General features: G+C 45.2%; 1 protein-coding gene across 2 annotated transcripts; it reads right to left on the reverse strand.

Annotated features, from left to right (window-relative positions):
- Nucleotides 1-293: 293 nt before the first annotated feature.
- On the reverse strand, nucleotides 294-45,366 carry LOC134530975 (gastrula zinc finger protein XlCGF57.1-like). 2 transcript variants are annotated; one of them, XM_063366367.1, is made up of 7 exons: nucleotides 45,257-45,366; nucleotides 43,609-43,726; nucleotides 43,259-43,479; nucleotides 40,682-40,765; nucleotides 33,247-33,330; nucleotides 22,792-22,906; nucleotides 294-4,652 (listed from the first exon to the last, which is right to left on the reverse strand). In XM_063366367.1, the coding sequence occupies exons 1-7, from the start codon at nucleotides 45,263-45,265 to the stop codon at nucleotides 3,319-3,321; spliced, it is 1,965 nt and encodes a 654-aa protein (XP_063222437.1). In that variant the 5' UTR covers nucleotides 45,266-45,366; the 3' UTR covers nucleotides 294-3,318. The 2 variants fall into 2 exon arrangements, with proteins under 2 accessions (XP_063222437.1, XP_063222446.1); XM_063366376.1 differs by lacking the exon at nucleotides 43,609-43,726 and having other exon boundaries at nucleotides 45,257-45,354.
- Nucleotides 45,367-72,089: the final 26,723 nt, after the last annotated feature.

Consider the following 72,089-nt stretch of genomic DNA (forward strand, 5'->3'; position numbering starts at 1 on the left):
ATCATATGTGAGATAGACCTACAGGACATGTGCGACATTTCATAGAACAGTTCGAAATAATAAATGAGAGAAACGCTTAATGTTTATTTGCAACTTAACATATTAGTTGTTTGTACAGTTATTTTAATTTTATCCATTCATGATCTAAAAAATTCTCTTGTAAAATTATATAGATTATATTATTCTAAACACATTATTAATTTAATTTCTTAGGTAATTTAAAACATTTATTCAGTGTATTCATGTATTATTTATCATAACTAAGTACACACTTAAAGACAAATACAGTTGCTTTATAAATACAAACAGTGGGTAAGTTTTTCTGTACCAAATTCAACTAAAAAATAATAAATATTTTAATTTTATTACAAGTTCCATTATGACAAATTTAGGAAAAATATCATAAAACATAACTAAAGATTTAACTTTTCACAAAAAAATTTTAAATAAAATATTGATGATTAAATTTAAAAATCAAAAATAGTATAAAACCAAACTAGGAAATGTCAACTTTGCCTTCACTTTAATGGCATCATAGTACATGCAATTATAAACCAATTTCACGCATATTTCTGTAATTTTGTACGTGCACTGACCTAGATGAATTATACATCAATGGTACGAATGTTGTACCATTATAATCAAATCAATACTTGTTAAAACAAAAAATCCTTTGAACAATATACGCAAGGTGATAAAACTCTGTGTTTAGCGATGATTCAAAATATTGCACTACATGACAATTTACTCTGAAAATCACTTAGATTGGATGCGAATATCGAAGGAGACTGAAAAATATTTTGAACTCAAGCCATAAACAATATTAAAAAGCCACGTAGGTTCTTGATGCGCACATGAACTGTAGAACTGTAACCCTTCAACCAATATGCACATGCTGACCCATCATGCGGAGTAAAATGCACAATTTTAAATAAACAAATCCAATAAATGCATATCCACAGGAGTTACTATCATTTGACAAAAAAGAGCACAAAGTACCCGACTACAACATAGCTTTGGTTGCTCAACCGTAGCGGCTAGTTTTTATATTTCACTCTAAATATCAGTTCAAATATTGCTAGATGAATGATCTTTCTTTTAAGAGTAAACATCTTTGCTGTCGGTATATTGCACTTGGTAGAAGTAATTTCATGAAAATGGAACGGAAGTCGATAAACGGAAATGTGACACAAAGATGGTGGCCCCACTTGTAGCAACATTTACCCATATAGATACACTTTAGTAAACATCAGGGGACACACATATTGGTGTTTCAAATGAAACTTTATGAAAGTGAAACTACCCAGGAAAATATTAGGTAAACTAAAATAGTTATAGTAAAAACCCCTCTCAAGTTGTAAAATACCTAAGAAACTGACACTACAATGACTGTCTATAATTTAATGAAGCTTTTAGGACATACACCAATGCAGTTTTTCACTGTTTGTCACAGGAAAAATTCTGAAAATCAAAAAATATATAAAAAATATTAGGATAAAAATTCACAGAAAACACAACCAAATCAACTTGTGTGGGATAAACGGAGTCAACGATGACACCAACAAGCATATGGCTACACAAAGACAACAACACGGACATAAAATGTTTAACATATAACTATCATACAGCACAAGAATTCCGTTGAAGGAACTTAGTCATGGAAAAATTAATAAAACAACACACTCACACACAAACACAGTGGGCTAACGACAGGACAGATTAAATGAAAGCGGAAAACAAACCCGGACAATGCAGCAAACATATAACCACAGCGATAAAGGTCAATAAGTTCTTTGGACAAAACAACGGCGATAGCAATGACTAACGCAGAAGATTTCCAATGAGAACAGTTGTGACGTTTCGGGAACCGATATCCCTTCCCTTCATCAGGCACAATCAGACTGATATTGGACACTGGAAAAAAATTATGACCGTCTAATCTCAGGGTTCCAATAACTTGACTTTCCTTTGCAAATGCTGTAGCTATGGTGTCATCCCAAATCGACTTACTGTAAAGTGCCCTGTTACCCAGACAGTCCTTGTTCATCATTTTTGCACAAAAATCTTCAATTCCTTCCGATTTATTCCCAATCAGAAACAGTTTGTTTTCCCACTCCCAAATCTTGCGCGATTCTAGTTAAAGATTTACCTGCATCAATACAAAATAAGGCTTGGTGTTTTTGCTCCATTGTTACAGTCACTTTCTTATGTTTAGTAGCCATTACGTTACTCTTAATAAGTGCGCAAAATAAGACACATGCACTCAATAAAAATAACTGTCACAAGCACCTTCACCAGCTTGAATAAACATTGACTGAAGGGAACAAAACAAAACAACTCGCAGGTATAGAGTGGGTCACTCCCCTGAATACAGGCGATGAGCGGAAAAGGGAAAACTGGTGGCAAGAATTCCGGCAACTGAGGGCAGGCGAACCCTTTCTTATCTTAGAATTGTATTGTCTTCTTTTCCAGTGCCACAACATCTATTACATATCATGTTTTATTATTTATTTATAAATCTGTCCAGATTAACCGGATGCCCGGACTAGTTTGGATCTGATTCACAAGACTACTGCAAAACAAATAAAATAAATTAATCAAGAAAATTTTTTTTTAACTTTTTGTAGTTTTTTTCGTCAACACATTTTGGGCATACCATCTGAATTTATGTAAAGCGAAAGTATATGTTAAAGAAAGAATACGTACCGGACATGACGTACTTATGTATTAGATCAGTTTAGGAGTTTTCCCTCAATTTATACTTTCCAGCAATACTGTCAGTGAAACAATCAAAGCATGTCTAGCATTGTTCGAAGTGTTTATTAAAAATTAAAAGCAAACCAAATAGTTTTTTTTTTACCTAAATATTCTCAGTAAACTATTAGGTACTAGTGTATAAATTGTAGCAAAATACTAAACCCGTAATAATTTTGTATTAACTATTATGTATGCCAATCATGTTATTAATTAGGAGAATGTTCTTATGCGGATTGTAGTACACTGTACTAAACAAATGCACATATTTTAATTTTCTCTTGACAAACAGAACAATATTGTAAGTGCAAAGTGGAAAAGTATGGTTATTTAAACTTCATTATTACAAAGTGGTTAATTTTCTGAACCCTCAGATTTGTATCAAAGAGATTTCACTGTAAATGTATAACATAGAAAGCGCATGTATAACATGAGATTATAAAAAAGTTTTAAAAAATATAATATTATTTAATGTTTTTTTTCCAATGAATGTAGGAACATGTCTCTGCAGACCAAAATGTTGGATAAATTTAGCAGAAATACTCAACACGAGAAATTGATTTCTCATTTGTGTGTAAGAGAGTGCCGCTTCAAAGAACTGGCTTTGCTAAACTTAGCAGAACATACAGTACAAAGGAAAGGTTTATCTCCAGTGTGTGTAAGAGAGTGCTGCTTAAGAGAAATAGCATGGCGAAACTTAGCAGTGCATACGGTACATGTGAAAGGTTTTTCTCCAGTGTGTGTAAGAGAGTGCTGCTTCAGGTTACCAGCCTGGCTAAACCTAGCAGTACATACGGTACATGAGAAAGGTTTTTCTCTAGTGTGTGTAAGACAGTGCTGCTTCAAGTTAGAAGCCCGGCTAAACTTAGCAGTACATACAGTACAAGAGAACGGTTTTTCCCCAGTGTGTGTACGAGAGTGCCGCTTGAGATGAGATGATGTGCTAAACTTAGCAGAACATACAGTACAAGAGAAAGGTTTTTCTCCAGTGTGTGTAAGAGAGTGCTGCTTCAGGTTACCAGCCTGGCTAAACCTAGCAGTACATACGGTACATGAGAAAGGTTTTTCTCTAGTGTGTGTAAGACAGTGCTGCTTCAAGTTAGAAGCCCGGCTAAACTTAGCAGTACATACAGTACAAGAGAACGGTTTTTCCCCAGTGTGTGTACGAGAGTGCCGCTTGAGATGAGATGATGTGCTAAACTTAGCAGAACATACAGTACAAAGGAAAGGTTTTTCTCCAATGTGTGTAAGAGAGTGCTGCTTAAGAGAAATAGCATGGCGAAACTTAGCAGAACATACAGTACAAGATAAAGGTTTTTTTCCAGTGTGTGTAAGAGAGTGCTGCTTCAGGTTACCAGCCAGGCTAAACCTAGCAGTACATACAGTACATGAGAAAGGTTTTTCTCCAGTGTGTGTAAGAGAGTGCGTCTTCAGATTACTAGCCTGGGTAAACTTATTAGTACATACAGTACAAGAGAAAGGTTTATCTACAGTGTGTGTAAGAGAGTGCTGCTTCAAGTCAGAAGCCCGGCTAAACTTAGCAGTACATACGGTACAAGAGAAAGGTTTTTCTCCAGTGTGTGAAAGAGAGTGCCGCTTGAGATGAGAAGACTTGCTAAACTTAGCAGAACATAATTGACACCAGAAACGTTTTTGGCCTGTGTGTGTATTAGTGCGCTGCTGTATCGGTATACAATTGCTAACACAATCATTTTCCTTGGATCCAGGGTGACAGTTTGTGTGGTTTGATAATTTCATTTGGTCAATGTTAGTCACTTCTGACTTCATTATGATGCAGGTGTCTGGTGAGTCTTGGGATCTGTGTCCCATGCATCCCGATGAAGTGTTGCCATGGTAACCCACACAGCTGTGTGGTTCATTCCATACAGCTGCTGTGGCTAGAACAGAAACAGGAACTTTTCATAAGTACAGAACAAGATAAATGAAATGAATAAAAATCAATTATTTCCATGACCTAAATTATTTGATACTAGTGTATCAAGGGGCAGAAGCACCAAGGAGTGGGTATATTGATTATAAAATTAAAAAAAAAAAAAAATATTTTTGGTAATTACATTATATCACTTGCCTCACGGAAACAGGATACAATGAAAAAAGTATAAATTAGCTTTTCTTCACTGACCAATATCATATCTTTCGAAATAACATGATAGCTCATCTCACTTTGAAAAAAAAAGAGGAGGTGTTTTAATTGCAGTGAATAAACACAAATATTTATCAGTTCAACCAATTGAGAAATATTATTTACCACTAACTGAAGCTGTGTGGTTAGGAATTAAAATATCCCCTACACACTTTCATACTTATGATAATATTTATTAACTTCTAGAGCATATCTAAACTTTTTAGAGATTCATGAAGTCAAACTGATACCTGTGAAATAACTTCGTGGTTATTCTGAGATTCCTAATATCCCTGTAGAGACCCGTCAACTAAATTTAGACTTTTAATGGCTAAATTTAGAATGTTTTCAAGTGATGTAGCATAAATAATTCAATTTATCATATAGCATATTTACTTTTACTTTCCCCTGAACAAAACAAACAACTGTGAGGTTTTTGTTTTAAAAACCAAATTGTGTTTTAGTTTCCACCACGCAGCACCACTGCTTTGTCGACATTCGCCCTGCCATCTAGAGCTAGTCAGGGTGTGGGTGCCCCCACCGCACATTCCTGTGAGTGAGCTTGGGGCTCACTTGGGCCAGCGCGGCCTCCGGTAATAAGTTGTGATCTCAGATGTACCTTCATATAGGCTCACTGGTAGCGAGCTGGTAGGCATGGGCTTACTCTGGACTCTGAGGGACTATGTCCTTCCTCAAAGTAAACGACTAAGATAGGACTCAATGTAACAGGTCCATGATTTGAAAGGGCCTCAGTTGTAGATGATGTGGATCAACAGTTTTAAGTTCCCTCTAGGTTGCGGAGAATGACATTATTTAACGCAATTGTCTTGTAAAGTTACCATTATTGATTATAAAGATTAAAGATGTTAAGGACTTTGATACTCACTCTCGTTTAGTTGATCTATTAAGTTGTTTAACTAAAATGTATTTCGGACTTCCCTAATTTCAGCAACGTAATTTACATGTAACAAAAAGACTGACATGTAGAATTTTATAAGTTTGGTTTGTTATTTGAAAAAAGTATTGTTACATTGATAGTATTTATTTTTAAGTAATTTTATTAGTTTAACATTTCACCAGGCATTGTGTATTGGGTGCTGAACCTAGACCCTTAAGGTCCTGGTAGAAAACATGTGTGTTCATTAAAGATAAACTACTACGAATATAAACCCTTTGCATAACTATGGTACTCCTAGTAAAATTCATGACACCTTGTCTGACATGTCAAATTATTTATTGACCATTTAAGAATTTTGCTTACTAATTGATTTAAACTATCCCGTTACATTTGGTGGCTTACACAGTCTAGGTTCTACTTCTGGTGAGAGATGGAGATTATTATTGTTAATTTTTTAATGTGGTTATTTACTGAAGATTAATTAAGTTTTATGATCTATTGACTTCATATGGCTATTACATTTAATAAGAGTGCACAATTTTAAAGAGTAGAAATCAATAAAAAGAATACTAGTTTGCTTATTTTCAGTAACATGTAGGAGGCTACGTGTCAGTACATGTTTTGTTAGTCGAGTTTGACAGTTGGAGTGACTTAGTATTAAGAGTGTAATTTTAAGCCAGAATAGCTTTAAGTTTATTTTTAGTTTTAATTTTAATATATGATAGGTTAATTTAAGAAATTTTAGTTTAGTTTAAGGTAATTTAAAAGCTGTAGGTTAATAAGCACTTCTAGTGTTTTACGATCATAGAATTAACTTTGTTTATTTTAACGTACAATTTTGTTAAGATAATTTAAATACCTTTAAAATTATTTCATATTGTGGTAAGTAAGTACTTAAAGAAAAAGTATTAGTTGTAATTTTGTACAATAGAGGACAGTAAAATAAAAGGTATGTCATTAGTATGTGAGATGATATGTTAAGTTTACATTACGTAATTTACCGTGAATTGTTACAAATTTTTGTTGTGTTTACTTTATTCAGAGTAATTGATTTTGAAGTAATTTAAATGGAAATATATAGGTTATTAATTAAATGGTATATAATTCTGGAATAAGTCTACAATTTTAGTGAAATGGTATGTTACATTAGGAAAGTTCAGAAATATTTTAACAGCATTGTGTTTTGAGACAGGCTGCAAACATCCGTCCAAGCATATTTGGCTGTGATCTAGCGGAGCACACCAGAACTTTAGATGTTGGTAATCCTGACAGTTAGATTCACGAGTGCTGAAATGCTGACAGTTGTGTCCCTGCATGCTAATGTATAGCTCTGTGTTGGCTGACATAGGTTAGTAGTGTGTAATTTGTATTTAACTTTTTTTCAGGCAAAGACTATGACTCAGTTCAAGTAAGTATAATGTTGTGATAAGTGAGTTGTACTGTTTAATTGCATTGTATGTTTTCATGTGGGTGGGTGTTTGTTTGTTTATGTATTGAGAGATTTGTTTCAGTAAGATAATTACCAATAGAACCTAGAAAATCAATGGGGGTAAATTATGATGAGAATCTGGAGGCAGACAGACTATAATGTGAAACTAGAAGTCCCTGGAGAAGCTATAACAGACACAAGGAGTTGGGCTGTTGAAAGTGTGAGAGAGGCAGGAATAGGAGACCCCAGATAGAGGAAAAATATTAAGGCATAGATTTTATTTTGAGACGTGTGTTGAAAGCTGTAGGCCGAATAAATAACAGGACTGAGTGTGTGGATAGAAGCGCCCAGTTGGTTAGCCATTTCTAAAAACATGAGAGACGCACAGGTAGAAGTAGAGAGCCTAAAGGGTGGTAGGCCCTTCAGGTATGATCAATACTTGATTCAACCAATGGAAAAATAAGAGAAGTTATGTCTTCCAGTATTTAAACAGCAATAGATAGTCCGCTCTAAGGACCAATGCCTTTACCAACAAATCTATTAATTATCAATTTGATAGAAACAATAGTGTTATCAGTAATTTTATTTTTTAAAAATAGAGACATTACATCACTTTTACGTGATTGTTGACGTCTGTTTTGTGTGACTACTGTGTCTGGTGATGTGACATTAGAGCAGTAGAGCACCGATAGGCATCGTTATTCAAACATAATGACGTCGACTGGGACTATGCCCTCCCTAAGGCAGGGAAATATTGGTAAATATATTACACTTTGGCAAATAAACAATACTGCTTCTATCTTACGATTGACCATAGAGCTACTGTCTCACTGAAACACATTTTGAAGACAGTGAAGTTAAACATAGTGTACCAACATTTGCTAACAAAAAATGCACTTCGATTAATCAATATTCTGAACATCACCCCTAAGGCAGGGAAATATTGGTAAATATATTACACTTTGGCAAATAAACAATACTGCTTCTATCTTACGATTGACCATAGAGCTACTGTCTCACTGAAACACATTTTGAAGACAGTGAAGTTAAACATAGTGTACCAACATTTGCTAACAAAAAATGCACTTCGATTAATCAATATTCTGAACATCACCCCTAAGGCAGGGAAATATTGGTAAATATATTACACTTTGGCAAATAAACAATACTGCTTCTATCTTACGATTGACCATAGAGCTACTGTCTCACTGAAACACATTTTGAAGACAGTGAAGTTAAACATAGTGTACCAACATTTGCTAACAAAAAATGCACTTCGATTAATCAATATTCTGAACATCACCTAAGAAGTTTGCCTCACATCCACTTACACAAATTTACGTCAGAGTTCTGTGAAAATGTGTGATCATTGTAATGATTGCCGATAACGCAATAAGCAATACAGATTTTGTGGAAGTTCTACTTACTAAAATTCGTCTTGAGTTTGAGAGTTGTTTCCAAATTGTTGTAAAACAATTTTTACTCAATGTGGTTTCTTGATTAGTGGAAAGTTTCGATGGATTCAGTTTATTTATAAATTAGGTTGTGGTCAGACAAAGAAGGTGCACTAATTTATGATGAGACTTCACTTAACTTTCGGTGATTTATTTTCGTTTTCAGATATTGCATTAAAAAAAAAAAGGATATAATATCTTTTACCACGTACCTGTAATTCTGTATGCCTTTTATCAAAGAATCAAAAAGGTAGACAGAGCCAAAGATTTGGTATCCATCCCAAATTCAACACATATCAACTATTCTTTACCAATGGAAAGATTTGGAAAGAAATGCCATTCATGGAGCAAACAGAAAATTTTTAAGGTTGTAATACCTATCAAGAGTTTCTGTCTTGTTTTGGAACCTGAGGTGCTGATTTTACACCACTTTTTTGACACAATTGCAAATAATAGTTAGGTTATCGTAAAGCTTCTGAAAAAACTTAAATGTAAAATTCTGATTAGCGCAACTCATCTACAATTTAGTTTAGGGTTGCATTTAAGAAAAAAAATATTTTTAAATCTTAGACAATCCTACCAACATAAGATATTGATAATTATGGGGTATATTCCATTTAGATACCAAAATACGAAAATTTGTTCTTGGATTTGTTTGTAACTTACAAAAGTAAATGATTGATTTTTAATGTAAAATAGGTCAAAAACATACCAATCTTTGTGTCTATTCTCCCAGAAAAAGCCAAATACGGGGCTCAAAGAATGGGAATTGATAATTTCCAGGCGTAAAATGGCTGCTATATAGGTTTAAGTGTCGGTGGAATTTAAGTACTCTGAAGACTGCAGGTGAGGTAGGATTAGTTGTTCCATCTGTGTTACAATCATGGCAGCCTAAGCTACAAACTCTAATAGCAGGATATTCTCTATGAGATGTTTTTGATGCTGACGAAGCAGATAATTTCTTTAACCTGCTTCCTGACAAAACACTCGCCCTGAAAGGAAAAACTCGCCATGGAGGAAGTCCAGTAAAAAGAGGTTTACTGTTTTGCTGTGGGCCAACCCTGACGGTTCAGAGAAATTGACATGTCTTGTGATCAAAAATTTTTGTGAACATCGGTGCTTTAAACACATTAAGCACTTACCCTGCACCAACAAAAATTAGGGATGGGTCATGTATGTTCTTCAGTGCTTCGATTCCACCGATTCTGCCAGGAATCGGAACCGTCGATTCTTCCGCCAAGTTTCAAGGAATCGTATTGTATTTAGTATGGTACTAAGCATTCTTAATAGTTTAGAAAATAAAAAGTTTTTTCCTGAATGAAACCACAGATTACTACTAAAATTACGGTTTTTTCGTCCAGAATATTGTCACAATATTTACGTAACTCACCTTGCACTTCGATTTCAAAATTCAGTAAATCAATTACATTATAAAAGTTGTTAGGATCAATTGAAATACATATTTGTTTTCCAAACTCTAGAAATAAAATCAATTGGTTAAGATCAATTAATAATAATATCAAGAATAACCTGAAGAAATTCTGGCGATTGTAAAAATAATGAAACATGGATATTATGATTATCTATCTCTTGAAGTTAACGGTAGTGTTTCCAATGATCCTAAAATACTTTCTAATATGCTTGCGGGTTATTTTTCTAGTGTTTATGTGCCACCTACTCACACAAACAATGTTTCCTGTTCATCTGTATCACATGACACAATTTCAGCTCCTATAATATCTGAAAGTCTAGTACTTTGGGGCATCAAGACTTTAAAAACATCAATGTCAATGGGTCCTGACGGGAAACCAAATTTCATATTGAAAGGCTGTTCTCATCTTTTAGTTCCTCTTTTAACTCACTTATTTAACATGAGTTTAAAAACTCATGTATTTCCTGATGAATGGAAAATTGCCAAAGTTATCCCGATTCACAAAAGTGGTTCTAAATTAAAGGTATCAAACTATCGACCTATATCTCTATTAAATGGCTATTCTAAAATCTTTGAAAAAATTATATTCAAAATTATAAACTTTGCCTTAAAAAATAGACTTTCTGTAAATCAACATGGCTTTAGAATTGGAATATCCACTGCTACAAACTTAATTACCTTCCTCAATCCTATCTACTATGAAGTCACTAACAGGGGTCAGGTTGATGCCTGTTACTTTGATCTAGCCAAAGCTTTCGATTCTGTTAGTCATCCACTTCTACTTGTTAAACTATCCAATTTTGGTTTATCTGACAACTTTGTTAACTGGTTTTCGAGTTACCTCAGTAACAGAAGTTTCTTTGTCTCAATTAACAACAGTAATTCAACTCTTCACAATGCCTGTTCTGGTGTTCCTCAGGGCGGTACTTTATCTCCTTTACTTTTTAAAATATATATTGATGATATCACACATGTCTTGTCCCACTCTACTGGTGTTCTGTTTGCAGATGATCTTAAAATCTGTAGAAAAATCATCTCAGTCAATGATTGCATTTTATTGCAATCCGACATCAATGCAGTTAATCTTTGGTGCAAATCAAATCTTGTCCGTCTTAATCATGATAAAACAAAAATAATTTCCTTTACTAGGAAATATTTTCCTATAAACTATGAGTACAAATTAGAGAATTCAATTCCAAAAACGACTGCTTTAAAAGATCTTGGAATTTTTCTTGATTCTAAATTGTTTTTTCATTAACATGCAATTTTTTAATTTCTAGTTCTCGAAGAACACTTGCCCTAATTAAATATATTACTTACTATGCCATTAATTCAGATTCCATTATTTCTCTTTTCTTAGCACTAATTAGGTAAAAACTAGAATATTGTTCAGTAATATGGAAAACAATATTGATAAAATTGAAAAAAATTCAAAACAAATGTATTAAACTTATTACTCAAAAATCATTTCCCCCTCCTAAATTAACATCACTTTTTGATCGGCGTGCCCTCCTTGACCATCTTTTTATTTCCAATTGTTATTCATCTAAAATCAATTGTAAATACATCTTAGACAATACTGGTTTAAGAGTCCCCCAGTACCATGGTCGACTTACGTCTACTTTTTGTACAATCAAGAGACAAAATGATATCTTTAGATTAATAAGCAATTATAATAGTTTAGACCCAATAGTAACAAGCTTAGCCAATTAGTAAATTATTTTAGTAGCACTTGCAGCCAATTCAATTAACTGTGTATTCTAAATTCACTAATTTTCTGTATTTTTGAATTTATTAATATTTTATTTTGTTTATTAATTTTCTGTTTTTTGTTTTGGGTCATTTGTCTGTTGTGTCTCTTGTGTATTGTGTATTGTGTTTGTTTTTTTTGTACCGTGCACACCCCTGTAATCTCTTCTCAGAGTGTTGGTGTGCATGTCACAATTTATAAATAAAAAAATAAATTTATAAATAAATTTATAAATAAATAAAATAACCGTGTTTTAACTTATTTCGTGTTGAATTACACAATACGTAAAGAAAGAAAAAGAAACAAATTACGAATACATCATCTCATCTAGCCGAGTCCACCATACTTTAAAGTTGTAAACAGCTAACAGAGCGTCCAACACAACAAAAGCAATACCTACTATCTATCGTAATTTATTTTGTTTGAAGTTTTAAAATGGTTAAAATTGGGTTAAAACACGTAATATATCACTGTATTTTTATTTAATATAATAATATATTTAACTAGTATGTCTGATTAATTAACTTTTTTTCGTTTGCTTCGCACATAGATTTTGACGCGGTTGAGCACTTACTGCATTAAAAGAAACACGAAAGACTCCATATTATCTAATACTTTATGTTGTAACCTCACTTTTGTTTCTATTAACACGTGTGGTTTCAATTACTTTTTTTCAAGAGATTTTATTTCTACTATAGTATAGTACACGTATTTCTGCGATAGTACAGTACACGTATTTCTGTGACGTATATAACTCGTTTTTGCAGATACACACGTGAAACGGTGTATTAGAAATAAAAAATCATGTCTAAAGTGTGGAAACATTTTACAATCTGCAATTGACAAATTTGCAATATGCAATTATTGTAACACGAAAATATCTCGTGGGCCAACAAAGACCACAACCAACCTATTAAAACATTTTCGGACTCAACATAAGTAGGACCGATTTTGCTTTGGGGGACTCCAGTGAAATTCATAATGTACCATAACATTCTATTTTTGATTTATATACTGTTTTAATATTTCAGTTTGTTTTGTAAATACACCTGAATTCTCATTTCTAGAAATTGATGAAATTATAACCTTGTATTGCTTATGAATTAATTAGCATAATACAAGCAGCTGAGTTCTCATTAGAATTGCATTAAAAACTTTGTCTTGAAATAGAAGTTTGGTTGGAATCATGGTATATTGTATTTTTCCTTTAAGTTCTTTAACGATTAGGTACATGGCAATTTTTTTTGGTGGAATCGGAATCGGAACCGAACCTGGAATCGAAGCATTTTTAGAATCGGATTCGGAATCAGGAAAATATGGAATCGACCCATCTCTAGTGTTAAACAAGGCTTTTTCTTCATCTTTAATGTGCAATACCTGTCCTTCCATGTCAATAATGAATCCGTATCGATTCATGATGTCCACTTCTAGAATTACCTCATCCTGATATCAGCAACAAGAAAGGTCTGTGATAATGTCCAAGTTCCAATCCTTACCACCAAATCCAGCTGTCCATGCACAAGTGAAGTGTCTCCGGTGGCTGTTTTGAGTCTATATGGGATGGGTGCTCTCTTCAGCTTTTCCCTACTGACGTCTGTACAAACTATAGATGCCGATGCCCCTGTGTCAATAGTAAGTAAACACTGTCTGCCATTAATCCATCCATTAAGGACAAGCTGCCATGGCCTCTACGAAGTACAGATACTGGAAAAACACCTTTGGGCAACCATTTCCTGTAGAGCTGGCATGCACCCCCTCACCAGCTATTGCTTGTTTCCCTGTTGATCTTCCTGTCTCTCTTCCTGCTGTGTTGTCTTCCTGTATGTCGGACAGTCCCACTGAGTGTGTCCTGGTTCATCGCAGTAAAAGCACTGCGGGCGTTCTCTTGCTCTTCTGATCTGGTTACCTGGAGTGTCATTCAGCCTCTTCTTCAATGCCCTGAGAATATCTACTTAATTAGTGATGTTTCTGGCATGTGCTCCATTGTGTGTCTCCAGTCCAGCTATCTTTGTCCTGATGTTTGTGTTTATTGAGGCACTGCATGTTTCCTCGATTTCCAGGCCATGGACCAAAACCTCACATCTCTTCTTTTGCCGGGCCAAATAAGAGTTCGCTGAACCTCTACAATTCTGAGTCTGTCTGTAAACGCACTGGTGGCTAAATGCTGGCGGAACTCCGTTTATTTTTTTGGGTATGCGAGGTACACGAGTTGCTCAAAGTCGGCTTCTAATTCTTGGAGTGTTTCTGAAGATCGCTGTTGACGTGTCTTCAGGGCTGTTCTTTTCACCTCGTCCAAGTATCGGTCGCCATACCTCAGCTCAAGGGCCTCTACTAATGCTCCATAGTCTCTCTGGTCTGTGACTGGTATGGTCTGCAGCAGCTCTAGTGGAGATCCTCGCAGGGCCAAGACGAGTGCTGTAGCCCTTTCTTCCTCGCCCCAGCCGTTTACTTCTGCAGCTGCCTCAGACTGTGTTCTGTGCACTGTCCACGAAAATGAACCATTGAAGGTGGGTGGCCGCTGCAAGTGCCCTCCACCGTAACATCCTCGGAGAAACTCTTACGGCTCGTAGCAGCAGAGGCTTCTTTGATCATCCGTCGGCACTCCTCGGTTACAGCTTCTATACGCCGTTCAGTGTCCTGCTCGAGCTGAATATCTGTTGTTCCTGTTGTGCGAGATGCTGCTCCAAACACTTGACTTTACTCTCGACCTGAATTCTGTTTTCGTCGATTCTCTTCATTTCTTCTTGAGCACAGCTATTTCATTTCTCAACTCTTTACTCCTCTTCATTTCTTCTTGGTCTTCTTCATGTCTCAATATCAGTCTTAATAGCATTTTCCATCTCTTCTTGGCAGTTATTCATTTAGTTCTTCATTTCTTCTTGGCCATTCTTCATTTCATTCTTCATTACCTTTTAGTGACACTTCATTTTATTATTCATTTCCTACTGATCTTTCTTTATTTCCACTTGATCCTTCTTCATTATTCAATTTTGTTATTCATTTTGGCCAAGAAAGCCATTGTGTTTTTAAGTTTGTCAGCTGCCTACTTTTGTGTCCACATACACTACTAGCCTATCACTACAATTTTATGAAACTTCAACCTAAACCCCTACTAAAAACTAACACCAACTTTACAACTACTACTACTGCTACAACAACACAACAACAACAACAACAACAACAACATTCAAAACTACATTCCTAAACTAACTCAATTCTCAAACTAAATTTAATAATGTTTTTCTTTTTAATTTTTAGTTAAAAAAATTGTACACTAAATCTATTAATTAGGGCTATCCCACTTCAAACACCAAAATTGTTACTAGTATAGATACGTACTGTGGGAAAACTGATTTTGTAAGGGATAGCCCAATTTAGTTTTATTACAGCTTTACTAATTACTAATATTTACATTACTAATAAATCATTGTATGTACTTAAAAATGTCAACTTTAATAATTGTCAGTTTCATATCATCTCGCTTGTGAGCTGTACAACAATTGAGAAACAGCAGAATGTTTTGGTTCTTAACTCCCATACAAGCATCCAGAGAAATAACCACTCTCTAAACAAGGAAGATTTCATCCATGCTATTGAGTTAGTTTTGTTAGAGATGGGTCGATTCCATATTTTCCCGATTCCAAATCCGATTCCAAAAATGCTTCGATTCCAGGTTCGGTTCCGATTCCGATTCCACCAAAAAAATTGCCATGTACCTAATCATTAAAGAACTTAAAGGAAAAATACAATATACCATTATTCCAACCAAACTTCTATTTCAAGACAAAGTTTTTTAATGCAATTCTAATGAGAACTCAGCTGCTTGTATTATGCTAATTAATTCATAAGCAATACAAGGTTATAATTTCATCAATTTCTAGAAATGAGAATTCAGGTGTATTTACAGAACAAACTGAAATATTAAAACAGTATATAAATCAAAAATAAGATGATATGGTACATTATGAATTTCACTAGAGTCCGCCAAAGCAAAATAGGTCCTACTTATGTTGAGTCGAGACCTGCAATAAGCATTTCTAATTAGATTTACAAAGATTTTAATGTAATCTTTCTATCCATAAAAACTTTTTTTTCCATAAAAGCAAACATTAGAAAATAAATCCAATGAACAATTAATTAGAATGTCACTTTCAATAATCAAGAGCACACATTACCTAATCTTATGAATCATACAAAAAAACACTAGTACTAAATTTTGTTGCCCGACTCGTTCCGCGCACGCCACGTTATTGTCTCGTTCAGTCGTTCGAACTCGAAGCCGAAGGTACTAGTACGTCATTCGTTCCGTGACATGGAAAAAGAAAGAAGAGGCGGCGATAAGCGATAAGAAAGAAGCAGGAACCAAGGAGAGGGAAAGAGACAACATTACCCCTGTAAAGGACAGCAGCATGCGCACTGCCCGACTGTGAACCATGGAGCTGCGCAGTGCGCACTGCGCAGTATGCACAGCCGCAAGGGAAGGGATGACCAGAACGAGAACGAGAACGAGAAGGAGGTAAACAACAAACATCCATCTGTACGCAAGCATCCTGTTTGGAAACTAGTGTACTATTAAGTATGAACTATTAAGCAAAGTGACACAGAATAGTTCGTACTAGTTCAGCGGAATGAATACATTCTTAACAGTACATAGTACATGTACTACACAAGACTAACACAAGCCCACGAGTCCAGCTTTCTTTATCTTCATATCGTTTGAGATAGGACTGACTGCTTACGTCTGGCATGCCTCACGACGGTCCTACTGAGAACGGACGAACTATAATACCGGTCTCTGTACCACTGCCGCTTACAAAATCACCTCCCGCCGCTCACAATACATGGCTTGCTGTTTGATGCATGCCAAGCTGCCCTGCCCTCAGATAAACCCAGAAAAACATGTTTATAAATTTTTTCTCAAAAATGTTTACAAAAAAAGGAGGAGGGGGGGGGGCGTATACGCGGGCGGGGCCTTTACGCGAGCAAATACGGTAGCTGTTTACAACTTTAAAGTATGGCGGACTCGGCTAGATGAGATGATGTATTCGTAATTTGTTTCTTTTCCTTTCTTTACGTATTGTGTAATTCAACACGAAATAAGTTAAAACACGGTTATGATTCTAGAGTTTGGAAAACAAATATGTATTTCATTTTATCCTAACGACTTTTATAATGTAATTGTATAAGCCGAAACTGCAACCAATATAAAAGTGATATAAGATAACTATTATGTAATTTACCGAATTTTGAAATCAAAGTGCAAGGTAAGTTACGTAAATATTGTGACAATATTCTGGCCGAAAAAACCGTAATTTTAGCAGGAATCGCTGGTTTCATTCAGGAAAAAACTTTTTTTTTCTATATTATTAAGAGTGCTTAGTACCATACTAAATACGATACGATTCCTTGAAACTTGGCGGAAGAATCGAGGGTTCCGATTCCTGGCAGAATCGGTGGAATCGAAGCACCGAAGAATCACACGACCCATCCCTATTTAACACCGATGAATTGGAAGTTCCTGCAATGCAAGTGGTAGTTAGCAAATCTGTTTCAATTCCAGCAAACCATGAGCAAGCTAAAGCAGCTAGGATAATGGGAGACCCTAGGGGCAACATGGAGAGAATATCCTCAACACAGATGCAAGTAGAAATGAGTTGGATGCTATACTTTCCCAAGTTCAAGATGGAAATGAACGAGTAATAGCATTCTACAGCAAAGTTTTGTCTAAGCCTGAACACCACTATGGAGTCTAGTCACAAGATGAGAACTCTTGGCTGTAGTGAAGTCTCTGCAACATTTCCACTAATATTTATATGAGAGAAAATTCCCTTTACACACTGATCATACTGCACTTAAGTGGCTACTACAGTTCAAAATCCAGAGGGATAACTGCTTGGTGGATTGAACAGATACAGCAATATGATTGTCAGATGGAACATAGGAAAGGCCGAATTCATGTCGTCTCATGAAGACCTTGCAAGGTAAACTGTTACCATTGCAATAGAGCAAAGAATAATGAGGGAATCAAAGATGTTCGGCGAATAATGATAAATATCTTGGAAGATAAAAGGGATAATGCTAGCTTGAATGCAGCGCAGTGACAAGATACAGACTTGGCAACCATTATAGCTGGCTAGAGAATTGTACTGGACGTCCAATATGACATGAGATCTCCAGTGACTGAAGGGCTGTGAAAGCTTGCTGGGTACAGTGGGATTCCTTGAGGATGGTGAATGGGCTGCTAATGAAGCACGGGAGAGTCCAAATGGAAAAATAGTTACCATGCAACTAATCCTTTCAAAGAATCTAGAGACAGAGGTGTTGAAAAAAATCCATGATAGTACCTCTGTTGGTCATCCAGGGGTGAACAATACACTCGCCAAGATCAGTCAATGCTACTATTGGTTGATGTGTCACCAGGATGTGGAGGCTTGGTGTAGACAATGCGAAACACGCTTGGCTAAAAAATAACCACAACACCGGAGTCGTGGTAAATGAGGTCCTACAATGTAGGGGCCTTTTTCGAGAGGATAGCCATCGACATCACTGGACCATTTCCCAAGACTAAAGATGGTAACTGGTATACTATTCAGGTAGCAATGGATTACTTCAATAAATGGCTACAGTCTAATATACTTCCTAACCAAGAAGCCACTACCATCACGGATGCAATAGTCAACAAGTTAATTTTAGATTTGGGGTACCAATGGAGCTCCACTCAGACCAAGGCCGCAATTTTGAGTAAACAATATTTCGGGAGGTATGTCGGTTGCTGGGAATAAATAAAACCAGGACTACAGCCCTACATCCTCAGTGGAGATGAACACTTTGCCAAGGTTGTGGCCGAGCATCAACAGGACTGGGATCAACACATCCAGTTGTTCCTGATGGCATATAGGTCTGCCACCCATGAATCCACCGGGCAGACCCCTGGGAGTATTGTGTTTGGACAGGAGTTGAGGCTGCCCTGTGATTCAGGTTCGGTCGTCCTCGCAGGGAGCTGACCAACACCACTGACTATGTGAATCGTCTAGGGGAGCGGATGGTGCTTATTCATGAAGAAGCCCAAAAATCTTTGATTACAATGAATCAAATAAAGATGACATACAAACTGAAGGCTAACTCAATTGGATTTCAGGAGGGCAATTTGGTGTGGCAGTACAACACATAACGAAGGAACGGAAGGTGCCCTCAGCTTCAAGCAGCGTGGGAAGGCCTGTATGAAGTCCTGAAACAGCTAAATGATGTAGTATAAGGCATCCAGAGAGAAAAAGGGGACAGATGAAAGTGGTACATTTGGACCGATTGAGGGAATATGCCGGAAGGGAGGTTTAAGGAGGGGCAGTGTTACGAATGCAGACAGGACCGCGACGGACGTCAGGTTCGGATCTGGCTGGCGGCCCTGCGCGAATACTGACATCCACTGACGTAAGGCATGCGGATTACAATGGTCCTCGCTATACACATTCTCCCTTTCTGCTCCCCTTGCACCGTCCTGGGAATTACCGTATTTACCTGATTGCAAGACGATTATTTTTTCTCCCGGCAACAGTAAAAAATTTCACATTCGTCTTGCATTTGAAAATCTATATTTTTGATGGTAGTTTGTCCCACATTTTTAGGCTATTACAATGTGAAATTACTTTTATGGTTACTTTTATGGGTACAGGCAATATATAACTATTAACATTAAATAATTTAATGAAAAAAAAAACAGTACGATTTCAAGCTAATTTGTACGCAAAAAGATTATAAAAAACATCTACGGTACTAGTCGCCATGCTTTGTTTATTTGCGCTCACACCATAGATAAAGTATGCACGAAAGAAGACGTGAAACCTAGACTTGGGAGTTGGTAAACCAGGTCATTTCTCATGCTGAATTTTGTAGTACATGATATCTCCACTATGTTGCGAGCGCTGTAACAATTTTAGTAACCCAAAGTGTTGTATACGTTTTAACAATGTTATTCTATGTAAACGAAATTGTTTATTTTCGTTAATAAACAAATGCGGTAAATTGCGGGAACCTAAAATGGATAGTGTTGAAAGGCGAGGAACATCAAGTTTTTATAAAGAAAGGCTCTCGAACATATGTTATGTAAAATGTTTATTTATAGCTTGTTATATACTATTTTCTGGTTTATAATGGTTAAAAAGTTGACCTCGTCTTGCATTCGAGTCGTCTTGCAATCGGGTAAATACGGTATGTGGGTTTTCCGAGGCTGCAGTGAGGAGTGCGAACTGTAGAAATTTACAGACATCGAATGACTTACGAATAAACATTTTTTAGTGCAACTGATTGGTGATCAGACAATTTTAAGTACAGTCACTTATTAGTAATGTAAATATAAGTAATTAATAAAACTGTAATAAAACATAATTGGACTATCCATCATGAACCCAGTTCCCCACATTATAATCGTAATAAAATATTATACTTCGGGATGGTGATTTATCGTTTTCGCAAAATAGATGAGAAAATATGCTAAATTATATTTTTTCCGCTATAAAATCTAAATCTAGACTATTCCGAGATAAATGCGAAATCAAGGTAAAAAACGTAGATTCGTCTTCACTCTACAAATTTATTTACAGATTGTATTTTGTTTCAATTCAGTATCAAAAGAAACCATCATTTTATGGCGTATTCAGCACAAGTATCTTATTGTCACGTCATCCACAACACTATTGTTCGTAAATATTGAATGAAAAATTGCCATCCGTGCCTCGCGATTGTAAACAAAGCAAAGAACAACTAGCTGGAAGAGTGTCCGTCATCTTGCAGAGTACAAGTTTTTAGGCAGCCATATTGCGACATCTCTGCTTCGCCGCGCTAACAATTCCCATTTTCTGGCTGTGTTTCACGTGAAAGCCGCGTTCTTGTGTAGTCTGTGGAAGGTGGTGTGTTTACAAAACGTGCATACTCGTGAATGTGTTGTATACTGTTATTTCTCGTGGTAAAAATGGGACGAAACGTAATTTCCATTCCTGATCGCATAAATGAATACAAAAGAAAACAGTTCTACGAAAGTGATACGAATATTTTAATGCACAATTTATGTAATCGCCTTCTGGAGTGGAAAAAAAAAATATGTACTTGAAAAACACATTAAATCTGAGGGACATCAGGCTGCAAAAAAAAAGATTCACAGAGAAATCAGATGAAGGAAAAAAGTCTGTAAAAATGCAAGAAAAGGTTTCTGGCATGATTGAAAACCAAAAGAAGCCGAAAATTAAAAAAACGAAAAGAAAAAAAAATTAAAAAAAAAAAAAAAGAGTTTCAATAATATTATTTGTGCACTCTACATCAACTATGGCCATGAACACGGATAAAAAATATTTATTGTAATTTTAAGTATTCAATTTATTGCACTCATAAGTGCTAAAAAGTTGTTTGGAAACCTGCCAAGATAGGCTATTTTTGTAGTTGTGCTAGATCTTTATTTCTGTGGTTGTTAATAATTAATATGTGTATTATTTAATGCTTTTTAAAAATATACTTTTCCTCGGTAATGTAAAATGAGAGAATTGGCTAAATCTTGTTTTTAAAAATACTAAAAATGCTAAATTTAAAATTCAAAATGCTAAATGTTATTATTTTAAATGCTATAAATCACCATCTCTAATTATACTATATCCTATGAATTTAAAAAAAAAATTTTATAGGAAAGTTGTAATGTTACTACCCTCTTTTATCGCATAATCGTTGCACTCGCGTAATCGTCGCACCTATATTTTAGGGCGTCGAAATTTGGATAAAAAAAAAAACCCTCTCGCGTATACGTCGCATGATGTTTTTGGTCACGCTATTAGATTCTGAGCACTTTGAGTGACTATTTTTTTCCGTACCAAACGATGTATTTTAAAGTATAAATCTAATATTTATTCGAACATTACCTCTTACTTATTTAATTAACGGAAATACGATGTTGTCTGATGTGTAAATTTTCTTTTAAAGACTTTTTAAACGTTATAACCTTCATCTGGCCGTCTGCGTCGCCACAGTGTGCCGCTTACAAAAATGTAGCCAGCGCTCGTTGCAATAATTAATGTTTGGTTATGTTGCTTCCCGTATAGAGTGCGCACACGTAGCCGAATATGGATATCTCGCCGAGTGCATACAACGCGCGCTCTCTGTAGAGCGCCGAGGTAACTACATCTGATGGCCCGCACTCCTTCGTCGTGCGTACTATGAAAGTTATGTGTTCGTTCAGGCTCGCATTCGGATTACAGATAGTGTTTTTCTATTTACAGTTGAAGAAAGGTTTTTGTTACATGACTTCAAATTAATTTAAATTGTTGGCGTGCTCTTTAATACTTCACTTTTTAATTTAAATTGTTGGCGTGCTCTTTTATAATTCACTCTTTAAATAAATGTACTTTTCATGAATGGGTTTTGTTTTTATGAATAAATTTATCCAACAAAAAAATTTTTTCCGCATAATCGTCGCACCCCTACTTTTCAAACTTGATTTTAGAATAAAATGAGCTACATTTATGCGAGAAAACATGGTAGTCCCTACCCTCTCCAGCTTTCAAAAGAATTTTTTAAAGGAATTTATATGATGTTTTGACATTCAGATGAATAAACTGATATGACTTTTAAGTTATAGTTAACTGATTCTTATAAGTTTATTTTATCATTAATAATATTCTTGAAGATCATTTTTTGTATGGAGATGTTTTAATTAGTGAAAGAGAGAGAGAGAGAGAGAGAGAGAGAGAGAATGAATACATAAGGTTTTAATCAATTCTAATCCAAATGGCAGTAAATAAAATTCACTTAGTATTTGGCAGTACCCAACAGCTTTTATAAACATTCTATGTAGATGCACCATGTACTCAACTCATTTACTCACCACTAAACCCACACAGACCTATGTATTAGATACTGCTCAGTATAACCTGTGTAACACTGTAGGTATGTACCTGCAGCTATAGGGTGCTCTTCTATAGTTATCTCCTCCTTCACTTGTTGCTTGCACAGAGTATAATCCTGGCTGGCAGAGGAACTGCCAGGTTCCTGCTGCCAGCTGTCTTCACACTGCAACACAACCACCAGCCATGTCACCCCAGCACCTGATGTCTTAGCACACCTGCCGATATTAGTAATATTAGTGGTACTACACATGTAAGTTGTACTCTACAATACTACTAGCACCTCTGCCAATATTAGTTACACACTACAAGAATACTAGTACACCTGACAACAAGAGTCGTACACTAAAAGTCTAACTGAACATTTGCAAATATAATTTGTACTGACGTCGTCCCATGTGCTCCCGTGGCTCGCACAGGTCGTTATGCCACCTCGGTGCCTCACCGGTCGGCGTGTGTGGTCGCTGGTAGTGTCTCGAACGGGTGGAGGTCGATTGTCATGGAGAGCGGAGATCGACTCGAGCCCTAACGGGACCTGCCAGGACGCGCCAGTTGGCCTTCACCCCTTGGCGCGAGCAGTCGTGTGCGACTCGCGGAGTTCGGCGATCGGTGTTCGTGTGCGGACCGGACAGTCGTGTGCGTGCCGACAACGTTAGTCGTGTGTGTGGTCCAACCACTCCTGCCTGCCACGTGGCGACGTCACGACCACCGAGAGACGGAGTCTCGTGCTGTGAACTAGCCCACAGCAACCACCCCGGTTAAAGGTTAGTTGGCGCCCTCAGACACCACCCAACCACGCATCAACATCGGCAGGACGACAAATGGCGCCCATCTAGGTGGCTCATCAAAATTGCAAACAATTTAGGCAAAGAAAACCCGTCAAAATTCCCGTCAAAACTACGGCAAAGTAGTCGAAAGGCGAGCCAGGACAAAGGGGAGGAAAACGCGCGCGCAGGACAAAGGGGCGCGTCTGACCAGCGCCCTTAACGGGACTCAAGGGCAAACGAGGTCACCCCACCCCCACCCCAGCAACGCGCGCGCTAGAAAGGAGCACCGGCCACCACTTTCCCCTCTCCGGTCAGCCGAGCGCGCACGTGCACCAAAGAAGCCAACTCCGGCCGTTCGGCACCCGAGCCTAACCGAGTGGAACCGAAGGCAGCCGAATCGGCACACTCGACCGCGGACCGCGTCCACGGACATATCCCGTCTCCCGGGGCGGCCAGCCACGTTCCACGAGGATGCAGAGAGATCCGGACATAGCCATCGACATGGAGGGATTGTGTGAGGGCTGTTTTAGACCCTTTCCGGAGTCACTCGTAAATAACGAGAGTGCTCAGTGTCAGTGTGCGTGCGGCCGCGTCCGCGTCAAAGAGGAGCAGCCGGGAAGCGCCGCAAGGGGTACAACAAACACGCTGTGCGCAGCCGCGCACTGCCGCGCGCAGCCAGGCGAGACGGCCAGATGCCTACAGTGCGGGGTCACAAAACACCGCGCGTGCGCTGAAGTACGCGAGTTCGTGCATTTTCGTGATGGGTTGTTCCTCTGCGTCATCTGCGAGAGCACAATGATGCAAGCATACCACGCACAGCTGACCCCCGCGCCGCGCGCCGCGAGTGGGCCGGTCATACTGCCGGAGTTCGCGGGTCACGCCCACGAGGACCCAGCCATGTTCTTGCGGGTATGCAAGGAAAAATTAGCACGCCATCACATCGCACCAGAGGAGTGGACAGAACGCGCCAGCAGCCAGTTGCGCGGCGACGCCCGAACCTGGTGGTCTCAGACAGGCGATTACGACACCGCGTGGACTGATTTTGCACGACGCCTGGAGGCACGCTTTGATGACTCGCGCGCACGGGCCTGTTGCATGAACGAGTTGTTCTGCCGAGCCCAGTCTAGCGGGGAAGGAGTAGAAGCATTTGTGCACGGGAAGCTGCGGCTCTACCGACGTCTAACACCCCGCGGTAGGATACAGGATGTGCTACCGAACATTGTCGAGCTCTTGACGCCCGAGGTACGGCCCTTAGTGCGTACTGCAGTGGAGAAGGGACTAGACGCTTTCCTCGCCCTCGCAAGGGAAGTAGAACAGGACCTCAAGGCAGCACGAGACGACCGAAGCGTCACGACGCCCCAAGTCCCACAGGCGAGGCCGACAAGACGCCTGGAGGACACCCTGGCCGTGGTGCGATATGTGCAACCCCCCCCACCAAGGGAATCCCAACCCCAGTCCAACTTGCTACAGGAGGGGGGAGGGGCATCGCGTCCGAATCAGGGCGGCCAGGCGGCGCGACAAGCACGGGCAGGCAGCCAACGTGGCGGCCCTACCAGTGAACGTGACGATCATCCGCCACGCTGCCAATACTGCCCGACGCCCGAACACCACTGGCATAGAGTGTGCCAGACCAGAGAGGCGCGGTGGATGGCGTCAAGGGGAGGACCCGCGCCGTCGGGAAACTGCAACTAGGGGGCGACGACGCAGTTGGCCGCCGTCCCCGGACCTCACGCCCTGCCTCCGCCGACACACCGCCTCGCCTACCACTCGCCAGTGGAGGCGGCCCACCGCACCCGATGACGGACAGCCCCACGTCGCCAGCGAGCGACACCATTCACCAGGCGTCGCCGGTGACCCGACCCACAGCTGGGGGGTCGAGAGACGCACCGTCTCACCTACTGTCTCACCTACCACTCGCCAGTGGAGGCGGCTCACCGCACCCGATGACGGACAGCCTCACGTCGCCAGCGAGCGACACCATTCACCAGGCGTCGCCGGTGACCCGACCCACAGCTGGGGGGTCGAGAGACGCACCGTCTCACCTACTGTCTCACCTACCACTCGCCAGTGGAGGCGGCCCACCGCACCCGATGACAGACAGCCCCACGTCGCCAGCGAGCGACACCATTCACCAGGCGTCGCCGGTGACCCGACCCACAGCTGGGGGGTCGAGAGACGCACCGTCTCACCTACTGTCTCACCTACCACTCGCCAGTGGATGCGGCCCACCCCACCCGATGACGGACAGCACCACGTCGCCAGCGAGCGACACCATTCACCAGGCGTCGCCGGTGACCCGACCCACAGCTGGGGGGTCGAGAGACGCACCGTCTCACCTACTGTCTCACCTACCACTCGCCAGTGGAGGCGGCCCACCGCACCCGATGACGGACAGCCCCACGTCGCCAGCGAGCGACACCATTCACCAGGCGTCGCCGGTGACCCGACCCACAGCTGGGGGGTCGAGAGACGCACCGTCTCACCTGCTGTCTCACCTACCACTCGCCAGTGGAGGCGGCCCACCCCACCCGATGACGGACAGCCCCACGTCGCCAGCGAGCGACACCATTCACCAGGCGTCGCCGGTGACCCGACCCACAGCTGGGGGGTCGAGAGACGCACCGTCTCACCTACTGTCTCACCTACCACTCGCCAGTGGAGGCGGCCCACCGCACCCGATGACGGACAGCCTCACGTCGCCAGCGAGCGACACCATTCACCAGGCGTCGCCGGTGACCCGACCCACAGCTGGGGGGTCGAGAGACGCACCGTCTCACCTACTGTCTCACCTACCACTCGCCAGTGGAGGCGGGCCACCGCACCCGATTACGGACAGCCCCACGTCGCCAGCGAGCGACACCATTCACCAGGCTTCGCCGGTGACCCGACCCACAGCTGGGGGGTCGAGAGACGCACCGTCTCACCTACCGTCTCACCTACCACTCGCCAGTGGAGGCGGCCCACAGCACCCGATGACGGACAGCCCCACGTCGCCAGCGAGCGACACCATTCACCAGGCGTCGCCGGTGACCCGACCCACAGCTGGGGGGTCGAGAGACGCACCGTCTCACCTACTGTCTCACCTACCACTCGCCAGTGGAGGCGGCCCACCCTACCCGATGACGGACAGCCCCACGTCGCCAGCGAGCGACACCATTCACCAGGCTTCGCCGGTGACCCGACCCACAGCTGGGGGGTCGAGAGACGCACCGTCTCACCTACCGTCTCACCTACCACTCGCCAGTGGAGGCGGCCCACAGCACCCGATGACTGACAGCCCCACGTCGCCAGCGAGCGACACCATTCACCAGGCGTCGCTGGTGACCCGACCCACAGCTGGGGGGTCGAGAGACGCACCGTCTCACCTACTGTCTCACCTACCACTCGCCAGTGGAGGCGGCCCACCCCACCCGATGACGGACAGCCCCACGTCGCCAGCGAGCGACACCATTCACCAGGCGTCGCTGGTGACCCGACCCACAGCTGGGGGGTCGAGAGACGCACCGTCTCACCTACTGTCTCACCTACCACTCGCCAGTGGAGGCGGCCCACCCCACCCGATGACGGACAGCCCCACGTCGCCAGCGAGCGACACCATTCACCAGGCGTCGCTGGTGACCCGACCCACAGCTGGGGGGTCGAGAGACGCACCGTCTCACCTACTGTCTCACCTACCACTCGCCAGTGGAGGCGGCCCACCCCACCCGATGACGGACAGCCCCACGTCGCCAGCGAGCGACACCATTCACCAGGCGTCGCCGGTGACCCGACCCACAGCTGGGGGGTCGAGAGACGCACCGTCTCACCTACTGTCTCACCTACCACTCGCCAGTGGAGGCGGCCCACCGCACCCGATGATGGACAGCCCCACGTCGCCAGCGAGCGACACCATTCACCAGGCGTCGCCGGTGACCCGACCCACAGCTGGGGACCCCAACCAAGCACCACCGCGCCTGGGGCGGATGGGACCGAAGGCTGGAAACCTCATCCGCATCCCTGTCTCGCTGGATGGGAGGCCGGTGGAGGCGTTGGTGGACACCGCGGCGACTCACACCTACGTTGCATCCCACCTTATCCCTGATGCTGAAGTGACACCTGAGGCAGACACCATTCAGCTCGCAACAAAGGGATCTAGCACGGTCACGACTGGGCGTGTGGAGGTGAGTGTCGGCATAAGGGACTATGTGACCAGGACGTGCGCACTCGTAGTGCAGGATCTCAGGGATGAGCTCATCCTAGGGTTACCCTGGTTAGTCCAGGAGGATGCTAACATAGAAGTCGGGGCAGGTAGGATGCATGTCGGGACCCAGGGGCGCTGGACCGTGTATGGGTTGTCACATCGCCGCCCACCAACCTGGACGGATCCTACCCAGTTGATAGACCTACGCCATGGCGTACCACCAGACTATTGTGCCCTTCTAGACAGAGCCCTCAGGCAGCAACCACAGGTGTTCGCGTCAGCTGATCGGCTGCGCCGCACGAATATTACAGAACATTGTATACCCATGGTACCCCATGTTCCTCCATTCGCCAAGCCAGGGGGTTTCGGTCCCCGCGAGCTCACTGCCATCCAGGAACAAATCACAGAAATGCTGGGGGATGGGGTAATAGAGCCCAGCACGTCACCATACAACTGTCGCATAGTCATGGCCAGTAAGAAAGATGGCTCCCTGCGTTTCTGCATCAATTTTAAGCCAATTAATGACCTAACCATCCCGGCACCACCCCCACTCATAAATCTTACAGAAGCGCTCACCAGCATGGGCGATGCCCAGGTGTTTACGTCACTAGACCTGAAGTCCGGCTACTGGCAGGTGCCAGTTCGGCCTGAGGACCGCCCCAAGACAGCCTTCACGGCACCCGATGGGCGCAGGTTTCAGTTTTGTGCCATGCCGTTCGGGCTGATGGATGCCCCCGCGACCTTCCAGACCATGATGGTCCGCGTCTTGGACGGCTACATTGGTAAGTTTGCCGCGGCCTACCTCGACGACGTGATCATATGGTCACGATCGTGGGAGGATCATGCACATCACCTCGCATTGGTCCTCGAACGGCTAGCCACGCACGGACTGACGTGTGCGCCGCGCAAGTGCCATGTCGGCGCGAAGGAACTGGAGTTCTTGGGGCACCTCGTGAGCGCGGACGGGTGTCGACCCCTGCCAGATCAGCTGGCCCTGATAGAGGGGAAAGAGCCTCCCCGTACCAGAAAACAATTGCAGAAGCTAATGGGACTTTTAAACTGGCTCAGGTCATTCATCCCGAATTTCGCCACCATCACCGCACCAATGACGGACCTCTTGTCACCCAAGAGCAGGTTTCGATGGACGGACGCGGCAGAGCAGGCCCTCGCCTGTGTCAAGCAGCAGTTCAGGGAGTGTCACACCCTGTCACGGCTAGTGCCAGATATTCCCCTATTCGTCCAGACAGACGCAAGCCAGGAGGGTATGGGGGCAGTAATCTACCAACAAAGAGCTGGAGAAGAGAGGCGGGTGATCGAGTACGCCAGTGCCAAGTTTGGCCCTGCAGAGCGGCGGTACCACGTCAACGAGCAGGAGTGTCTCGCGGTGGTGTGGGCACTCAGGCGATACCGACACCACCTCGAGGGGAGACGCTTCACGCTCCGCACTGACAGCCAGTGCCTGCAGTGGCTGAACTCCGCCCAGGGAGGCAAATCCAAGTTCACGCGGTGGGCACTGATGCTCCAGAACTTCGCTTTTCGCGTGGAGCACGTCCCTGGGCGGGAGAACCAGCTGGCGGACGAGCTCTCCCGTCACCCGGATGCCAACACTGTGTTCAAGGACGATCAGGGATGGGACGACTTACTTCCCCCCTGCAACCCCCAGACGGGGTCTACAAGTGAGCCCCCGCCAGCAGCACTATACGCCACTACGGCCGAGAGGCCCCGCGACCCTGCGCCAGATACCCTAGCCAACCTCATGGAGATTGTCTGTCTCGCACAGAGCCAGGACTTGGTCAGTCAAGCAGACCTCGCTAAATGCAGAGAACAGGAGCTTCCCCACCTACGTAGTCTTGACGGGGTACTCCAGAGCCGTGTGCCCGGAGACATGAGCTCGTGGCGCACGCACGTGCCGCCGGCAGGACGGAAGGCTGCCTTGCATTTTTATCATGATCACGACCTAGCGGGACACCCGGGGGCCGACCAGACCCAGCGGGCACTGCGGCAGTGGTTCCACTGGCCGGGCGTTGCAGGTGACATCCGCGATTATGTGCGAGACTGCCAACCATGCCAACAGCGCAAGGCCCGTCGGCCTGACGGGGTAGAGCAACAGTGCCCCAGGAGGCCCCATGACCCATTTCACACCGTGGCTCTCGACGTAATGGGCCCATACCCCCGCACATCCCGCGGGAAGCGATTCTTGGTTGTAATCACGGATACTTTCACACGCTGGGCAGAAGCGTTCGCCGTCACCAATGTACGAGCTGAGACCATCGCCACTCTCCTCGATGCCGAAGTATTCCCACGATATGGGTTTCCCTGAGTGCTACTCACAGATAATGGCACACAATTCAAAGGCCGGCGCTGGAAGGCCGATTGTAAGCGCTGGGAGGTGGAGCACCACACGACACCCACGTACCACCCAAGAGCAAACCCGACAGAACGCCGCAACCAGGACATCAAAGTCCAGTTGCGGCTACGTCTGGGGGACGACCACACCCAGTGGGATGTGCTCCTCCCCAAGATATTGTACTGCCTCCGTCGCCGCCGAAACGTGGTAACCGGCTACTCCCCTGCGGAGTTGCTTCAGGGACGGGATCTCGCCCTCCCAGGGGAACTCCGGGTAGCGGGCGCTGCTGAACGAGTGCTTCAAATGCCTGTCGCCGAAAGACGGGAGGATGCACGCCGGAATCAGGCACAGTTTGGAGTCACTCATACCCCTCAGACCACTCACCCACCCCTGTCATTGGAGCCGGGGCAACAGGTGTACGTCCGATGTCACCACCTTTCCTCCAGAGGCAAGAAGTTTTGCGCAAGCCTGGCCCCTAAATGGTCCGAACCCCGTGAGGTAGTGAAGCGACTCGGGCCTACCACCTACGCGGTCACAACACGGAGTGGAAGAGCCGCCAAGGTTCACCGAGATGATCTCCGGTTAGTCCACCCTAAGGTTGGTCCGGGACACCTGCACAAAGGTCCACAGAGGACAAGAAGGACATCAGACAAACATCAATTCCCCCCATCACCTCTCGCGGTGACATCGGACACAGATCATGCAACCATAGTATCATCAAGCCCAATGACACCAGCCACAGGTCAACCCCTCCTGTCACAGGCAATGCAGACGGCGAATGTGCACCATACTTGCTCGTCGCCCGAGCCCCAGGCAAGCAGGGCCACGATGCCCGAGCTGGAGCACATGATGAGTCGCTTGGGTTACTGGGACTATCTGGGGTTAACGGCATCTGCCGTTACCCAGGGCATGTCCCCCCCTAAATGGCCAGCGGATGCGAGTCTGGAGAGATCGACATTTTCAGTGCGGGTTGACGAGCCTGAGTCCACAGGGGCAGACCAGCGAGGCGACGGGCAACCCAGCCAGGAGGACGGAGGAGTGACCATCGTCCCTCTCGATGAGGCCGACGACACAGGGAAAGCACCGCCTGTACCCAACCAAGCTGAGCCAGACGCCACGTCACAAACTCAAGTGGTGCGGCGATCGACCCGGCCTCATGTCCCCCCTGTCAGGTTCGGGACAAATGAGGGGTACCAACCACCACTAGGGGCCCGTGCTGGGGGCCGCACCAACCCTAGACAGAACCTTTTCCCGGATGCACACCACTGCTCAGTGATGAGGTTGCTACCGCATATCGCCCAGCCCAACTCCACTACATCTACCAACACCTCTCAGACACAGTGCACTCCAGAGAACTTACAGTGTACCTACGGAGGAAATGCCCCGAGGCAATGCGTGTGATGGAGGCTTCGAGGGGGCATAACGGCCTCGGTGAGGGGGGGGGGCATTTGACGTCGTCCCAGGTGCTCCCGTGGCTCGCACAGGTCGTTATGCCACCTCGGTGCCTCACCGGTCGGCGTGTGTGGTCGCTGGTAGTGTCTCGAACGGGTGGAGGTCGATTGTCATGGAGAGCGGAGATCGACTCGAGCCCTAACGGGACCTGCCAGGACGCGCCAGTTGGCCTTCACCCCTCGGCGCGAGCAGTCGTGTGCGACTCGCGGAGTTCGGCGATCGGTGTTCGTGTGCGGACCGGACAGTCGTGTGCGTGCCGACAACGTTAGTCGTGTGTGTGGTCCAACCACTCCTGCCTGCCACGTGGCGACGTCACGACCACCGAGAGACGGAGTCTCGTGCTGTGAACTAGCCCACAGCAACCACCCCGGTTAAAGGTTAGTTGGCGCCCTCAGACACCACCCAACCACGCATCAACATCGGCAGGACGACAGTACTCTACAAGACTATTAGAAAATCTGCCAATATGATTGGTACACTACATAACTACTAGCAAAACTGCCAATATGCTGATATAGTTTGTATTTTTTTAAAAAAAAAGAGAGGTTAAAAAATCTTCAAAGACACCAACGAAGGGGAATTTGAAGAATTAGGTGGAGTTGGTAGTGTGGGATTTTTACCCACTAAAAACAATCCTCTCTCTTCTAACCCTCGCCATGGGCAGAGGGCGGCCAGACTGACATTACTTCAGTCTGAAACCGAATTGAAAGCATTTCAGATGTCGAATGTGATAGGAACACAGACTCTTCTGTTTCGTTGGCTGCCTGTCCAGGCTTTAACCACGAAGTTGAGTACCTGTTCAATGGCAGTTATCGTTGAACGGCCTTTCCTGAAGCCGTGCTGGTTGTTAGCAAGCCCACCTGCCTTCTCTACCACGATCGTATTCGGGTTTTGAGGAGCTTTTCATGCAGTTTACCAGCTACGTCCAGTATGCAAAGAGGTCTGTATGATGATGAAGTGATTGGTGGTCCCTTGCCCTTATCTAATAGCACAAGGCTATGATGCTTCCATCTCTTGCTGAAACTTCCAGTGGAAAGACAGGCATTATACATAGCGAGGAGGATGTCTTGAAACTCGTTCGCTACTAGCTTAATAACGTTTGTTGGTATTCCATCTGGCCCCGGCGCTTTTCCCTGTTTTAAGGATGTCGCCGCCTCTTGAATTTCACAAACGGTAAACGGTGGAATATTGGACGATTGTCAGGCTCCCTGGGATTCCTAAGTGGATGACGTTGGAAGAGTTCAGATATTACCTCCTCGATGGACTCAGGGTCCATATGCTGATATAGTGGTGACCCACTTATGTCATTATGTCTGAAACCTAATTAAGTTGCAATTGAAGGATAGGGAACCAGTTAATTTTGTCCATTCAGTGTGAACCTCCAAAAATAAAAAAAAGTTAAAAAAATTATATCAGCTTTAACAAACAATGAATAGTTCAAATTTCCCATAGCAACTATTCTAGCCCAGCTTTTCATTTACCAAGGCATGCACCAGGCCAGTATTAATCAGATTACTGGTGCCGGTACGAGACAGCGGGAGCTAACGCATCACGCCCCTCTCTTCAAGCTGGTGTGACAGCTGTCTAGCTGTCTGGCCAGCCTCATCGCTACATCACTAGACACGGCATGACAATAATATAACAATTCAAATATAAGGTTTGTATAAAATACAAGGGTCATAATAATACTTCTTAAGGGTATAGAAGGCTCGAGACCATGTGTGGTTCATAGTCACATCTGCACAAAGCAGTCTACTCACTGGTTCATCCAACTCCTCCTTCTTGATTGGCGGGAAACCCAGTTCGCTCGGCTCCTGCTTCACACAGACGTCTCCATCTGCCGGCTGAAACAACAAGACATCACTCGGCACGTGAATGTCCAGCGCTGCGTTCCACCCGGTCCTCTGAGAAACCTCTGGGGAAACCACAAACCACATCCCACACCCTGAGGACTTCACTCTAGCAGCACGGATGCATTGCTCAGAACTTTATTAATAAAAAAACCATCCTGAAGACAAATTGGAAGGTAGACTGCTTGATAGATTCTTATAAAACCACCTGCCAGATATTTATAATCCTCAATGCTTACAGACTTGTAAACTAACTGGTTGGTGGCGATTGTAACTGAAAGAGATTTGTAGAAAATTTTTATTGGTTGTATTTTTTATTATTTGTAAATAAATAAGAATTTTAAGGCCATGTACGCATTAATAAATCTGTAGTTACCATAACCACATGTCCAAGTGAAACCACAAGTTGTGTACCTACAAGGAGAATGGCACGTGGAAAGCTGAACAGCCACATATATCTATTTCAACATTTAAGCATGAGTTTAAGCAGAGAGCAGACATGTGAATGCACTGCGAAGGGGTAATTCAAGTCTCGTTCCCACACTGCGACATCACACCCTGGAGCAAGTGTCTCAGCCTGGTCCATCAGCCAACCACACGGTAGGCCCATTACTTCTCTCATCGCCAACTAACTGCATCATCATATACGATACCGTTTTATCGCCATCTTTTTCAATTTAAATTTGTATTTAGTTTTTGTTCCTAATTATAGTATCCCATGGTTTTCTTGAACCCTGCAAGTTTTAATGCATCACTAATGTCCAAACGCTACACTGCAAAAGTCCACCCCCAACTTTAGCACCTTTCACACACCCTCCTCAAGCAGGTGAAGTGTAGCTTTCAGGTGAAGAAGTCATAGTTATGGCATCAACAGTACGACTTGTATCATAGCAGGACATTTCCAGGCACACAAAAGATACAGTATGTCCTGACATAGGGGGAAAAGTTAAATCTGAACCGTCTATGTTATCGCTGTGCGCATGGGCTGCCTTCCCCTTTACCGCCCCTTAGCGCGACAGTGTCTGGAGGGGAAGGCGTGGCGACCCCTCCAAATCAAGGCGATGGAGTGTCAGCCCGTCTTACACGAACGCGACACAAGGGTTACAACGCATGAACTGCATCATGTAATCACAACTGGAAAATACACTACATCGTTAACCCATGTCCAAATCATTCAAACACATACATATTTACAAAAATAAATCAAGTTAACAGAACATCAGAATGCTAACAGTCACGCTATTTGTTTGCAGTCATAAAAAACCTCTCTCTGAAAAAACCATATTATCATAAACAAAAATGCTGCATGTGTTAAAATTACTCTTTCTTTGAAGGCTTGGTTATCAAATTATCATTTGGTTAAGGGTTCTGTAAAAATAGCATTTTCTTAAAGGTAAAATACAGAACATTTGCGTTTTGTCACTACTTTTTCCGTCACTAATGTTTGACGCAAAAATGTGTGTTCATTATAGATACAGTCTGATGTGAAGCTGGCATTTTCCGTTTCATTAGAGGAATCTACGTCTGTAGATATTCAAGATTAACAATAATCTTATCTATTTCAGTATCTAATAACCTATCACTGTTACAGTATTCATTCTCGATTTTTTTCCACATGCCGGCAGCATTCTTTCCATTGCTCTTTAGAGTAGCTACTAAACAGCTGTTCACATTATGTCTTGTTTTCGAGGGAGGATGATATTTATTCGCACACTTGTCCTTTAATATATCCCCACACTAACTCAATCGGATTGAGGTCAGGATAAGGTGCAAGCCTGATTACTTCCTGGGAGTTCATTTTAATGATTTCGTCAATTTCGAAAGTTTTGGAAGTGGGCACTTGTTTCGCAAGTAATAGTAGGTTGACTTTTGTTAGGTCAGAGAAGAAAGCTACGTTGTTTATTTTAAGCCACTTTTGAATCACTTGTTTGGTGTTAGCGGAAGTTGGCTTCTTATTTGTCTGTACATTGTGATAGCTTGCATTGTCGAGAACAATGACGGAGTTTTCAGGCAAATTTGGAAGCAGTTTATATGTAATCCATTTCAAAAAGTTTTCGAAATTCATGTCATTATGATATTCTCCTGTTGTTTGTTTTGACCGGAATATCAACAATGCATCTGTACAAATCCCTCCTCTCCTCCTGCATTCCCAATTATTAAACGCTGGCCTTTCCCGATTGGCTCTGTAACACCTAGCTCATTGTCCGATCGCCAACAAGAACTAATGCTGCTGTGGGTTGCATGGATGTACGTTTCTCCAACATAAACAATTGAACGACCATCGTTTCGAAACTTGCGCATTAATGCTTTATCAGGCTTCTCAATCAAAATTCTTCTCCTTGACTGACACTTCGTCCAACGGAATCCCAGTCTCTTTTACAGTTTTGTCAAAAATTCTTTACTGAGGCCCAAAAAACAATAATCTCGCAAAGCCGTCTTTAATTTACTTAAATTTGGACAGTTTTCCTGACAGTGTAAAATTTATGCACATTTCTCCTCACAGCACCACACGTAAAATCGTCGACTTCTAACCGTTTTTTGCGTTCTTTTTTTTGGCCAGTAGGTGATGAAAAGTTCAGACCAATTTTACTTTTTACTTTCCCCTCAGCAAATTCTTTTTACCGTTTATTCGGACACACCCGTCGCAACACTTGTCGCTTCAGTAACATTGTATTTTAAACCGTACAGCAACTTCCTTTCTTTCAGATGCGTCGCAACGTTGTATACAATTTCACGCGCCTGTCCTCGCAAGGGTCGTCCTAGAATAAGGTTTGACTTAATTCCCGAGGCTGATAGGATAGGCTCGCTTGTTATACCGTGTAACCCAGGTCCCGGCATGACGCGCTGACGCAATCTTCACGCAGCCGAGTGAAGCGCGTAACTGATCCCCTCCACTTCCCCTGGCGGCTATCACGTGACGGTAGTGTGCGTCACGCCACGAACTGGGGTCTGCGCAGGTTCACAAGTATCTTGCCGTACTATAGACATGTCTGGTGCCCTACATGTCTAATCAGTCACCTACTTCATCATAATCCACTACAAACAAGTCATCCAGCACCTAGTAGCACAGTTGATTCATGTCCTGCTAGATGGCTTCAGTAACATTGTATTTACTCCCTGTGGTGGAGCAAACTCTAGTATTACATACTAACAACTGTTTTATTATTTAGACACACCCTTAAAAATTACTTGAGGAAAAAATTATATATCTGTTCACAAGAGAATAAGTAAATAAATATCACAGCTCAGAACAACAAAGTGATTTCAAGTTAAGTATGTATTATAATGTGCAGAGAATGTAAAACCACCCAAATTAACAGAACAGATACACACATGTTTTGTTGGTTTAGTTCACAGTTCATGAGAAGTTGACAACTATAAATCATGGCAGTTTATTTTAATATTATTTTTATGTTAAAGATTTTTAAAAGTATACTGAGCCAGAGTTGTGTTTCCAAAGGTCTACTTTTAATTGAATAAATGATAATCCCTGACTCCCAGTGAAAAGATGGACCAAAAACAGCATCAAAATCTCGGCATTAATAACTCTTTTCTTTATGTCGGGACACGTCCCTTGGGAGAAGAGAAGGGAGTCTTCTCGCTGTCGGCAGTTTTCAAAATTAACAAACCTTTATTTTAACTTGTCTGTGGCATACCGGAAAGTCAGAAAGTCCTGCACGAGTTGCCCTCACTTTAAGTTTCTCCACAGTGACATTTTACCAGAGATCTACTGTATTTTCACAACAAAGGTTTGGCTGTTGAGCTTTTCGTGGTACCGGGATTCTCAGTGTGGCTACACTGATAGGAACCGAAAACAAGGACTGTCAAATCACTAAAAGCAAGTATTTGAAAACAAATCTGGGCACATATTATTTTCGAGCCCAACGATACTTGTGCTGATACAATGTGATTGGCCAAGAGCTGAACATCGGCCGATATACAATATCAATATGTTTCGGAACAGCACTAAAATTAATGTATTTTACAATTATAACATATAGTTCTTTGAAACTAGTAGCTATGAAGTTAAGTATTGGATGCAATAATTGCAACCCTAGCTACCCCGCCCCCTTCCCCGTGAACAAATGTTACCGCTGATTGAGCCCTTTAATACTGTTGAATACATTGGTACTTTTCTCTATATTTGAGATCACACATTTATGCTTCTGTATAAAGTAATGATTAAAGGTTTACTTATCTGACTTTCTATTATTTATTTTTCTTATTCTGTTTATAGAAAATAAGAGGGTATCCAAAACTGGTTGTCTATTAACCAGAGTGCCTGTAGCTTCCTAAATTTTCAAGATAGTGGATAAAATATTCTGACAAAGTGACTAGTTCAGGGTGGCCACTCTGTAATAATGTTTGCTACATCAAAGCTGAAACCAAATAGGTAAACCAGTTAATATTAAATACCAACCATTTAATATTATATAAAATATAAAGTATTCCTGTAAGACTACATATATTACTTCTATGATAAAAGTGTATATCCTGAATATAATCTAATAGCTCTTGTAAGTTATTTCGACTATGACATTAGCAAAAAACAGAAAATTTTTAAAGACAGCTTTGGTATTAATAATACAACAAACTATATGGGCACAACTTAAATTACTTCAACAACTGCCAGTGCTGATAACAGATTACACAATAAAATAATAATTATAATATTATTAATTTAAATTTTAAAACTATTTTTGTACCTTAGCACTATAAATCATTTTCCTAGCTTTAAATTATTCATATAGAACCATTCAATCACTGAAAAACTGCACACTAGTAATACTGAGTTGTAAATTCACCTCCCTAATTGTTCGTCCAATTTTTTTTACTATTCACTAAAAATCATTTTAATACTGGCTGCAGAACAAATGTATCTGAAAAATTAATTGTAATGGTAAAATCTTGACAAATAGATAGAAGTTTTTTCTAACTTTTTTAACTTAAATAACTTATTCATTTAAGATACAAAGTTTAAAAGAATTAAAGCATCATCTGCTCCCAGTGTCTTCCAAGTAAAACATTTTCTTTTTTGTTTTTTTCTGCAATAGCATTCATCTTTCACGAGAAGAATCAAGGTAATAGATTTCAATAGTAGCTTCTGTTTATTATAAACAAAGGTGAATATATTCAGATTTAAAAGTAAAATGAAAGCAGAAGAAAGAAAAGAAAGGGAGCAGTGACTTCCTCTCCCTCATAACTGCCGGCCACCAGGTGGCAATATCGGAACCTCACATCCGCAGAGGAGGTTTGCCAGTAAACAGTGCTCAAAAATGGCACAAGCGCCCGTCTACAATAGTCCGAACCTGTGCGTGGTCCGTGTACTTATCCGAATGTGAGTGACGTCACATTGTCTCACCGAAAACTGCCCTGTGCACAATTGCGATGTCCGATGTCTGAATGTATTGATTTCTAAAGTTGTCTCCAGAGCGCAGTAAATGTGCCAACCAAATGTTTTTGTTTACTTTTTTGATGCTTTGTAGTTTGAGATTGAAGTTATGTAAGTTATAAGTGACATACAACACCTTCCATTTCCTTCAATAACAAAAACAAACACCACGATTTCAAACGGGAACCGGAATTTAAAATATCGTGAGTGTTCTGTTCTTTTTCTGTGTCCGAAGTACACAGGTTGGGACAAAAAGTTCAAATTGACGAATGTCTTCGGACCATGTAGGTTCGGACCTTGGCCCACTTGACGCATGACGTCAGAGGGTCACGTGGACCAATCAGCGACGAGTGTCCTTCGGACACAGTTCAGAACATTGCTATTGTAGACGGGCCATAAGTGACACAGTTCATATGCACTACAAGTAGTTTTTTTAACTTGGCTCTTATAAACTTGCTGGACAAACAATTCTAGAAGGCTATTAAAAATTCACAGTTTTCCTGGTAATAATACAATTCCCGGCTAATTCAAGTTTTCCGATTTTCCCAGTTGGGTGGTCATTCTTATAGTCATTAAATTTTTTTACAGAATTTACAATTAAAATCATACATTATTTTGTTTATTTGTTGCAAAGCATCTTTTTTTTTTTATAGATAACATAAAATAAGCAAAATGCAAAATGATAATAGCAAGTTGTCAAACAACTCTGGAAACTTTTTCCTTTGATACAATTGTCAAGTACTAAATGCTAAATTACATTATAACCATACAATGTTTTTTACAGTTATTTTTTTTAAATATTATAAATTAATAGTATCCTTGATAAATGTTTCAGGTTATTCTTGGTAAGTGATCAAATTAACAGAAATATTTTTTTTATATCAACATTTTAATGGAATTCTTATTTTTGGACATGCCGCAGGTTGTATAGTTACAGCCTGAAGTAAATTGCCAGTGGAATTTAGCCAATGCTTAGTTAAATTAATTTTACTGTACACACAATTAAAAAAAAAACACAAAGCACAAAATTCACTAAAATTTTAAACTACATTGGTTAAAATACCATTTAGATTAACAACATGGTTAAAGAAATAGAAGATCAAATTAAAATACAATTTTCAAATTTTTTTCGTTGTGTATAGTATACTGCATGTAACAGGAGAATTGGTCATTTACATCCTATGTAAAGAATAAAAAAAAATATGAGTGGAAATGCAGTGTAGTTTGTAATATGCTGTACAGAAGCGGTTCCCAAAAGGTGTACCGCGGAAACCTGGGGATCCTTGGAAGGATTGCGTGTATCAGGACGTATGTGGTATGTCATAAAGCAAGCACAATTATTGTCAAATAACTTACTTTGAATTAGATGGGGTTCCGCCAAAAAAAAGTCGATGATAGGGTTCCCTGGTCGAAAAATTATTGGGAATCGATGCTGTACAGTATTGTGTCTGTCCCACTACTTCCCCATTTTTTTATTTTGTTTCGGTTCCAGCTCGCACTATCTCTCCACTTGGGCGAGGTGAGCTAGCGCACGCGGGTGAAGGAAGATTCACTAGCCATTACTGCCCCGTCTCAAACATGTGCAGATAGTGTTTCAACTAGCAGCAAATCATAACGCTAGAAGGTGTGCGTTGCCTGTGCTTGCGTCAGATACACACCATGCTTTACCACTTCCATGAAGGATTTATAATTTTTTATTAAATGGATGGGTTCACTTTTCCATGTAACTTGTAACACAAGTTACTGTACTGTTTTTTAACTGGGAAAGGATTCGCTGTAAAATTTCATAGTTCCCAAATTAATTCCCGGTTCTTTGTTGTTGCCGACCGATGACTGAGGACCGGGAACGACATATCGCCAAGTGTACGGCACAGACACTCAAACAATTCAAGAGAGTGGACCGGGTTTGAAACCATCTGTAGTTCACAGTCCTGTTCACCCAAGTCTACTCACCAGTTCATTCACCGACTCCTCCTTGATTAGAGGGAAAACTATCTCACTGGGCTCCTGCTTCACCATCAAGTCTTCATTCGCTGCCTGGAAGAAATAAAAGCCATCACAAATAGCAGTAGTGGCCTCAGAAGAATGTTGTTTATATGTCACAAGGCCAGGAAAAGAACAGATTACTTTCTGCTGAGCATTTGGCCAGAGAGGTTTTCCTACTGTATTTCATATGAAATACTTTATACATTTTAAGTAGTAAACTGCTAGTTCAACAACTAGTTTGTGCTTGTCAGGAGCTTACATCCTTCACAACAATCTCAGCACATGGCACACTAAAATAGTATCAAAAAAATATCTCAGCACCAACCATTTGCATAATATAATTTTGTTAATATGAATTACATAACCTGTAATATAATCATACAAGCATTCATTTTAAATTAATGTAGGAATAAAATTGAGAATATAAATTATGCAGCCATATTTTTGTATTAAAAACACAAAAAAAATGTTCTATTCTAATCCTTGCTGGTTTCTGACTTCTGTTCTCTCTACTGTTATTACAAACAACATTTCAGTTACAATAATACCTGTAGAAGTGTACTAATACCCTGGGTGCTGCAAAAAAAATTTATTTTTGACCGGTCTCAGGTTGGAGTGTAGTGGCCATTTATTTTTAACTCAATCTTTCAAGTCCTAAACCATTATTCAGACAGTTATGTCATAATAATATTTCCAAGTAATTTTGTTTGTTGACTTTTATTTAAAAGACAAATCAATAAACCAATTAATTTTAAGCCTAAAGTTACAAAAGCAGGTAATGTAATGATTCCAAAACTTTTAAGCCAGGAAATGTACACTCCTTGTTTGTACAAAGAGTAGTTTCACATGTACAATATAATTCACTGTTAATACAGAAATTGCACACATTTCCATTATGTACGTTAACAATGAGATGTACAAAAACAATTTATCACTTATTTTATTCATGAAGATGCGGCACACGCACTTTATATGGAAATGTAAGTTAGTCTGTTAGGTATTCCATTGGAGGGATAATCCATACTAATATTATATATGCGAAAGTGTGTTTGTCTGTTTGTCCTTATTTCACGCAGTAACGGAGCAACGGACCAAAATGATTTTTTGCATATCTTGGATAGTTTATGGGCCGGAGAATGACATAGGCTATATATAATTATGAAATTCCATCCCTAAGGAAGTGAAAAAGGAATAAATTCAATTTTATAATAGAAAATTATACGAGCTATGTCACAGACACACAAACAATGAGTTTGTGTTATTTCTCTATGTCAGCCACACAGTCATATAGTAAGGTCTGGCAACTTCCTATTCTCCTCCTTTGCGAAACACATCCGCTTAGTGGAATTTGTTACTTCATACCCCAGTAATCTTTACGTGATGATAGTTTACGTAAAACATTATTAAATTTACGCCAGTGAGGATTTTTTTTCATCGATAGTGTTTTAATTTTTTAAGATGTGTACAAATTAAACTGGAAAAACCCATTTTTAAACATGTCAATTGGTGTGTAGCATGCAGTAAACTTATCTTGTAAGTTGCAAGACCCTGCTCTTCCCAGCTTTTCTAAGGATATGATACAGGAACAAATATTGGATTTTCTCAGTTGGTACTGCATATCTGCTGCAAAGTCATAATGCCTAATTTTTAAAACTTGAATTTTGACCTTATTAATATTCTCGTAAATAATTTTCATAATTTTATTTAGAAAAGCCATTTGACTATAATTTAACTGGTTTTCACTTTGATGGTTAGGTTAATATTTATTTAAGTGTGATCCTCAGTATTTTATTGCATTTGAATGTGCTTTTTATAATTATAATTTTATGTCAAGAGTTTTGTAGTCCTGTTAAAACAGCGAGTATTGCATTGAGAGAAGGAAATTAAGACGTGTGGCAAGACTATGTTGAACCTTGAAATGATACGACAATAATTTATCGCAACCAGACAGACGTTCGCCTGCACCATGGAAAGGAACTGGAGAACACCAGATTGTGTTTAAGGCTAGAAAGAGACAGAGATGTGTAAGAGAACCAGGGTAAGCCCTCTGAGAGCGGAATCACTGAAAAGTAGTGCAAGAGTAAGTGTTGCAGTAAGAAGGAAATAAGCATTTTGGACAAGTCCCCAGCTAAATGAATGTATCTGTAAGCTCTGTAACGGCTGTTGTTTCGTCAGCAGTTGTGAATCACGAGCTGGGCCGATAAGTCATGCCGTCTCAGCGGCTCGGCGGTTGTATTGTTTTGATACGAACAAGTTTAAAAGTGCATTTAAAACTCATATATTTAATGTTTTAGAAATTTAATCTTCAATAATAATAATAATAATAATAATAATCTGCACAACATACTACCCCACTACTCGCAACTTCCAATATTCTCAAGTGTTTGTCTTTGTATGTGAAGGAATAGTCGTTTTTTTTTAGCCAGGCACGATTGTGACTAGACTTGAAATTAATAGTACATAAACATGAGTAAAACTGCCCATATTGCTCACTTGTTTTATTAGTAGGTACTACTACCTAGTATATAAAGTAAGGAAGTTTACCTTCAAGGCTATGGTATTCAGCAGTCTTCGTTGACAGAGGCCTTTTTTTCTCCATCCTCTGGAAACTTCTTTTGAATTTTTTTTCAGAGTTGGCTGTATTTCTGTTGACCTGTGCCTCCGAGTACATATTTCTTGTTGATCGTTCATTTCAGGGGCAGAATTTTGGAATGAGCACACACTATTGTTTCCCGAGGCCATCCGTATTATATCCTTCCCTGTTGCTGCATTAAATAAAAATAACAAAAAAAACAAGGTTGGCTAAAAATATTATTAATGTTATCAAAACTAATATTTGCAAAAAAATAAATCATTAAGGCATTCATGACAATCATGTTTATAAAAGAACATACCTTCAACATATTCCAATAATGAGCCAAACATTTTAGAGACATTATCATGATCTTTTGTATTTGTATTTCCCTCATTATCACTACTCTTCTCTTCTTTAATAGGCCTATCAGTTGTCATCTGAAATTTATACAATTAATAGTTTCATTTGTTACTGTATACTATTTTACTCATACAAGTACTGAACAACAGTTATAAAATAACCATAATCCTTGATCAATTTGCACCAAACACATAATATTACGATAATACCAGAATGATTGGTAAGTAACATTCACTTTAAAGAAGTCATTATTTTCACCAACAAAATGAAAATAAGCATTAAGTAAGCTGCATATTAATAACAATATACCATTCATAATAGTTTGTTGCATAACATCAATTAGAAAACCCCGCCAACTGCCCATTGGGACTTAAAGGCCGATCACAGCACAACTAATGTTTTACTAACCTAACAATTATTGTAGGATGTAAAAATTAAATTTGCAAACATAGATGAGTGTAACGACACAGTTGTAGGCTAGTTATATTATAGTTTTTGATGATGGTTATCACAATGCAAACTTCACTGTGCTAAAACTGCACAATTGTGACTATTCTAATTCCCAATTACATGACACTACTATTGACATCACCAAGATGGTGTAGCTTATGTCATTACCACCACTACTTTATTAAAACAAGCCAGGGAATATAGGGGTATTTCATGTTTTAATATTTTGCTTTTAAGGTGCTTATCTTCAATTACATATAATTACTCTCCTCCCCATAAATTGGGTCTACTTAGTGATACTGATATTTCATTATCAAAGAAATTATGTCTTTAGATGTTAAAACTTAAAGCGGTGTATTAAAATATAATACCATGCATTAGATTCTACAAAACTTCATGAGTATGAAAAATTACAGTAGCAGGAAAAATGGAAAATTTATTATGAGTAGCAAAATATTTCTATCCAAAATAGACTAGACCGGGTGGGACTGTAGTATACTTTGCGATACAGAGAAAATATGGGTGGAGCTATAAGTGGTGTTCTATAGTTTACGTGCACAATCTGTTGAGTAAACCACAAACAACTTCTAATTAGTGCAGTTGGAAAGGTGGGATGTTTAAGCCTGGCCAGTCAAATAGTAGCAAAACCTCAAATATAAGAGAACAGTTTTATAAGTAGGTAGTACACGACAGCGTCAATAGTCCAGAAAGTGTTTATACATTGGTTGACATATTTTGTACCATTAAAAAATCCTAAGAATTCGTGGTTAGGTTCAGTTAGATGCATTAAAAAAATATACTGTGTGTGTGAGCGGTTTCATAGGTTAGCTGCAATATAATACCTGGCTATACGTTCAAACAATTTCAAAGTATTATCAGTATATCTAACCTAACCGAAACTAACCTACAAACCAAAAAATGTAATCATAATTATTTTGTAGTTAACCTAACCTAATCCAACCAATCGTCCACACAATGTCTTTTTAATTATGATAAACTACAGGCCATTCTTACGACTATACAGTATTGTTAAGCAGATAAACTAAACTATCAATCTCCTTATTAAATAGTTAATATGGTAAATTACAAATAAAAGTAATTGGTATATTAAATTGCTTTCTACAGAAAAAAATATTGGTAAAAATAGAAGGTGATACCTTTTCCATATTTTTAAATGTTTTTAACAATGAGCTTTTGTTTAAACAACAAACGGGTAACAACACTATCAAAAGTTACGGTTAAAATCACGCATAGAGTCAAATATAATGAAGACAAATTATTGTAAAATCAAAGTCATAGGACAATCATAAAAACGTCAAACATGTGCAATCCAGCGGCAATACGTAATCCTAAGGCGTGATAAGAATAATTTGGCTATTTGGAATATATTTATTCCTGTTTTATGCTGTTATGGTTATTTATTTTAGTTGACAAAAGTTTGTTTAATGTTTGGTTACAACCATAGACTATGTTGCTGAAGGCCATGATAGTTAAAAACAAAATATTAGACAATGTGGCAGAGCCTTAAGGCCTGGACAGACAGAGTGCATCCTACCGCGGCGTCCTGCGATCTCTGACCGAGAGCGAGCAATCGCGGCGATCTGCGATCAGCTTGGCCAGACAGACAGCGATAGAACGCTTCGCTATATTCAGTTCGATTTCAGAATTTCTTCAGCATAGTTCGTTCGAAAATGTCAAGCTCGGATGAAGAAGAACTTCTCCTTTTAGCGTTAGTTTGCAACAGAAAAAAACATAGGCGATTTTGAGTGTACGAAATAAACCGAAAAAGGGAAAAGTTAGGTGAAATTCATCGCCTATGTATAGAACTGCAAGCCCATGAATATCGGTTCTACAAATATTTTAGAATGTCAAGAGCGTGCTTCGAAGAACTTCACAAACTGATTCAGCCAACAATCATGAAATCCACCACAAACTGGAGAAGACCTATTCATTCAAGGGAAAGATTTGACGCCAACTGCTTGTGCTCCCTCTGGGTCACACAGACCATTGACGCCGACCGCCAATGCTCCTCTATGTCTCCTAGACCGCTATGCCTCATCAACGTCTCACGAAGGCATGTGTACCAAACGTGCTCATGCGCGCACCGAAGTGTAGAAAGTGCGAACGCCAGGTAACAAGTGCTACATCGGCGGAAGGATCTGGCCGGATGTGGCATATCCCTCCGCCGAACTACAACAAATGTTTATGTATTTTTTCCACAGGATATTATTAGACATTATTTTCATTATTTAACACTATTATCTCCAAAATTATGTTTCACTGTGCGCCTTGTCCCGAACCTAGCCGTTTCAGTTTCCCGCGAAAATCACACGTTTCCGCGGGAGGGCTGGTGGGGGAGGTGGAAGCGCGCGGTGATAGCGGCAGTATCCTTCTGGAGCTCATAGAGGCCGTCAGCCTCCGCGCAACACGGGACCAGCAATTCTTATTTTCACTGATATGTAGTTTCAATAGTTGTAATTTTTCGCAAACCTTTTTCTTTCAGTTCCGTGGTCGGCCTCGACTTACCGAGTGGTATTTAACTTAATTACTCAGTGCTCCAAGACGAGCGTTCGTTGTGATACGTAAGTACTGTGTGTGAACTATGAGATGTTACTTCGGCGCTTCATGCTGACGTCGTACCGATGCTACCTTCAGCCGGTTCTCACCCGATCAGTGACCCTCCCGTTCGGAGCGCGCCCCAGCCAGATCCGGAACGAGTGAAGTGAGGGATTCGCTACCTGACCTACGTAACAATTAAAACATAAGATGCTAATTACCAGGATATTTGTCAGTGCCATTTGACGTCGTCTGGCCGACGACCACCCCAGAGCCCGACCTGCACCCGCCAGTATACGCTCCCGCTAACGGAACACACCCCTGGCCATGGCCCACCCGAGTCAGGCGAGCCGAACAGCAATTAAAGGCAAAACCGCGAAAACCTGAGTAGACAAGAGAAGAACCGTACCCATTCCTCCTGGAACATTAAATTAGGATTTTAGCGACAATAAAGTCTCTTCCAGACACACCCGTTTGGAGTCTAGCGTAATGAGGTCACGCCTGGCGCGAGAGAGGCCGAGCCTCCCTCGGACGCCATGCCAGTTCGGCAGTTCAGCGCAGCTCACGGACCGGGGCGGACCTACGTCCCACGGAGAGGCAACATCCTTTGTCTTCATCGAAAGTAACGTCCGGTAAATATAGTCACTAATTAACAGAACCCCTTTTTTGCTTAACCTCTCCGTGAGTACCCGGTCCCTTTTTTCGGTCCAGGACCTAATCCGACCACATCAATTTAAAGACACCCCGCACCACACTTGGTCAGCGGGGCTGATCTTCAGTATACGGCACGGGCCGTCTCCCGCAACTTACAGAATTTTACTTAAGGTCACGCGCACGGCGCTGACCACAAACCCGCAAGGGAACTTGGACAAACTTAATTGCGGTGCGTGTTTCACCACAGTGGGCACAACACCCGCGCAGAGACATTTGCATACGGGATTGGCCGTCTCCAACCGTCCGCCCCCTTAATTCAGTGTATTTTTGTGTCCCGTATTTTGTATTACTAACTTACGTTACCCGAGTAACGAGTGCCACGTAACTTGTGCGCACCCCCTTAATTCAGTGTATTTTTGTGTCCCGTATTTTGTATTGCTAACTTACGTTACCCGAGTAACGAGTGCCACGTAACTTGTGCGCGCCCCCTTAATTCAGTGTATTTTGTGTCCCGCCTTTGTGTTACGAAATTACGTTACCCGCGTACCCAGTGAGACGTATGAGACGTAACAGCGTCCGAGGCCCGCGTAACGCGGAACACAAACAATACGGCGCCACGGAATAACGAGTAAAACCCCCCCCGGGGACCTCTGTAGAGTGTTGTATTGTGTACGACTCGCTCCTCTGAATAAAAGGTACGACACCGCCACCTCAACTCCACGTCTCTTATTTAAAACCATCTCACGCAACACCGCCGCTGGCCCTAGTGGGCCACGCAGGGGCACATACACCCACGACCCCAAATTCACGACTAGAAATGAGCTAGTCTGGCGCCCACCCGGACAACACATATTAAGAACCGCCTTTTCCCACTAGGAGCCACACCGGGACTCGAGCCCGAGACCCCGGACGACGGCATATGGCGCCCGCTGCGTGGGGCAGAAAATAACGTGAAAATTTTTTTTCTCCCCTTCTGGACATTTTCGAGATAAGTTCACCAACAGGCGACAGCGGAGACACGAAACGGCCATTTTGGACACAGGAAGGGTCGAAGGCCAGACAGACCGGCGCGACGAGGCGAGCGGACAAAGGACACTCCAACCACCCCCACCCCCGCACATCATCACAGCGAGGCGAGCAACGGAGCGACGTCACCACCCCCACCCCGCGCGGACCGTTTTCGCCTCCTCTTTGTGCGGCTGTCCGGGCGCCTGCCCCCACCTCGTCACCCCTCTTCACGCTCTCCGCTTCGGGCAACCATCCTGATACCCCCACTCGGCACGGACTCTTCGCGTTCCCTTTTGTGCTGCTGTCCATGCACCTGCCCGCCGCCCATCTCAAACCCGCGCGCTACAACACGCGCACAGACTACAAACAGCCCGTCGCAAATGGCGAACTTGAACGTACAACATACGGCTCAACATGCAGGCACCACCTACAGACCTCGTGTGCACGCGTTGCCTATTACCAAGGGAAATAGACCTATTTACGGGATCACTGCCGTGGTATAGGACATGCCAATGCGCGAACACCCGGGACAACGTCACCGACCATACCTGGGGCAAGCCCTGGAGCGAGACGTTACTCGGCGAGCAGCACACCCAAGTACCGTGGTCATGGCCACCGCTCAAGACGGAGGCACCAGCTAACGTCACACTAGGAGGCATACTACCGACTACGGGCCTCACGAGTGCCCGGACTAATCTGGCACCCAAATACATCCAACCACCAATCGCAATCACCGGACCAAACACGGGGATGCATACACGCAACCCGTACTACACAGGGAAGTTAGCACTACCCGAGTTCAGCGGAATAGGGCACGAAGTACCCAGAGACTTCCTAACACACTGCGAGGTCAGACTGGCGCGGTCCGGAATACCGACTGACGAATGGTCGGGGCGAGCGAGCGAACAGCTGAAGGGGACCGCCCGCCAATGGTGGAGCATCTGGGGACGCTTCGGCATGCCCTGGGAGGAGTTTGCAACGTCATTCAACCGCCGATTTGACACGGACCACGCACTGGTCCAATGCACTACGCAGTTCTATGGCGAACGCCAACGCGACGGCGAACCAGTTGAACAGTTTCTGGCCAAGAAAATGCAGCTGTTCAACCGAGTGGCACCCGGCGCCGCACCAACCGCCGCGCTCGCAACCATAACCACCCTCCTATACAATGAACTGCAACCGTTCATGCGGTGTTCCCGCGCAGAGGAAGTCGAGGACTACGTCCGACAAGCCATAGACACGGAACGGAACATCCGGGGACTGCGGCACTACGACCCCCCAAACACGAACCGGGGCCTGGTCAGACGCCCAATGGGTCAGAGAATAGCCAGTGTCCAGAACCGGGAAGCAGAGGGCTACCCACCCGACTACCCGCGACGAGCCATCGAGGACGCACCACCACCCGGTAGGCCCGATAGGACATCAACACAACAGGAACCCCCACTACCGCGATGCCAGTTGGGCTGCCCCGCAGGTACCCGCCACTGGCATGTCGACTGCCCTTCACGCCGGCAAACACCACCCGTCACCAACATGTCGGGAAACGCCCACCCGGGGGCACAGCGGTAAAACCCGCGCCTCCGAGCAACCCGAGCCAACCCACACCCGCCGCGGAGACAGCCACACCGCAGCTAAACCAGCTAGTCCGCCCACGCGATGGCCTACTCCGCATCCCAGTGGAAGTCAACGGACGACCCACGGCGGCCCTGGTAGACACGGGCGCGAGCCACGTGTTCGTGGCCCCCCACCTGGTACCTCCCAGCGCGCTGCAGCCCCACCAAGCCGAATTGCGGTTGGCAACCAGCACACAGCCGGGAACGACAGTGGGGCAAGCCGAACTCGAGGTACGCATTCGGGACGACGTCACCACAGTAACCGCCCTGGTGGTAGAGGACTTACACGAAGGGATAGTACTAGGCCAACCATGGTTAGCGAGACAAGATGCGGTGATCGAAATGAAACCCAGACGAGTTTACATTGGCACCCGCGAGCGACTCACGGTGTACGCCATAGGCACTACCCCCGAGAGTCAGGGGGAGAAGGTAACCTTAGACCAGTTCCGCCACAACGTCCCCCACGAGTACCGAACAGCAGTGGAACGCGTGTTGGCAGAAAGACAGGACTTCTTCGCGGTAGCCGACCCACTGAAGCGCACCACCATCACCGAACACCACATCCCGACCACCCACGACAACCCAGTACACGAGGCCCCGAGAGGCTACGGGTTCCGGGAGCAGAGGGCCATCCGGGAGCAGGTGGCGGACATGCTTCGCGACGGGGTAGTCGAACCGTCCAACAGTCATTACAATGCTTGCGTCGTGTTAGCCCCAAAGAAAGACGGTTCGCTACGCTTTTGCGTCGATTTTCGGCCGTTAAACGCGATAACGATTATATCACCCCCACCTCAAATCAGCGTCGACGCCGCCGTAGCCGGACTCGGCCGCGCGAAAGTCTTCAGTACGCTCGACCTGAAGGCTGGGTATTGGCAAGTGCCCATACGAGCGGAAGACAGGGGAAAAACCGCGTTCACGATACCAGACGGGCGGAAGTTTCAATTTCGCGCCATGCCTTTTGGGCTAAAGTGTGCACCGGCCACGTTCCAGGGAATGATGACCCGAGTGTTGGAGGGGTACCTGGGCCGGTTCGCGATCGCGTACCTCGACGACATGATCGTCTTCTCCGAGACGTGGGAGGACCACGCCAGACACCTGGAGCTGGTCCTAGAACGCTTGGCCACACACCATCTAACGGCCGCACACCACAAGTGTCATATAGGGACCCAGGAGGTCGAATTCCTGGGCCACCTTGTAAGCGCGGCTGGCAACCGACCCCAACCCGTTCACTTGCGCAAGATCGCTGAAGCGGCACCACCGCGGACGAGAAAGCAACTCCAACGGTTTATCGGCCTAGTGAACTGGCTCAGGGGGTACATCCCCGACTTCTCCCGTACCATCGCACCGCTGACCGACCTCCTGTCACCACGGGCACGGTACCATTGGGGCGAACCCGCGCAACGCACCTTTGAAGAAATAAAAGCCGCCTTCACTCGCTGTCACACCCTCACACGAGTAGACCCCGGACGCCGCCTCTACCTCCAGACCGACGCCAGCGCACTCGGTGTGGGCGCGGTGCTTTTCCACACGGCCCGAACGGGGTCCGCGAGGTCATAGACTACGCTAGCGCAAAGCTCGGACCGGCCGAACGCCGGTATCACAGCAACGAGCAAGAGTGCCTAGCCGTAGTCTGGGCCATGAAAAAGTACCGGCCCCACCTGGAGGGGAAGTGCTTCACACTGAGGACGGACAACAGCTGCCTCACCTGGCTGCGTACGATGCAGGGGCGTAAAGGCAAACTCATACGATGGGCGCTATTCCTCCAGTCGTTCGACTTCGACGTCGAGCACGTTCCCGGCTCAGAGAACCAGCTCCCCGACTTACTGTCGCGGGAACCCGACGCCCGAACAGAGCTGACGGACGAGGACGACTGGGAGGAGATTCTACCCCCGGACACACCACACGGACACGCATCGCACGACTCGGCATGCGCGCGCATCACGGCCGACGCGGACGGGGACGAAGACCCACCCAACACCGTGGCCGACGTCCAGGACCGGGTACGTCGAGCACAGGAAACGTCAATAGACGCGGCAAGACGCCGCCAGCAAGCGACCGCCGGACATGAGGCGTGGCGCGTGCAAGACGGCCTGATTCAGACTCACACACCCGGACACCAGGAGGACTGGAGGACCTACGTCCCGACGGAAGCCCGAGAAGCGGTCCTTCGGTTCTTCCACGACCACGACCTCGCTGGACACCCGGGGACCGATCAGACACGACGAGAAGTCACCCGGCACTACCACTGGCCCCGCATCACGCACGACGTACATACGTACGTGCGCGAATGCGAGATCTGTCAGGCGAGGAAAGCGAGGCGGCGTGACGGCGAGGAGCAACAACGACCCAGGGAACCCACCACCGCCTTCCAAACGATAGCCTTAGACGTGATGGGCCCCTACCCCCGCACGCCGCGCGGCAAACGCTTCCTTCTCGTCGTGACAGACCTCTTCACGCGGTGGACGGAGGCGTATCCATGCGGGAACGTGCGCACACCTACCATCATCAGCCTGCTGACCAGGGAATTCCTGTCACGTTGGGGATACCCCCAGTCGGTGTTGACGGACAACGCCAGTCAGTTCCTGGGGCGAGATTGGAAGGGCTGGTGCGACGAACACCAGATCGAGCACCACACGACGCCCGCCTACCATCCGAGAGCGAACCCGACAGAGCGCTGGAACCAGGAACTGAAGGCACAGCTCCGGATCCGGCTGGGGGCGGACCACACGCAGTGGGACCTACACGTGGCTGACGCCCTCTTCTGTGTACGGCGCCGCACCAACACCGCAACCGGCCGCACACCGGCCGAAATGATACAGGGCCACAACCTGCCCTTACCGGGAGAATGGGCCACACACGGCACTCCACACCCCGACGCGACGATGGAGGAACGCGACCAACGACGGGTGACTCTGCATGACGAGGCAAGACGTAGGCAGGAGAGGTACGCCAACTGGATCACCCCAACCACAGATCATCCTCCACCTGCCGTGCAGGTCGGCGATCAGGTGTTCGCGCGACTACACCCACTTTCAGCCGCACCCCGCAACTATTGTGCGGGACTGGCCCCGCGCTGGGGCGGGCCATACACGGTACGGCGATGACTAGGCAGGACGACGTACTTAGTCCGCACGGAGGAACGGCGCCTGAAGAAGGTACACAGGGACGACATCCAGCTCACCGCCCTACCTGGGGAGAGGAACCCAGACGGAGACGCAGGACCCCCCACTCCGGACGAAAACGGACGCCGTACGCCGGAGAGCGACGCCGTCCAGGAAGAGGACGACTTGCCAGAAGCGACCCCCGCTAGAAGCCGACCCGAACCACGCCCCTACCGCACCCTGGTGTTCACGAACACCACGTCCAAAAGGCCCCGAGACGAACCCGCGGACACGCCCAGGACATCACCCGCAGAGGCCGCGTCAGACAACGAGGCGAGGCCACGACCACGGCGGTGGCGGCGCCCGCCCACGTACCTCGACGATTACGCCCTTAGCACGGCCACGGGGGACACCGGGGGCGACCCCGCCCACGACGTGCCAGACGAACCGGAAGAGGTCCACGAGGACGCACCGGAGACGGCAGTGGAACCGTGGGAGGGGAGCGGGGTGTACGAGAGCCCCCCACCGCAATAATACCCACGGGGCGATGAAGCAGAGGCCGTGGAGATCGCCGAGCTGTCGCACAGCATAGGTCAATCCGACGCGGGCAACGACGACGGGCCAACGCCGATCGTCACGCAACACGGAGAGACCGACCCGGAGATCGCCGCCTCAGCATCAGCCGCCATACCCGAATGGGAACGGACTCCGTACCAGTCCACGAACTGCCAACCGCCGCCGAAGGAGTACCTCCGCGGACCGGGACATCGACTGGGGACAAGCGAACCCGCCAGCGAGCCCGCGGAACGACCCCGACGGGCCCACAGACCTCCAGTTCACCTAGCCGACTACGACCTGGGACCAGGGCGCAGAGCCTGTCAGCCGCAAGGCCATCTCCACGAGTCGACCCCCGGATGTTCGGCGTGAGACGACCCGGGACAGGTGCTCGGGCCCTACCAACTGCGGCCACCGCGAGCACCACCCGGGTGGAGCTGTTGCCGGAGCTAGGAGGCGCCACGACGCCGCCCCCGGCACGCCTGCCACAACGACAAACAGGGCGGCGCGCACGCTGGCCTAGTTGGCCACGATCACCAGGTCCAGTGCGCTGGCCCTACCAGCCGCTGACCCCACACAGGCCCCACGACGCCGCCCCTGGCACGCCTGCAACGACGGCAACCGGGTCGGCGCGCATGCTGGCCCAGTCGGCCACGATCACCAGGTCCAGTGCGCTGGCCCTACCAGCCGCTGACCCCACACCGACACCACGACGCCGCCCCCGGCACGCCTGCCACGATGGCAACCGGGGCGACGCGCACGCTGGCCCAGTCGGCAAAGATCACCAGGTCCAGTGCGCTGGCCCTACCAGCCGCTGACCCCACACAGGCGCCACGACGCCGCCCCCGGCACGCCTGCCACGACAGCAACCGGTGCGGCGCGCACGCTGGCCCAGTCGGCCACGATCACTAGGTCCAGTGCGCTGGCCCTACCAGCCGCTGACCCCACACCGGCACCACACGCCGCCCCCGGCACGCCTGCCATGACGGCAACCGGGGCGGCGCGAACGCTGGCCCAGTCGGCCACGATCACCAGGTCCAGTGCGCTGGCCCTACTAGCCGCTGACCCCACACAGGCGCCACGCCGCCGCCCCCAGCACGCCTGCCATTACGGCAACCGGGGCGGCGCGCACGCTGGCCCAGTCGGCCACGATCACCAGGTCCAGTGCGCTGGCCCTACCAGCCGCTGATCCCACACCGGCGCCACGACGCCGCCCCCGGCACGCCTGCCACGACGGCAACCGGGGCGGCGCGCACGCTGGCCCAGTCAGCCACGATCACCGGGTCCAGTGTGCTGGCCCTACCAGCCGCTGACCCCACACCGGCACCACACGCCGCCCCCGGCACGCCTGCCACGACGGCAACCGGGGCGGCGCGCACGCTGGCCCAGTCGGCCACGATCACCAGGTCCAGTGCGCTGGCCCTACCAGCCGCTGACCCCACACAGGCGCCACGCCGCCGCCCCCGGCACGCCTGCCATTACGGCAACCGGGGCGGCGCGCACGCTGGCCCAGTCGGCCACGATCACCAGGTCCAGTGCGCTGGCCCTACCAGCCGCTGATCCCACACCGGCGCCACGACGCCCCCCGGCATGCCTGCCACGATGGCAACCGGGGCGGCGCGCACGCTGGCCCAGTCAGCCACGATCACCGGGTCCAGTGTGCTGGCCCTACCAGCCGCTGACCCCACACCGGCACCACACGCCGCCCCCGGCACGCCTGCCACGACGGCAACCGGGGCGGCGCGCACGCTGGCCCAGTCGGCCACGAACACCAGGTCCAGTGCGCTGGCCCTACCAGCCGCTGACCCCACACAGGCGCCACGCCGCCGCCCCCGGCACGCCTGCCATTACGGCAACCGGGGCGGCGCGCACGCTGGCCCAGTCGGCCACGATCACCAGGTCCAGTGCGCTGGCCCTACCAGCCGCTGATCCCACACCGGCGCCACGACGCCGCCCCCGGCATGCCTGCCACGACGGCAACCGGGGCGGCGCGCACGCTGGCCCAGTCAGCCACGATCACCGGGTCCGGTACGCGGAGCCGACCAGCTGCTGAGCCGCGAACCATGCTGGGATGGAGCGGCCGGAGCTAGGGGTGGCCCCATGTTAGCGGGACCATAAGCGGCGCAAGGTCGGGTTTCGCAGGGGGGGGGGGCGTTTGACGTCGTCTGGCCGACGACCACCCCAGAGCCCGACCTGCACCCGCCAGTATACGCTCCCGCTAACGGAACACACCCCTGGCCATGGCCCACCCGAGTCAGGCGAGCCGAACAGCAATTAAAGGCAAAACCGCGAAAACCTGAGTAGACAAGAGAAGAACCGTACCCATTCCTCCTGGAACATTAAATTAGGATTTTAGCGACAATAAAGTCTCTTCCAGACACACCCGTTTGGAGTCTAGCGTAATGAGGTCACGCCTGGCGCGAGAGAGGCCGAGCCTCCCTCGGACGCCATGCCAGTTCGGCAGTTCAGCGCAGCTCACGGACCGGGGCGGACCTACGTCCCACGGAGAGGCAACATCCTTTGTCTTCATCGAAAGTAACGTCCGGTAAATATAGTCACTAATTAACAGAACCCCTTTTTTGCTTAACTTCTCCGTGAGTACCCGGTCCCTTTTTTCGGTCCAGGACCTAATCCGACCACATCAATTTAAAGACACCCCGCACCACACTTGGTCAGCGGGGCTGATCTTCAGTATACGGCACGGGCCGTCTCCCGCAACTTACAGAATTTTACTTAAGGTCACGCGCACGGCGCTGACCACAAACCCGCAAGGGAACTTGGACAAACTTAATTGCGGTGCGTGTTTCACCACAGTGGGCACAACACCCGCGCAGAGACATTTGCATACGGGATTGGCCGTCTCCAACCGTCCGCCCCCTTAATTCAGTGTATTTTTGTGTCCCGTATTTTGTATTACTAACTTACGTTACCCGAGTAACGAGTGCCACGTAACTTGTGCGCACCCCCTTAATTCAGTGTATTTTTGTGTCCCGTATTTTGTATTGCTAACTTACGTTACCCGAGTAACGAGTGCCACGTAACTTGTGCGCGCCCCCTTAATTCAGTGTATTTTGTGTCCCGCCTTTGTGTTACGAAATTACGTTACCCGCGTACCCAATGAGACGTATGAGACGTAACAGCGTCCGAGGCCCGCGTAACACGGAACACAAACAATACGGCGCCACGGAATAACGAGTAAACCCCCCCCCCGGGGACCTCTGTAGAGTGTTGTATTGTGTACGACTCGCTCCTCAGAATAAAAGGTACGACACCGCCACCTCAACTCCACGTCTCTTATTTAAAACCATCTCACGCAACACCGCCGCCGGCCCTAGTGGGCCACGCAGGGGCACATACACCCACGACCCCAAATTCACGACTAGAAATGAGCTAGTCTGGCGCCCACCCGGACAACACATATCAAGAACCGCCTTTTCCCACTAGGAGCCACACCGGGACTCGAGCCCGAGACCCCGGACGACGGCACATTAAATGAAATCCAGGATCTCATCAGTGTTAATGCTTGTAAACAACAGTGTTCCATGTGACTATATTTTCAAACAGTTAATTATTAGTGATAGAAGTATTAAGCCCTCAGTAAACAGTTTCCAGGTACTAATTTTTAATCATGTACCTGGAAGGATGTATTATATAAAATTATAACTTTAAGATAAAATAAAGGTGTTGGAGCGCGGCACGGGGGGGGGGGACGGACTAGTCCTCCCACCCCCGTGTGGCGGCCATCTTCGGCAGTCTTCGAACACTCGCGGCCGGGGCGGACGTGTGTCCCGTGAGTAGCTTACATTTTAAGTGCACCGATAAGTCTTATGTTCAGTACGTAAATATATCACAACCTCGCTTTACCGCTGCTCACGTGTCCCCGGACCATTTTCGGCAGAGCCGGGCCTATCCCGACCGCCTTAACAAACACCCCGCGCAACCGTGTCACGGGTTAACTCACGGTACTGGCCGCCTCCGGTAACCATCCCGACCCGCGAGACTGCCGCGGAGATTAGGGTAGTTGAGTAACGGAATCATGTAGTGCTATGTAGTGATATGTCATAAACGTGTACCAGTGCTGTGTGTCAATCGTGCATAACGGCGCATTATTAAAGTAATTCAGTCCAACTCGTGTGTAATTTCAGTGTCACCTGCATAGGTATGCAGTCTCCTACACTGCCTAGGGCGCATACTGTATCCACTCAGTAAGCCAATCACCACCGTAAGCCGACGTACCTAGCGGGGCACGCTGGGGCAGCGAACCCACGAACCTCCTCACAGTATAGTTCTTCCAAGCTAGCCTGGCGCCCACCGGACAACGAATCTAAAGCTACGCCCTTAGCCCGCTAGGCATCCCCTGTAACTATTCCAAAGGGACGGGTGACGGCAACGCGATAACATAGCCAACCGGCTAACTAGTTTCAGCCCGCACGGGGCAGCCAGTAGGCAACACGTACATTCAAACTTACTAACGCTGACGTACCGACCATGGCCATTAAACCCGTGCTCCGCACCGCCAGTACCATATCCCATTTTCGGAGCGCGCCCCTTGCCCAGCCGGATTGAGTCGTTCGAGCGCCCCGAGCATGACCTCGATTAACTGAATTAAACAACAGGACATGAAACCCCGGGGGCTCGACTACAGAAAACAAATCCCAAATGAGGCATTAGGACGAACTTAAGTAATCACATGCAGTAAGCAAGTGCGTCGTAGAGACTCCGTGTGTGCATGGCTCGCACGGAACAGAAAACAATCCTCGTTACTAGCCACAGCGGCTACTGGCCTTGATTAATTGGCCTATGATAGTGGTATAGCCAAACTAAGGGAATTCAAACTCAAACGGTGCACATTGAGACAATTTGTAGTTAAATTTACAGTCGCCAACTTGGTGCCGCTTTTTTAATTAATAAATCAATTAAAACAATTGTTAAGCTTTAGGCAAATATTTACCAGGTGCAAAGTTTTGAGAGCATGTTTTTTACTCATCATATAACCAATTAAATTATTATAAGTTTTTTGTGCCAATGACAAAGAAGAGAAAGATTCTCTTCCTTGCGAGGTGGCCATGTTCGGCAGTCTCCAACCACTCCGCGTCGGGAACAGACGTGTGTCCGTGGGCAGCGTTCAAGTTTGTTTCATTGATTATTTTTATTCTGCACTACAGCTTCAAATTTAAATCCTTTTATTAATTCACCGCTGCCCACGTCGACTCGGCGCGTATTTTGCGGAACCGGGCCTATCGCGACTGTCTTCAGTGTGATAACGCGCTGCGTATCGTATCACGGAACTTACGGTACTGGCTGACTCCAGCGAGAGTATTTTTAATTAAGGACGCCGTGCATATGCCTGCCGGCTGCACTCACGTAAGTGTTTCTCCGAACTTAGGAGCCCGCTAATCGAGCCCCCCCTGCACCCGTTAACATTCGGCGCCGGCCGTCTCCAGCGAGCATCGACCCACGTCCCGCGAGACTGCCGCGGTAACCATTAGTGTTGCGTAGTGTTGTGTTTTTTTTTAATTGGGTAATCGCTAGACGTTGCCAAGTGTTGGTGAGAGTTTTTGTAGCGGGACTAAATTAAAGGTAATTCTCACCAACTCGTGTACAATAATTATCTGTCCCGTCCTCCACACAGCCGAGTGGCCTTCACAGCCAAGGGAGAACCATTCAGGTTAGATTAAGCCGTGTACCTGGCGGGGCATGCGGGGGCAGAGTACCCACGACCCAACATCAACGGCCTAGCAGCCCACTAGCCTGACGCCCCTCCTGACAACAACAGCATCGCGACGCCCGTAGCGCCCGTCACGTACCCCTCGGGCCTTTCACAGAGGTCGGGTGACGGCAAAGCGTCATTTTCTGGGACAGGCATAAGATTCAGGTAGCGTAGCCGGAGTTACGGGCCTACGTGTTCTTAGTCCAGTGTACTACGTAATTTGTAATTCTGAAGTGTAATTTTTATTCAGGATTATAGTATGTCATGTTAGGGTTTGTTTTTGTAATCACCACATCGTGTCCAAGTGTATGACCTCACCGGGGAATAAAATCGTGAGCCAGCACTGAGTGGTCTCGCGTGTGACAATTCAATTCGGGACAACCGTTACGGCCAGGACAGGCAGCACTATGTATAGGTCTGTGCCGTGATAAATTAATCAGACATCAGCCGGTATTTTCTTGTTCATTTCAGGCGTCCCGAGTGGCCTAAACAGCTCGGGGTGCCCTACTGTGTCGAACCACTACCTCTAGCCACAAGGCCGAACCTACCCTGAGATTTCGAACAATACTAAAATCACGTAAATTTTCTTAGAAGTAGCGGGGTTCGTGTAACCATTACGTACCAACAACACCTACTCGTATGTGCAACGAACACTCCCGTGCGTGATGTCTGTCGTGTGAGTTGAAGTGTTCTGCGATGAACAGCAAGTCGACCAAAGCGCCCGGCCGGGTGTGGCAATGCGCTAGTGTGTAATAAAATAAGTAATTCCTCAACAATTAAAAGATACTGAAGTAATATGTGAATTATGTGCAATATTAAAATAATCATGTAATATCACAAAATATTTACAACTAAGTCCAAAACTGGTCGTGGCTGTTTTCCTGCGCTACACGTGTCTTGGCATGAGGTCACGCGGTGCTTTAGCGGCAGTTGCCGCCGGGAGCTCACAGGGGTCGGTCGCTCTGTGAACGCAGAGCCTACAGTTTTCGCACCACTTTTTCAGTTCATCGCCATAGTCGTAAGTTTACCTAATCTTTTTCAATTAGCTCTGCGCCCGACCCCACTTAGCCGTATGTTATTACGTGCGACTTTTCGCTTAATTATTTAAATCCCAACAGGGATATTTCGGCATATTACGTAAATTTAATGTTCAAGTACTCGGGCAGCGGACTTGAGACTTACGCATTTATTCAGGCTTCGACGACAGTTCGCCGTCGTTTCATTAGGGCTTCTGGAAAGCCTTTAGTGTCATGGTGTACTAACACTTGAATAAACGTGTTTTCGATTTAGTTAACTTTGACTGTGTAATATGTGTATTTGCAATCTTCCCTCGTAATAAGAACTTTATCAACATTTAAGGAGCTACTGTGAATCTAGTAAGTATAATTTTCAACTATAAACATTATCTTTCTATTGTCCTGCTAGCTATAGTTGATCAATATTACAAGTTTATCATATATATTGGCAGGTACGGAAGGCATAGTGACAGTGGTATTTTGAATGTTCAACTGTCTATAGATAATTCGTTCATGGAAAAACTATTCTGCCACCAAAACCACTTCCAGGAACTATGAGTCCACCTATTCCCCATGTTTCCATAGGTGACGAAGGTTTCGCTTTGCAGATGTATATAATACGTCATTTTCCAAGAGCTACAATTGCTGGCATGCCAAAAAAAAATTCAAAAACGTCTTAGCAGAGCACGGCGTGTAGTCGAAAATGCCTTCGGCATACTAGCTCAAAATTGGAGAGTATTTTTTTGGCCTATTGAATTAGACGTAAACACTGTTGTGCACATTGTCAAAGCTACTTGCTGCTTGCATAATTATATTCTGAGGAACAGTACGAAACTTGTAGCTCCCGACATAATAACTATGAGGACCAGCAACCTATTCGCGGATTGTCAGACATAACACCAACTAACAGAAGATCACATAGTGCAGCATTCCAAGTGCGCGAAAGATTTGCCGACAATTACACCAATTACACCAATAATTAGGTAGATATAAGTAAACATATGCCATCACCTGGGTTTGACATCGTACGGCCGAAGGCCACCCCAAAGCCCAACCTGCACCCGCCAGTACTCGGCTCCGCTAACGGAAAGCACCCCTAGCCATGGCCCACCCGAGTCAAGTGAGCGGACTGCAGCCCCAAGGTAGAGAATAGCGGACCATTTTAATTACGCATGCAACACACTTCCCGTGCCTACAAAATTCCCCACACAATAATAACGTAATCAAAAACAAACAAAAGCCCCTAATTAATAAAGTGCGACGTAGGTGTGCCCGGGTCACTCACGTGTAGTTTTATACTAAAACAGCTGTGAGTGCAACCCTTGCGGCCTTCAGCCTAAATTCAGTAGTGAAACGTGTGACGTAATTCAAACCACCCCAAATTAGCATTATCGTTCGCCACTGGAGTAGTTTTCAAGAAACAGACAGTCTCCAGCTTGACTCTAATATTCAAACTTATTTTAGACAAACTTATTAAATGTCAATTCTAAAACATATATAGAGATTAAGTTAATCATTAAGTTTTATTATGTGAATTTAGAGCCACTTAAAATTAGTTAATTATATAGATTTTTACGAATAACGGAACTTTAGAAACTCTGGCGCGACAGGGAGCTCACCCCTCCCCTCGCGCCAGGGCAGGACGACAGTACAGCGCGACTCGCGGACCGGGACGGACGCATGTCCCACGGGGAGCCAGCATCTCTTTGTTTCACCGAACGTCCATCTGGTAATTATAGTCACAACCAAAACCTTTTTTTTAATACTCACCGTGTGCGCCCGGTCCTTTTCCGGTGTAGGGCCTAACCCAGCCGCGTCAATTGTAAACGCATGTAGAGGCACGCAGGTGTCCCTCTCAGATAACGTGTGCAGTGTAATCGTGTACGTAAAAGCACCACAGAGTGCCGTTTTATCAAGTGTAATTGTAATAATAGTGTAATCAAAACTTCTACGTGTTCCGACGCCTCATTGGCAGTCATATACCGCCGAGTAAACCTCGCACCCAATGTAATGAACCAGTGTCAATCGTGAACAATAAAAAGTCCACCCCGCACCCCCCGTGCGCGACGTGCGACCCGTAGAACAACCCGAACAGTGTATGTAAATTAACCTAAACAACCCAACCTAATCAGGAAACAAATTCCATCACCGCCGACGGTTCTAGCGGACCACGCTGGGGCAACGAACCCACGACCATCACACGGTTAGACACCGAGCTAGCCTGGCGCCCTCCCGGAACAGAAATCTCTAAGAAAGCCAGCCACCCCGCTAGGACCTGCGCCCGATCTCGAACACGAGACCGCGGCGGACGGCAGGTTTTTGTGGTCGCAACCCAGGGAGGACCTAGTGTATAGTGAGTTGTTTCTATGCCGAATTTACCAGGTAGGCGCCAGGCTAGCCCGTGTGTCTAGCCGTTGTTGAAGACACGGGGTGGTAGATCAGGGTGTGGTTCGTTGGCCCCAGTGTGTGTATACTAGGTCCGTAGGCTGTGAGTTGGTTTGCAACACACCATATCCGGAGGGTCGGTTGAGGTGATTACTGGTTTGAGTGAAATAATTGACGGCAAGATCCCATTGGTGGATTTTATTACACTCTGTGCGTTTCACTTTATTTTGCGATGCCGCAAACACTGTTTACAAAGTACACAATTATATTCGACATGTTGCACTAACACTTTACACTGACACGTTAATTCAAATAAAGTACAAGGCAGAGCACCTACTCTGCTTACGCTAATTGTCCACGTTCCTTAGCGGCAGTTATACGTTGTGTCTCGGCTGGAGTCGGCCAGCCCCGTAAATTATAATTAAGTTGACACTTCACTGTTCGCTAATTACTAAAGTTTGTGACCGGTAGGCGTTTGCGCGGTTGTCTTAGAAAAATTTCTGTGGTCTGGAGTCGGCCAGGTCCGTTATGCTGTTACTCGCGTGGCGACATGTACGCGTCACGGAAGTTAAATGAAAAGCGGCCAGGTTAAGCCCTGCACCGTACTTGGTCTAGGGACTCGCGGAGGGTGACTGAAAAAGGTTTTGAAGAATTAAATAATTACCAGTATGACGATCAGTGAGACAAAGGTGATGACACTCCGCGGGACAAACACGTCCGCCCTAGGCCGCGAGCCGCGAAGAACTGCCAGGGGAACATGGCGCCAGGGAGGTAGTCATTGTTCCCTCGCGCAAAATCTCGAATTTACCATTATACAATATAAACTGGAAAACTTACCTGCTTATTACATTTCACTCTTGTTTTAATTAGATTTAAGGCTACTCTCAACTGGTTCTGTGTCTATTGAATTTGTGGCCACACAATTAGCCGATAACACATTCAAAAGTGGGGCTCAAGTTCGCGACTGTTCGCTTATTATTCAAACACTCCCCTCGTTGCACATTTTATAATTAATTACGACTTTGATGCACTCATGCAGTTTTCCCCTTTAATTAAGGCCCCAGGCCGCACGGGAAAGAATTTGCGTGATCGAATTGGGATGCCCTTGGGGGGGCCATCACACACACTGAGACGCACCATTCCCAGCACTTAACTTTGTGAAATTATACCTGATAATCCAAACTCTTTCCCCCGATGCCGTGTTCCTTTCTGAAACCTGGCTAACCCCTTACTACCAACTCCACATCCCAGGATTTGCTACCCACCGCGCCAACCGCGATGGCAGGGGTGGTAGAGAGGCAGTCCTGCTCTGCTCCTGCATCTCCCACCACTGCCGCAACGTCCAACTCTCCCCCGCGACTGAGGCTGTTGCTGTGAGGCTGCACGGTGGCCCCTACTCCCTCACTCTCATCTCCCTATACCTCCCACCACCACATCCCTTCCCCACCGCCGATGTTGTTGCCTTCGGCCGGCTCGATGCTCACGTCGTGCTGGCTGGGGACTTCAACACCACCAACCCCTATCCACACACCTCCACTCCCCAGCCGACATCGATGCTCACACCATCATCCTCACTCAAGCCATCACTTCCATCACCCAAGCCCACATCCCCCTGACCGCCCCACGCACTGCCATCACCCCCTTCCCCCAACCCCTACACGACGCCCTTTCCCGGCGGAACCGCTTCCGAGCCCGTTGGCAGGCTGACGGGTCCCCGCTGCTCAAGAGAGTTTACCTTGTGCTGTGGGGCTGGTGCCACCGGCTGGTGAGGGAGTGGAAAGCCCAGCAGGAGACTCGGCACCTCGCCTCACTCTCTGCCAACACCGGATCTCTCTGGTCCTACCTCGGCCGCCTCAAGTCTGCCCCCACTACAATTTCCCACATCACGACTCCCGACAGAGTCGCGGAGACTACCGCGGATAGATCCAAGGCCGTAGCCACGTTCCTCCACTCCACCTTCGCCCCTGCTGCCAACATCGCCCTATCCTCAGACTCATCAGACGAGGTGGCCTCTCGCCCCTCCCTACACACCACACTACCCCTTCTCCCACCCACCCCCCATTCTCACTCATCACATCCAAAGAAATCCGGTCTATTATCTCTCGCCTTCGCATCTCCGCCGCTCCTGGCTCCGAATCCATCCCTGCGCCCCTACTTCTACAACTCCCCCGCAAAGATATCGTCCTTCTCACCAAGATCCTCAATGCCATGTTCCTCTACTGCCACATCCCCTCCCCCTGAAAGTCGGCCATAGTCTGCTCCATCCCCAAGCCCGGAAAACCACCCACCCTCCTCTCATCCTATCGTCCCTTCTCACTCCTGCCCATCCTGTCCAAGATCGCTGAGCGCACCATCCTTCAGCGCCTCTTACCATCAGTCATTACCCACAACCTGCTCCCCAATCACCAATTTGGATTCCGCCCACATCACTCCACTTCCCACGCCATCGCCCGTGTGGAGCTCTTGGTGGTCCAAGGATTCTCCAGATGGCAACACACGGGAATGGTGCTCCTCGATCTAGCCAGAGCCTCCGACTCCGTCCCGCACGCCCAGCTCATTCACCGACTCTCTGTCACCGACATCCCCCCCACCGACATCCCCCCCCCACCTGGTCTGCCTCCTCTGCTCCTTCCTGGAGGATCGGTCTTTCAGGGTGAGACTAGAGGGGACACTCCCCAGCCCCGCCCCATCCTCGCTGGCATCCCACAGGGTGCCATCCTCAGTCCCCTCCTGTTCGCACTCCACATCGCCGACCTCATAGCACCTCCAGGCACCTACCTCGTCCAGTACGCGGACGACACCTGCATCCTCGCCTCCTCCATGTCCGAGTAGATGCTCGCGGGCCGCCTCAGTCGCGGACTCAACTCCCTCCAAACACAATTCCCTGCGCACTGCATCGCGATTAACCCAACCAAAACCTCCTCCATCCTCTTCTCCCGGCACCACCCCACCCAAGACCACCCACCCAAAATCAGCAACCACATCATCCCATGGTCCCCTACCGCACACTACCTTGGCGTAACTCTCGACACCAAAATCACCCTCGTTACACATCTTGACTCCATTAAAACCAAAACCCGCGCTGTCATGGGGCAACTGGCCCCCATCCTTCGCCCAGCATCCGGCACCTCCCTACCCAACTGTATCACAGTATACCGGTCCCATGTCATGCCCCATCTCACCTACGCCTGCCCTACCTGGGCACACTCCTTACTCTACAACCTCTGTCCCATCATCCACACTTTCTTCCTAGGAACACGCCTCATCCTCGGCCTCCCACGCGCCACCCTCAGACATCATCTCCTCGATCTTACTGGACTCCCCACCATCCAAGACACCATATCCCACATCACCCAGAAGTTTCTCAAAAAATGCTCCACCAGCCTACACCCCCTCATCAGACTCCTTGCGAACCCCCCCCCCCCCCGAAGCTCCACAACCCAGAAGCCCCCTCTTCTCCACAACCCACCTCCTCCCTGGGTGATGCCTAAGACGTAGATGCGGCCGCCGATGCCGGGGGAGCTGACGGATGACACCGGCATCCGGCACATCTACACGTAGCACTGAGGACATAATAACATCACCCGCCCACCAACCGGACCCGTACCGCCGACAACCTCAAACCCGGCCGCCGAACACCAGGCGGGGCCTAGCCAAGGGCCCCCCCTCACCGCCGAAGCATCAGAACCTCCACCATCAACAAAATCGACACCACCACACATCACCACCAGCCTCCAAGGACTCAAATAGTTGGACGAGGCTTCCTCCGGGCAAACCATTGTATTGTAAATTAACTGTAAATGTATTTCCTATTAATTGTATCAAGTGTCTACCTCCATGTATGTATATTTTCCCAACTGTGCCTAATAAAGGACAGGAATTTTTTGGCAGGGTGGACCCCCTGGGGGGTCCCTCATTTAAAAAAAACTTACTGATCTCCTCTTCTCCCCTCTCACTCTTCCTCTCTCTCCTTCCTCCGGAGCGGCCTTCGGGATTACGCTCTGGAATCATTCGCTGGAGTGGCCTTCGGATTACGCTCTAGCATGCCTCTTCTCCTGGAGCGGCCTTCCGAGGATTACACTCTAGGACCTTTCCCCTTCCTTGTTCCCCTGCCCAGCAAGAAGGCAGGACACAGGCATCTCAGACAACAAGTGCTAACATCCGAGAGACAAGGAGCAGCTGCCAGCATAACAGCGGGCTTTTCACCCCACTTCAAGCCACTCCAGCACTGGACGCTGTTGCCGAGACACTTCAAAAGGATAGTTACGCACTTTTTAAATCAATGCCTCATCCTATTCGAAAGACATGGCGACCACTCGCGTTCTTGTAAAATATTACAACTGGATCGAAGGTCGCCGCGATGTTGACTGGCACGCAGCGGTAGGACGGCGCGCTGTCTGACATTGCTTGCGGCGGTCAGAGATCGCAGGACGCGCTCTGTCTGGTCAGGCCTTTAAAGGCCAGTATATTTAATAAAAGAGTTACAGAGGTAATTTATGGAAAACAATGGCTTATACTTTTCTCCAAAAAATAAAGTTGGAAAGATAGCCTAAAATATATTGTTTTTAACATGTCACTTATAAAAGTTTATATTTAGACTATGCTATCTCAGACTGTTCCGTTTTTATCTAATTCCATGACATAATTAAATGGTACGTCCCGTTTGTATCTTTCAGTCGTCTAAAATTAAATTATTTGTAAGTATTAAAAAAGAAAAACTATTCCATTAGTTGATGGCTGGTGCACAATATGCATCAAGTAATGTTCACTTGCTCATCACATGAAGCTAAACATAAATAATATGTGAAATAATGCTCGCATGTAGTCCTTTGCCTATGTCATTATTCTCTTCTGACGACATTGTCATTGGGGAGAAACTCGGATTGACGAGACTGAGACCTACTTTTTTGAAGTAGTTTAAGTTCCATCCACTAGATAGTAGCTTTTGTAATCTATTGCTAACATAACTGAATTTCGTGAGAAGTAATGTATAAGCTATTATCAAGGCCCGTCTACAATAGCAATGTCCTAAACTGCGTCCGAAGGACACTCGTCGCTGATTGGTCCACGTGACCCTCTGACGTCATGCGTCAAGTGGGCGAAGGTCCGAACCTACCTGGTCCGAAGACATTCGTCAGTTTGAACTTTTTGTCCCAACCTGTGTACTTCGGACACGGAAAAAGAATAGAACACTCACGATATTTGAATCTCCGGTTCACGTTTGAAAACGTGGTGTTTGTTTTTGTTATTGACGGAAATGGAATATATAATATTGAACTCCCACAACTTTCATAAGTTCAAACTCAAACTACAAAGCATCAAAACAATAAACAAAAACATTTGGTTTGGCACATTTACTGCGCTCTGGTGACAACTTTAGAAATCAATACATTCGGACATCGGACATCGCAATTGTGGACAGGGCAGTTTTCGGTGAGACAATGTGACGTCACTCACATTCGGATAAGGACACGGACCACACACACGTTAGGATAATTGTAGATGGGCCTTCAGGCAAAAAAAAACAGTAAATTTATTTAACTCTATTTTGGTAGCCACATATTTTGTTGCTTACCAAAGAATTTTGCATCTCCTTCTTATTTATATGTAATACGATCGTTTTTTTACAAACAGCATTAATTACTTTTCCCCGTGTTGAAATTTGTATTACTTTTCAAGTAGATAAATTACCATACTTTGTATTAAAACATCTGACTGGAGTTTTTTTTTTTGTTTTGCTAGTAATTATGAGCTCTCCCAACAGTTAGCGCCACATATCGCGCGAAAGTGGTTGCAGTTTCACTTGTAAGAGTCGCACTTCTACATCTGTCTCCTAGTGCTGTGGCCATAGTTCAGTGGCGCTTTCGTATGGGATCGTCCAACTCATATCGACATTCTCGCACTGCGAGCAGCGCTCTATCTCGAAACTGTGTGGAGCCATGTTCTTTGAATAACCGATAGAATGCGTTCACGTCCACCAGCACTCGATCGCTGGAAGCTATAGAAACGTAGACGCTGATGAACATTTGCGTGCTCAAATGTTTTATCTCTTTATTTGTTGAATGTTTTTTAAAAGCTGTACTGTATCCCTTTAGTTGCTTGGACGAATTATTCCTAAGACCTGCTCCGCCATATATTTATAGTATTTGTATTGAAATAAATATCTACACTTACTGGGCTGTTGCATGGGCGTCGCAAGGATAAATATTTTTTTTTTGGGGGGGGGGGGGGGGACTTCAATTGATTTAATTGTTGAGGAATATCCATCCCCTGGAAAAAAAAGCGGGGGGTCTGGGGGTCCTCCCCCCGGAAAATTTGGGGTTTGAAGGTGCAGAAAGGTGGTTTTTAGGCATTTTTCTTTCCTAAATATTCTAATTATAGTTGGATGCAATATATAATTTATTTTTTCTAAAAAATATTTTCAGAGAACAAATTTGTAAAAAAACAGTTAACATATCTGTATTCGATATCGGACCTGATTTTTATTTTACACGAAGATCAAATTAAAAAGTGCTCACATTATCACGATTGGACTAAATGCAACATGCGCAACATATGGGTTATATCACAGAAATCATATTTTTATATAACTACGAAACTAAATATATTATTGGAGGGGACGAAATTAAAAACTTTTATTATTGGGGGGGACGTGACCACCCCCCCCCCCCCCCCCCCCCCCTTGTCTCTGCAACATCGCCTTAAATTCCTTTGCGCACACATTCTTGGTCAACAGTAAAATGTTGTAAATTAAAATACCGGAATGTCGGCTGGTAAAGATCATAATTTCCACTTCCTGTTGTTTTGGATGTTTTAATTTTTCGCAGTTCACGACGAAAGCTTGCACGTAAATTATTGTCAATTTTTTTTCCTTCACAAAGTCGACGTCGGTGTCTGGAAACATTTCTCTGGCTTTTTTCACTAGCTGTTCGTGGAACTCTCGTTTGATATGCCTACTGACATATTCCTTATTCCATATATCCCACACTGGTCGAAGACTGCGATATAAATTTATGTACTCCTCCTTAAAAACTTTATTGTAAATATAAGACATGATGATGTGACAACAGACAGCACACTCGCTGTGGGCTCGGGGCGAGCATGTTTGGACCTGCCACTCACTGGCGGATATGCTCGGTCCAGGGCCCGGCGCGGAGGGTGAGTATGCTCGGTCTGACAGAGGCCGGACACTGGCGGACTATCGGCGAGCATATACGCTAGTGTATGAGGCGCTTTATATTTCGCACTATATTCCAGATGACAATTTAATTTGAATGCAATTTTTAGTTAAAATTAATCAATCTCGAATTCATAATCAAACTCAAAATCAAATAATTTAAATCACTACATCACTGCAGCTAGGTACTATTTTCATCCATTAGTAATCCATCATTAAGCCAGACATAAATCATATTCATCGGCAATTCAGTTATTATCCTCATCTTTAATCCACCCATCTCATTCATTCCCTTCTCTTTCACCAACATGACCATCGAAGGAATCATTTCATTAAAATGCCTGTCCAGGACCTGGTTCCTAGTGACTCTGCAACTGACGAAAAGTAATAACGTCTACTCTCCGCGGTCAACTATATGTGCACTCGCCCTAAGGCTCAAAGAAGGGATGTCTAGGGATTCGCTAGGAATGAAGAGCGACGATGACTGCTCAGAGTTCCAGGCCTAACATAACCTAACCTAGCAGTGGCGTTGTACAGCAACCCACGGTCTCCAACCTCCCCAACTATCGCCGGAGTCGAGCAATTATTTTCCTAACATAACTAAAAATTGTGTTTGGGAAGACTAAGTGCGTCTCAGTAGTAAGCTCCTATGCCTAATCATACTGGGTGGCAGCCAGAAGTTATATTTGTTCAAAATACGAAAAACCTTTTAAACGTAAATTATTCCGGAGATATTCACGTTATAAACAGCCTTTTTAATGATTCCTCCTACCCTTGAACACAAAATAATGCAAACAAAATTCGTATTCTGGCTATATGTTTATTTGGTGCTGTCATGAGACGAACTGCATAACTACACCCGTCAGAGTCAGGCGTACAGCACTCAGCAGGTCCGGCAGAGAGACAGTGCCTGGGACGATATCCTTCATTACACCTCAGTGAGCAAGTAGGGTTGATGTTGTTTACGGTTTGATAAGATAACAAAAAAAAAAAATTGGTTGTCTGTAAAGTCGGTTTACGGACGATAGATTAACGTGACGTAATAACAAAACATTGATGAAATGATTGCATTCATTTATGAATAAAATTGAACCATTTTTATTGAATTATCACTATTTTGTTTGGATACAAAGAAGGAGTGAAATGAAATCTACAATTTAATTGATAAATTTACCTTTATTTGCACTCATTAATTCAAATATGTTTATTACTTTAACGAAGAGATTATTTTAACTATAACTTTTATACATGTTTGCTATTTAACTTCTTCCAATCTGTGTTATTCTGTTAAGGATAGGACGATGATAGGAAAAGTAGGAAACGAATGGGAGTGTTTCAAGTTTAATGTGCCTCGAAAAAGTCAAATCGATGGTTGCTCCCATCGAGTGGAAGAGAGATAGATGCGGTGCAAGCGTACAATGTGCGTAACGGGACAATGTGCGTAACGGGACATTTTTTTCGTGCGTGCAGCCGGCGTTCATCGATTTATTAGACGTTGTCACGTCAAAAAAAAAATGTGTGCGAGTGTTTCCGTACTCGCCAGTGATGTGTGAACATCTGTTGTTCAAGTTGCAAATAATATTTTGAATACGAAACTCGGATACGAAATTAAACCTAGAATTCTTAAAAATAATTCCGAACGTGATACACATACTGATGAATAAAATATTCGCTTTTCAAATACCAAAATTTCTAGACGCAAATCACACACATACTTCACGCGCCCGCCGCTAGAGTTCACTGCCTGTGTCGTAAATGTTGCTTGCCGCCATCACGCGCGGCTATCAGTAGGCAACAGATGTAAATCAAAAATTAGGTACGGCTCTAATAAAAGAAGAAAAAAATGTTGAAAAAAAATCTTAAACCCCAGTTTTGGATCTGATTTTCGGGAAGGAATTTTATTAAAATACTTCACATCTAGTTAACATTCACAAAACAGTTAATTTTATAAAGTTTCAGCACACTTTAGAAGTTACACTTTTATGGCATTACTAAAATATTAACCTGAAACAATTTAAAACACAACATTATAACACTAAGTAAATGTTTGTACGTTTGATTTTGCTTAAACGACTGAAATTAGCCTGTAAATACTTCTTACAAACAAAATTAAACCAACATTAACCTCGTTGAATAGATTCAACATTATTAGTAAATAATATATTATAATGTTAATAAAAAGAGAAAATTATATATTTCCAGTGACGGGGGTCGA

The sequence above is a fragment of the Bacillus rossius genome, chromosome 1 (assembly GCF_032445375.1).
Source record: "Bacillus rossius redtenbacheri isolate Brsri chromosome 1, Brsri_v3, whole genome shotgun sequence".
NCBI lineage: Eukaryota > Metazoa > Arthropoda > Insecta > Phasmatodea > Bacillidae > Bacillus > Bacillus rossius.

Excerpts from the sequence above, each read along its gene's own strand:
- LOC134530975 (XM_063366367.1), bottom strand. Across the intron at positions 40,766-43,258 it reads TGAATACCATAGCCTTGAAG|GCAGCGAATGAAGACTTGAT; the intron begins GTAAACTTCCTT and ends TATTTCTTCCAG. Across the intron at positions 4,653-22,791 it reads AGAGCACCCTATAGCTGCAG|CCACAGCAGCTGTATGGAAT; the intron begins GTACATACCTAC and ends TTTCTGTTCTAG.